This window comes from Cryptomeria japonica, chromosome 5 (assembly GCF_030272615.1).
Source record: "Cryptomeria japonica chromosome 5, Sugi_1.0, whole genome shotgun sequence".
In the NCBI taxonomy this organism is placed as follows: domain Eukaryota; kingdom Viridiplantae; phylum Streptophyta; class Pinopsida; order Cupressales; family Cupressaceae; genus Cryptomeria; species Cryptomeria japonica.
In genome coordinates this window covers 107699128-107771216 of record NC_081409.1, presented here as the reverse complement: position 1 = coordinate 107771216, position 72089 = coordinate 107699128, and the positions used below count along the sequence as shown (strand labels likewise).

At 37.8% G+C, this 72089-nt stretch overlaps 1 protein-coding gene and 1 pseudogene across 1 annotated transcript; one reads left to right on the top strand and one right to left on the bottom strand.

Moving 5' to 3' along the window:
• Positions 1–17815: 17815 nt before the first annotated feature.
• Positions 17816–38642, bottom strand: LOC131068135 (homeobox-leucine zipper protein ATHB-9-like; annotated as a pseudogene).
• A 2695-nt stretch (positions 38643–41337) lies between these two features.
• LOC131067997 (wall-associated receptor kinase 2) lies at positions 41338–44991 on the top strand. Its single transcript, XM_058003184.2, has 4 exons — positions 41338–42237; positions 42763–42951; positions 43078–44295; positions 44696–44991. Exons 1-3 carry the CDS (start codon positions 41346–41348, stop codon positions 44289–44291), a joined length of 2295 nt encoding a protein of 764 aa, XP_057859167.2. The 5' UTR covers positions 41338–41345; the 3' UTR covers positions 44292–44295; positions 44696–44991.
• The last annotated feature ends 27098 nt before the right edge of the window (positions 44992–72089 follow it).

Here is a 72089-nt window from a genome sequence, read left to right as displayed (position 1 = left end):
ATGAGAAAGATATTGCAATTGATTGACATATCATATGGTCAGATAACTATATGGGTCAATTCAATAATGCCCGTATGTTTTATTGGTTGAGTAGAATGCATGTAGAAAGGTGTATACCTCATATTTGGTGTTTTTTTTAGGAAGGGCATAGGAAGGGGGAGAATGATAGAGAAGGTGCATGTTTGAAGAGAGCTCTAGTTAAGGAGAAATTGAGGATTTTAGGTGCAAATTTCTTTGATGTACGTTCTATTGTTGATTGATGTAGTTCAACATTGTCACATGGAGGTACTCTTAATTCAATAGTGACCAGATTCTTTTGGTTGGTTGAGGAGAGCACAGTGAGATACAGATTGGATTGTCAAACAATTAAAGATTCTTCAAAGATGCATTCATTTCTCAGCTTAGATGCAAGTACATGGACCATTTGGACCCGAGTGTTGGCTTGTTTTTGTCAGAGTTGTGTTTGGTGTGATTGGGATCAGTGTGACTCAAGTGAGTGGGTTGATATGTGGGTTCCCCAATATCTAAATCATTTATCTCAAACAATATCCTTGTCAAACGATGACATGGAAAGTTCACTTGAGTATGACCATCTATCAGATCTTGTACAACCAGGACATGTTTTTGTAGTTGGTGCATGGCAAGGGAATGAAGAGAGATTAGAATATTGGTTGGCATGATGTGTATAGGGAAAACAGAAGCTACCACAACCAATGACAGATGATGACGGGTTCACATATCCTATAGGTTCAGTTGTTGTTGTGGGAACTTGGTTGCAAACATACATGATTAGAAAGAATGGCATACCTGCATTTGAAGACTATGAGAGACACAAAACCATTCTAATGTATTCACACCTTATTATAGCTGCAATGTCAAGTTGTTGAAGCATCAAGCAAAACTAAAGACCAAAGAGCTATGGAAAATGACTAATATTGATCATGAAGCAATACTCGATACTCTTAAGAAAAGAGATGACCCTTCAGGCATACTTGAGTAGTAGGTCTTTGATGGTGCCTTCCTTTTTTTGTCATGCATTTCATTTCAAACAATGATCATTAAACCTTAATTTTCAAGTTTGTTATGTGTATATTAAGGATGTGTTCAAAATACAGGTCTATTGATGAACCTTTTTTTTGGCAACACGGTTTTTGCATACACATAGTGGGTACACTCGATATAATTGGAAGGGACGTATTTTTGCAAGATGACTTATTATCATGCATTTGATGAGATTTACAATTTTTATTATTAGACAACATTATTTGAAAAAATTTTATGATATAATTATCGCAAAACCTTTATGCTCTTTCAGGTCTTTTTTGATGATATACAGTTGTATCGCATTATGATTTTTGCGTCAACATAGTGGGGTCTCTTGATACAATTTGAAGGGACGCATTTCTATGGTATATAATCCCATCTTTTGATTTATTATCATGCATTTCAGTTGAAGTGATTTTCATAAAGCCTTTATGTTCATCCATGCATTTTATGTGTAGACTAACAATTCTTAAAAATACAGGTTCATGCTAGATCATTTGCCCTTGACTAGTTTACTCTCAGTGATGGTACATATTCCTTTATGCATTAGTGAGATTAAATTTTATGCATAAACACAAAGTCAAGTGAATGTATTGCTATTTAGAAATGACCATATCTACCATCGTCTTCAACCATTCAGAGAAATACAGTGAAAGGGCTTTAATCAACATGTGTCTTTCTTGAAAGTTATGCTTGTATACTTTGCAGAGAAACTGGTAAGTTTCGTAATTATACAATCTTGTACATCTTAAAAATATTTCAAATGATCTATTTAATATTTGACAAAAAAAAATTTATTGAGTGTTATAATTTGTTTCTTGTAGCACATTCATTCCGCATAAAAAAGGTTGCTTATTTTGGTCATCATTTATATGCAGGCATTGTTGTACGTAAGCTTTTCTCTTAGGACATGAGGATGTATGATGCATATGAAGTCGGATGTTGTATTTGTATATGGATGTGAATTGATGTAACTTTGTTTTGATGATATACAATATCCATGAGCAAATTGGTTTAGTTATATTGATGATATACAATGTATCTATACATGAGTACATTGGTGTAGTTGTATTGATAATGAAAAACAATCATGTTTGTATATCCCTTCATGGATATCACATGCAAGTATAATGGTAATTATGTGTATATAATACATGGAAATATTGATGATCATTATGTGTCTACAGTGCGATGCTTGTTTATCTATATTTTTCATTGAATGAGACTCACGATTTTTTCGCCAACTGAAAAAATGTTGCCCTAATAAAACCATAGGGAAACTTAAAAAATTAAGATAGGCTTTTGTAGGGAACCCTCTCATGGCCCTGTAGGTTCAAATGGATTGTTCGCAGGTGCCACAGATTTCAAGTTAGGACCCGTCAAAGTTTGACATGTTTTAGCACTTAGGGTGCTCAAGGGACGACTCGGGTAGGGTATGACCCCGAGTGTTAGACTGAGTGGGGGGGAAATAGGAGAATACATAGGGTAATAATGCCTAACTGGACATGTCTGAGCTAATTGTTTGTTATCACGACGAGCAGAATGAGAAATTGGCTACGTGACAACATTCGATTGAATGAGACTAATGATTTTTTTGCCAACCAAAAAAATGCTTCCCTAATAAAACCGTAGCGAAACTTGAAAAAATGAGATAGGATTTTGTAGGGACCGCTCTCATAGCCCCGTAGGTTCAAAAGGATCATTCATAGGTGCCACGGATTCTGAGTTAGGGCCCGTCAAATTTTGACAATTTTTTAGCACTTAGGGTGCTCAAGGGACGACTCTGATAGGGTATGACCCCAAGCATTCAATCGAGTAGGGGTAGGGGGGAAATAGGAGCATGAATAGGGTAATAATGCCTAACTAGACATGTCAGAGCTGATGGTTCATTATCATGATGAGCAGAACGAGAAATTGGCCACGCAACAATATTTGATTGAATGAGAATGATGATTTTTTTGCCAACCGAAAAAATGTTGCCCTAATAAAACCGTAGGAAAACTTGAAAATCCGAGATAGGATTTTGTAGGGAGTCCTCTCATGGCCCTATAGTTTTAAGAATATTGTTCGCAAGTGCCAAGAATTCCGAGATAGGCCCCATCAAATTTTGACAATTTTTAGCACTTAGGGTGCTCAAGGGACGACGCCAGTAGGGTATGACCCCGAGAGTTCGACCGAGTGGGGGGGGAATAGGAGCATGCATAGGGTAATAATACCTAACTGGACATGTCAGAGCTAACGGTTCATTATCATGACGAGTAGAATGAGAAATTAGCCACGCAACAACATTCGATTGAATGAGATTGACAATTTTTTTGCCAATCGAAAAAATGTTGCCCTAATAAAACCGTAGGAAAAATTGAAAAACTGAGATAGGATTTTGTAGGGACCCCTCTCATGGACCTGTAGGTTCAAATGGATCATTTGTAGGTGCCACAGATTCCAAGTTAGGCCCCGTCAAAGTTTGATAATTTTTAGCACTTAGGGTGCTCAAGGGATGACGTCGGTAGGGTATGACCCTGAGAGTTAGACCGAGTGGGGGAGAAAAATAGGAGAATGAATAGGGTAATAATTCCTAATTGGACATGTTAGAGCTGATGTTTCATTATCACAATGAGTAAAATGAGAAATTGGCCACACGGCAACATTCGATTGAATGAGACTGACGATTTTTGTGCCAACCGAAAAAATGTTGCCCTAATAAAAATGTAGGGAAAATTAAAAAACCAATATAGGATTTTGTAGAGACCCCTCTCATGGACCTGTAGGTTCAAACAGATTATTTGTAGGTGCCACGGATTTCGAGTTAGGGCCCATCAAAGTTTGACAATTTTTTGCACTTAGGGTGCTCAAGGGATGACGTCGGTAGGGTATGACCTCGAGAGTTTGACTGAGTGGGGGGGGGGGCAATAGGAGAATGTATAGGGTAGTAATGCCTAATTAGACATGTTTGAGATGACAGTTCGTTATCACGATGAGAAGAACGAGAAATTAGCCACGCGACAACATTTGATTGAATGAGACTGACAATTTTTTCACCAACCAAAAAAATGTTGATCTAATAAAACTATAGGGAAACTTGAAAAACCAAGATAGGATTTTGTAGGGACCCCTCTCATGGCCATGTAGGTTCAAATGGATTGTTCACAGGTTCCATGGATTCCGAGTTGGGCCCCATCAAAGTTTTATAATTTTTAGCACTTAGGGTGCTCAAGGGACGACATCAGTAGGGTATGACCCCGAGCGTTCGACCAAGTGAGGGGGGAAATGGGAGCATGCATAGGTTAATAATGAATTGTATTGTATTGTTCATTAAATGAATTGTATTGTTCATTAAATCAACATTATTAGCCATTGTTAATTATTGGACTGAAGATTAAATATTTCCATGATAACACCATGCACAGATGAGCAACAATTTATATGATCAAATATCAACTTCTGTATATATGAAAATGCCAAATGATTACAAGTGTATGTCCATACACAAATATGGCATAAACGCCAACTCAAACAAAATGTATGTCTATATACATGAATGTATGTCCATATAAAAAATATACATGCCAACTAGACATGTAAGCATCCCAAAACTATCTATAACATCCCAAGTTGCTGATGGATCATCAAAATCGATCCTCTTCGCCGCATTGCTCGACTTTGAAGGATCTTGCACAAGAAAAATCAAATCATGATTAAGATTAGTTATATTATATAACTCACATTTGAAAAGTTAACATAAAAATGAACTATAATTGAACTATTTTTGTTTACCTCATCTCCACGTTTTCTCTTCGGCTTTGCAGGACTCTTGATGTATGTCTTCTATAGAGGAGGTATGTTTTCAATATTTTCTTTTGTAGAGGAGGTATGTTTTCAATATTTTCATACACAACCTACATATGTTCACAAACATGACATTGATACAAGTTAGCATATAATTGTCACTGATAATAAAAAATTATATCTAGTAAACACAAAATAAAATAAACACACATGTACTTGAGGCATCTCTTCTTCTTCATCATCTTCAGGTATACTGGGTGTAGTCAACAAGGATGTGAAGCCAATAATTCTCTGTACAAATACACAACAAGTATATGAAACTATCAATCTATGTCTAGACATGTATAATCACTATAAGTTATTTAAACTATTCATTCAATCATATTTGCATTCAATTACCTTTCCCTTGTCTCCAACTGCACTACCAGATCCTAAATTACATAGCCCCGCACTCGTGTTACTTGTACCCTACAAGAGTAAAATAAGATATACATGCAAGTTACTACATAATCTAATTAATACCAATATAAATGATGAGCATGTATGTACAATAAAATACAAACGACTAGGTACAATAATATATGTATCATCAAGCTATCAAGGCAAAATGAAATGACCATCAAGGTGCCCTCCTAGATCTATGTCAACTCCTCCTTGGTCATCAACTATTAAATAGACCATGTAAATAAAAATTAGTACTTAATATTATCTATATTATAAATATTCATTTAAAATATAGAATGAACTGTGAAAATACAAATCTTACCACTACATCATCAATGTATGATGAAGGTGCCTCCTCACCTCTAGCATGCAAGGACTCCCCAAGGTATCCTCTAGTTTGTGTCATAACATCTGGTGCATCATGCATCTCATGCACCTCATAATCTACACTGTGTGTAGGAGGATCAACAGGTTGTCCAACTAGACCCAAGCATAGGTGCCCACACATGACACAACTATGGGATACACAAATGTGCAGAGCCGAGGAGGATGTGCCAGTGCCATCGGATGCACTGCTACCATCAAAAGTAGGTTGAGCTACTGACCCATCCTAAGAAACCAAAAGGCTACTCAAAGAGTGAATAGCCAATATGGTCTGAGATGCCGCCTCACAAATGATATCTAGATGTTACACTGGAGGTGGGGGATCAACAAGAGGAGGGGGGGCATATGGGCCCTGGACTACTCTAATTGCCCCAGGTCTATTTTGGGGCATACCTAAACCCACGCCCTCAAAAGGTTGGATATCAAAGTAGTTCACATATTTTCCTAAAAAAAACTCGACATACAATTTTTTTATGAAGTAGAAGGGGACATCAAGATTGTTTTTGGGTGGTTTGTCGAAAACCATCCACCAATAAGCCCAAAAAAAAATCACAATACCATCATTTGTGCACCATTTAATAGAAAGTTTTGTTTTTTGGGGGTCTACGAGTTGACCAGTGCAGGGATTCAAAAACAATGCGGTGATGACGACTTTGATATCTCAAGATCCTTGATCTCCTTATAGGACAAGCCATCTGGATATCGTTCCCTCATAGAATGTCGCCACAAAAGAGCGGCATTATGCTCCTCAGTGATGGTTTCCATACTCTTTATGATCAACGTGAGGGGATCAAACATTGGGTTTAGGCGAGGGATCAAACGATAGACATCTGTAATCCCCCTCAATTGGTTCAAGTTTTGTGCAATTAAATCCTGAATTGAGGGGGGGTTTGGCAAATGAGGGTTTGGTTGTTGCGGTTGTGGTTGATCAATGTTTTCATTGTTATCCCCCATTTTTAACTTAATTTATTTTAAACAATTGAATTTAGTTAACAAATTTGAACAATTTTGTATTTGATTTTAAAAACCTAGTTTTCATGAAAAAACCCATATTTTCAATGAAAAAACAAATAAACATTTAAAAAAATACAAAAATTGAATGAAAATGATTGAAAACAATAAAAATCCTACCTTTTAATGTATTTTTTAGCAAATTTGGGTCCAATAACCGGATATCGGGTTCAACTGGATATCGGATTCCAAAAATATCGCACAGCCCATGGGTTAAAAATAACTCACAGGCTATTACAGTCTTATTATATTGTCTCAGAAAATCGGATATCCATTTTTTATAGTTAAATTATTTCAAAATAACATTATATGATATAATATAATAATATATTATATAATACATATTATAATATAATATTATATATTATATAATTATATAACATAATATATTGTAGCATCCTAAAATTGTGACACTTGCAATTTCGACCGCATTTGGGTCTTCACGACGGCGATGCAACACGGAACCTGAATGGAGACCCCGAAACTTGTTCATGACATCAAAAACTGCATTTTCTTGCACCCTGGCCTGATCCTCCTTGCACCCTGCTGTCCCGGGAGGTGGGACTAGAGCACCCAGCACCCTGGTCCTTCAGGACCAGGGCGCCCAGTACCCTGGTCCCCCAGGACCATGGCGCCCAGCGCCCTGGTCCCTGGCCCTATTTTGGGCCCGATTTCTTTTGGGGCTTCGGGTCTTTATGTTTGCAATTTGGAAAATAACCTTTCCTAGTCGGCCTAAGGTCGAGAAAATCAGTCTATCAACCCTAACTGACAAGTATATAAACTACATTTCCTCTCTCATTTTAGAGGATGGGAAAAAAAAAAAAGGCAGAAGCAATACTCAAACATTCAAACATTCAAGCATTCAAGCATTCAAGCATTCCTTCAAGCAATTGATCATTCTAAGTCTCCATTCAAGGCTAAGTGTTGCATTCAAGACAAGGATTCAACCATTGAAGAGGAGATCACATACCACATACAACATACAACATACAACAACATCTACACCTTCGCATGTAAGAATACAAACATTCTTACAACAAGGTACTAGTACTTGTTTTACATTACAATCATTTACATTTACAGCATTTCTCATTTCTTGGTTAATTCCAAAACCGGGGTTTGACCTAAGGGCAAACCCCTAATCCCTGACCCCCCAATTGTCTTCACTTTTCTATGTGTAGGTTGCAGGTATGCGGCTGAAATTGAAGATCTAGAATCCTTGTGCAGAGACAAACAGATCCCCCTTTGTTTCGCGGATTTTTCGGAGGACCGTGTGCACGTCGGGCGCCATCGTCCCGTCAACTTTTGCTCAAATTTGTAGGATAGTGTCGTCTCGACATTTTACTGCTAATTCCAAGTCCGCAGCTTCATCCTATATCCCTATCTCAGTTTATAAGTGAATCTTTCTCACTTTTCATGCATTCCTAGCTTAATCCTTCTATCTACATTCTTTACAAAAGAGGGTAGCCTTGCTGTCTTAACTCTTGAAACTCATTTAGAATCCAATCTTGCATTGTGTGGGATTGGATCTTGTGGGTTTCAACCCCTCTTTTGAATGTAAAGTCTCCCCTAAGTGAAAACCGTCAACCCTAGTGACCATCCTTCCCCTCTCCTCGGAGTGGTGGGGGGAACACTTAGGGTTCTCTCGCGATTTTCTGCTTTACATTTTGGTGAACCCGACGTGAACATCCTTTCTGATTATTCATGGCTAGATCTGAAAATTGGATGCCTTGATTACATTTCCATGTTTGATCTTTTGCAAATTTTAGGGGTTGATTGCATAAAAACCCTAAATTTTCTTTTTGAAAATTGAACTTGTGAAATGTTTAATTGTTAATGCTTGTTTCAGATCTGCCCTTCTATTACAAATTACCAATTCATATTTGTGCTTTAATTTTGAAAATTAAGTGGTTAAGTGTCAAAACCCTAATTTTTAAAACCCTCTTGATTCAACCTTTGACTGATAATTTCACTAATCAAAACATCTCCAAATCGACTGTAACTTTGGATTCTGCAACAAAATCATAATATCTTTCATCCCTAAAAATTTGAAAAAAAGTTGCGAGGACCGTGTGCACCCCGAGCGCCATCGTCCCCGACATTTTTTCCAAAATTTCGGGAGTTAGATCTTACTGTATTTTTCTGCTAAAATCCAGAATTTTGGCTGATTTTATCAATTCTAACACTTTCAAAATTAAAGTCAAAGTTGGTCTAGGGATTGCTTGGATTAAGGCTTCTAATCATTCAAAAATTGTTGAAATTGAAATTTTGTGTCAAATTTGTGTTCTTACTGTCCTAAATCTGAAAAGTGTGTTGGCGTTCATTCAAAATTTCAGTGCTTTATTCAAATTTTTTTGCAATTTGTGACTTTTGAAATTAAGTGCTTAATTACACCAACTTTGATTTCCACTTTCAAAATTGAATTTTGCGTGAAATTGAGTCAGCTTTTAAAATTCAAAGCTTGCATTGCTTTTGGTATTCCCTCTAAAATCATAAAATTCAAAATTTCAGTTTCCCTCTCTTTGTCAAAATTCAAATTTTGCATTTTTCGACAATCTGGGTAGGGTTCAATTTTGAGATTGCAACTTTAATTTGGCCTATCTACAGATTGTAAAATCACTCAATTTTTTCAGATTATCTTTAAAATCATCATAACTTTCATCTCTGAAAATTTTGAAAAAAGTTGCGAGGACCGTGTGCACTCCGAGCGCCACGGTCCCTGACATTTTTTCTGAAATTTCGGGAGATTGTCGTGATTGCATTTAACAGCCTAAATCTAGGAGATTGGCCGATTTTATTGAAATTTGCTACCTCAAAATTCAAAATTTTCTCTTCCTCTCTAGTGCATGAGTTTTACAACAATAAGCCCTACTTACACTATTCCCATTAGACGAAGCCTTAGAATTAAGTCTTTCCAAGGTTTAATTACCGAGGAGATGGAACCTAATTTGAATAGCCTTTTTAACGAGGACATGGGTAATTCCTCTAATCCTCTTAATGATGAAGAAGCTCTCCATGACGTTTTTGTAGAATAACTTTCAAAATTGGATAACCAATTTGACGATTTTTGACAATGGATGTCTCAAGAATACCCTGATAGTCAAGCTCTTCCTTTAATTGAGGGTCTAAAACGTATGGTTCAAAGTGATAAGAATGGAATTGATATTTTGCATGGTATTGCACACATTGTGGATTCAAATGTGATGCCTATGAAGAGTTGTGCCGAAACTTTAGGTTATACACAACCTCCTACTCAAGTCAATCATTCTATTCCTTTAACAACTTCTATTGCTAGCATACCTACCTTTACATCAAACATAATGGCTACTTCTATACAAGACATTTCGCCTATGATTACCACTCATGGGGGCAATCCTTCCTCTTCAATCAACCCTTTGCCTTCATTCAATCCGACTTCTTCATTCATTCCTTCAATGAGTGTTCCTATTACATCTCCACAAATGAACATGACGCAAGGGGGCAATTCATTCAACCATTCCATTCCTCCTTGTAGTGTTCCTCTTTTCCAATCCTCTCCTATGACTAACTATCATAGTGTCCCACCACCTTACTCTTTACCTTCTTTCAATAACGTAACACCTCCATCTCAATCTAACACATCTAATATGAATTCTTCAACTGAAGCGACCATTAACAATCTTGCACAAACTATCTCTTCTTTACAGCAACAAATTGCCTCTATGAATCAATCTAAGTTTAGTGTGCCCACATTTGATGTTGCAAGCCCACTTTCTCTTGACATTGGTCAAGCTATCCCTCCTAAGCATGTTGAAATCCCGCATTTGGAGCTTTATAATGGTAAAGGTGATCCTCTAACACATGTTAAGACTTTTCAAACAATATGTACCGATTTTGCTTATGACCAAAGGTTGCTTGCAAAACTGTTTACTAGAACATTAAGAGATAAAGCCCTACAATGGTATTGCTCATTGCCTTCTTATTCTATTACTTCTTTCGAACAACTTGCAAATGCTTTTATTCAACAATTTCAAAACAATATAAGTCCTAAAGTTACTTTGATTGATTTAATGCATTGTAAACAAGGTGTTAAAGAAAAAGTGACTGATTTCATTGGTAGATATAAGCATTTGTATGCTCAAATTTCTTTTCCACTGCCTAACAATGATATTCAAAGAATCTTTATTGCTAATTTACAAAAGATATTCGAGATAAACTTTTGTTTTTTGAGTTTACTTCTTTCCAACAGTTGTGTGCAACTCTTCACAATTATCAACTGATTGTGAGTCAAATGGAACAATCACATCCTATGGCTCCGAGTGATAAGGGTGATAGTAGTCAACAACCATTTGGGAAGTTTAAACCGAACAGAGAGTCCGTTAAATTCAATGAAAACATCATCAACAACAATGTGAATGCAGCATCAGGTGTGCCTCCTATTTCTAAATTTTTCAAGAAAGAAAGAAAGTTTACTCCTTTGAATGAATCATTGCATAGTATTATGAATAAGTTATTGGAACAAAATGTGCTTACTCTCCCTCCTATAAAGCAAATAGATCCTACAAAGATTAATTCACCCTATTTTGATAACAAATCTTTTTGTCAATTTCATCGTCAACCTGGGCATGATATTGAAAAATGTTTTGCTTTAAAGGGTAAAATTCAAGATTTGATTGATAATAATACTATCTCTGTTTCTGGAGTGAATGATAAAGGCAACACATCTGTAGCTCCTCCTAACCAAAATCTTAAGATTTTTACGGATCCATTACCTTCTCATACCTCTAATGTGATTGAGACTAATGATTCCTCTTTCTCATCTGATGGTCTTGTGTCTATGACTCCGAATGTGATTAACTTTGTAGAGCAGCAAGAAAACCCTAAAGAACCTTCCATCACATTTGATTCTAGTGAAACTATCAGGGCACCTGATGGTCCTTTATACATAGTTGCAAAAGTCAAGAATACACCTTGCCGCGGAGTGCTTATTGATCCTTCGTGCATGGTTAATGTTATTACTGAAGAATTTCTTTTTACTTTACAATTGAATCAAGTGGTCTATGACAAAACAGATGTGATTGTGAAATTATTTGATGCATTTTCTTCTCCTGCAATTGGTTCTATTACATTACCTATTGAGGTCCATAACAAATCCCTTGATGTGAACTTTGCTATTATTCCTTCATCTGAACAATTTCGTGTGAAGCTTGGCTATCCTTGGCTATCTTCCATGAAAGCTATTACTTCTCCTATTCACAAGTGTTTAAAATTTCCCCATAATGGTGAAGTTGTTACTGTCAATCATAGCCTCTTTAAACCAGCTGAAAGAACTTCTAGCGTTCCTATTGATTATTTTTGGCCTAAACAATTCCAATCTCTTCCTCCGCAAAGTGATCATCTTTTCAAATCTTATCAAAAGTGGAAAACAGATATGATCCTATCTCTAAGTGAACCTAGAACACCCAAACTTGATATCCCTATCGTTCTTGAGAAGGAATTTCTTCCTTTGAAAGATAAAACTAATGTCTTTCCTCAAGAAGATTCCCAACCCATCCCTATGGATGTGACTATGTCTATGCCTAATAAACTTTCTAAAAGTAGACCTATACCTTCTCGTCATGATGGACTTGGTCTTCTTCCTAAACCAAATATTCCTCCTTTATATGGAGCAGTTCCTCCTCCTTCTTTTTATAGAGAGAAGAGACCTTCCTCTTCTCCTATTATCCAGCCTAAGAAACCACAACCTAAACACCCAAGTGATAAGGATGAGAACATTCCTCCTCCTCAATATTCTCCACTTCCTACTAAGGCTAGATGAAATCGTTCTGCACGTGAACGCCGATGAAAGCATCGTCTTAGAGCTCAGGCTGCTGCTTCTCAAACTTTGCAATCTCCAAAAACACCTTCAACAAGCATTATTCCATTTTCTCCAAGGTCTCCTAAACATAAGATACATGATGGTCTTGATCTTGTGCGAGTTAAAGACCCTATTTCTTGATGATGATATAGATGAAAATGTTATTCATGATGAAAATGTTACTTCTCTTGCTTCTGATAGTGAATATGAACTTGTTGATATTGATAACCATTTATCTAACGAATTTTCTAAAGCACTTATCCTAGCTCCTAGACAAGAACAACGTGGCTTGGAACATGAACATAGCCCTTGTTTGGATCTTGTGATAGCTCCATCTGCTGTGTTGGATGTTCCTCCTCTAGCGTGTTCCCTGCCTTCTCGAAACATTGATCAGCAAGATCGGGGGGTAGATGACGTGTTAGACTAGTTTCATTAGCATAGCAGATTCTCTCCTCCTCTCTTTTGTTACTTCTTCTATGTGTTATTCTCATTCTTCTATTCGTTGTCCTTAGCGTTGTCTACTTGAGGACGATGCAAAGCATTGAGATCTCTTTTGGTCTCTCTCATGTTGACTCAAAAGACACGTGTTCCCTTCTTCTAGGTGACCTTCCTTGATTGGGGAATGAAGAACAATTATGCATACATACATATGATATACATGAATTATCATACAGCATACTGACCCCGAGGAAAGCGAAGTCACCTTGTGCTTTGTGTTTTGTGTCTATTATCCTTGGGTTTATCTCACACTTGGGGGCTAAATCTTTGTGATAACGTGCTCCTTTCCCTTCTCATTTCTTATGTGTATCACTACATTAAAGCAATCACCCCCGTTGAGGCGTGTGCGATCGCTTTAATGTAGGGGGGCATACACCCCGTCTATCCCTTCAGGATACTTGAAAATTTCTTGGCGAACTTAGCTTTGCCTTGAAAATTTTTGGTATTTCTCTTGCATGACTCATAGTGAGGGAACTTTACTACTGACAGTCATGGTTCTCCCTCGTGATCTTCCCTTTTACTTTGTCAATCGAAGTCGTAAGATCCTTAGTCCACTGGGGGCTTGGTGTATCTTGCCTCCTTGACATGGTGAAAGTCTTTCAATGTTGTTTCCTTGTACTTTACTGGAAGTATGAGCATACGCTTATAATCCCGCTAAAGTGGGGGCTAAATGTAGCATCCTAAAATTGCGACACTTGCAATTTCGACCGCATTTGGGTCTTCACGACGACGATGCAACACGGAACCTGAATGGAGACCCCGAAACTTGTTCATGACATCAAAAATTGCATTTTCTTGCACCCTGGCCTGATCCTCCTTGCACCCTGCTGTCCCGGGAGGTGGGACCAGAGTGCCCAGCGCCCTGGTCCCTGGCCCTATTTTGGGCCCGGTTTCTTTTGGGGCTTCGGGTCTTTATGTTTGCAATTTGGAAAATAACCTTTCCTAGTCGGCCTAAGGTCGGGAAAATTAGTCTATCAACCCTAACTGACAAGTATATAAACTACATTTCCTCTCTCATTTTAGAGGATGGGAAAAAAAAAAGGCGGAAGCAATACTCAAACATTCAAACATTCAAGCATTCAAGCATTCAAGCAGTCCTTCAAGCAATTGATCATTCTAAGTCTCCATTCAAGGCTAAGTGTTGCATTCAAGACAAGGATTCAACCATTGAAGAGGAGATCACATACCACATACAACATACAACATACAACAACATCTACACCTTCGCATGTAAGAATACAAACATTCTTACAACAAGGTACTAGTACTTGTTTTACATTACAATCATTTACATTTACAGCATTTCTCATTTCTTGGTTAATTCCAAAACCGGGGTTTGACCTAAGGGAAAACCCCTAATCCCTAACCCCCCAATCGTCTTCGCTTTTCTGTGTGTAGGTTACAGGTACGCAGCTGAAATTGAAGATCTGGAATCCTTGTGCAGAGACGAACAGATCCCCCTTTGTTTCATGGATTTTTCGGAGGACCGTGTGCACACCGGGTGCCATCATCCCGTCAACTTTTGCTCAAATTTGCAGGACAGCGTTGTCTCGACATTTTACTGCTAATTCCAGGTCCGCAGCTTCATCCTATATCCCTATCTCAGTTTATAAGTGAATCTTTCTCACTTTTCATGCATTCCTAGCTTAATCCTTCTATCTACATTCTTTACAAAAGAGGGTAGCCTTGCTGTCTTAACTCTTGAAACTCATTTAGAATCCAATCTTGCATTGTGTGGGATTGGATCTTGTGGGTTTCAACCCCTCTTTTGAATGTAAAGTCTCCCCTAAGTGAAAACCGTCAACCCTAGTGACCATCCTTCCCCTCTCCTCGGAGTGGTGGGGGGAACACTTAGGGTTCGCTCGCGATTTTCCGCTTTACAATTATATTATATAATTACATAATATATTATTATATTATATAATATTATATTATATAATATAATAATATAATATATAATATATAATATATAATATATAATATATTATATAATAATATATTATATAATATAATAATATATTATTTAATATATTATTTTTTATTTATTTTTGGTAGGTAATAGGTCAAAGCCACAATATTTTGAATTATTATTATTATTATTATTATTATTATTATTATTATTATTATTATTATTATTATGTTTGATTAGATTGACCCTAGACCTTCCCCATTTTATGGAAGGCCAAGAGTCACAACTTAGAATTCCTCTTTAGATGTCCCTATTAGGAATTGAACTTGGCTCTCCACAGTGAGAACCCAGTGTTTTAACCAGTTAAGCTCAACCCCTTGGACTATTATATAATATATTATTATATTATATAATATAATATAATATTTGATGATCTAATATTATATATTATATATTATGTATTATATAATATATAATATATAATATAATAATATATTATATAATATATAATATGTAATATATAATATGTAATATATAATATATTATTATATTACATTATATATTATATAATTTATTTTTTAATTTAAAATTACCTATAAAAATCGGATATCTGATATATTCAGATATATTGGATATCGGATTTAATCGGATATCCGATTTTATCCGATATTCAATTTACTTAGGTGTTTACCATGTCAAGGTGTACTGACACCCAGGCCAAGAAAAAAGTCAACATGAATTTTTGTGTTTTTAGGCAAGTGGAGAAGGCTATTTTTTCAAATTGCCACCTTCTGGCCCTCCATGATCCTGCACTAACCCCTTACACACCCTTTATATTTTACAATTTATATCCATGCCCCCCCCTCTCTCTCTCTCTCTATCTTACCTCTCCTTGTCTCCCTCTCTCACCATCACTCCTTATTTTTATATCTCTATACTTCTACTCTCTCTAATGTGTACATGCACACAGACTCTCTATTTCTCCCTATCTAACTCCATTTCTATCTTATATTTCCCCGTATCTCTCCCTCTCTCTAAAGTCTAAAATTTTCTCTCTACTCTTTGTCTTTGTCATATTCTTTCTCTTACTCTAGCACACTCTATCTCTATCTCCATATATCTCTCTCCCCTTCTATATCTATATATCATTCTCTCCCTCTCTCTCTCTCTCTGTCTCTCTCTCTGAGAACCTGGATTATATCACATGCATTCATGGCATACTAAAGAATACCCTTATTTTCAAAAAATATTCCCCCAAAACCCCTTTTTATCACCCCCTCCCAATACATAGCCTAAATTAAACGCCCCCTATTTTTGCTAGATATTGTATTTTTCATAGCCCTAATTAAAAACCCCCCTATTTTCACCAATACGCAATATACTGTACCCTCATTTTGGGGATATTAAACCTCCCAATATGAATGCATGTGATATAATAGTGCCTAGCCAATGGAGCCCTCATGATATCTCTCTCTTTTTGGTCCCTCCCTCTCTATCTCACCCTCCTCTCTATTTCTTCCCATCTCTTAGGCTCCCTCATTCCCTCTCTATCCCCCTACCTATCTCTTTATCTCTACCTCACTTGCCTTTTTCTTCCTGTATATCTCTATATCTCTCTCTATCTCTTCCAATATATGTCTATAGATCACCCTCTCTATTTTTCTATCTCTAATTCTCTCTATTTTCCCATCTCTTTATCTCATTCCCTCTCCCCCTCTCTATATCTCTATCACTCTAACTCTATCTCACAACAATCTATATATCTCTCTATCTCTCCCTCTTTCTTTATAGGTCTCTCTCTCTCTCTCTCTCTCTCTCTCTCTCTCTCTCTCTCTCTCTCTTTATATATATATATATATATATATATATATATATATATATATATATATACAGAGAGAGAGAGAGAGAAACCTATCTCTATCACTCTAACTCTATCTCACAACAATCTCTCTCTCTCTCTCTCTCTCTCTCTCTCTCTCTCTCTCTCTCTCTCTCTCTCTCTCTCTCTCTCTCTTTATCTTTCTATCTCTCCCTCCCTCTCTCTCTTTATATTTACATATCTCTCTCCTTATCTCCATCTTCTTTTCCTCATTCTCCATCTCTATCTTGAGCTTCATATATATCTCTATTTTCTTCTCTATCACTATTTCTATCTCTTTATGTATCTCTCACTCCCTATCTTCCACTCCCCACCATCTCTCACCCTATTGCAAACATAACATGAGCATGTTGGGAATGAAACTTGATTAGCTTTTCATTCCAAAGATTGTGTTGATCCTTGTAAGTGGATACATAGCTGATTTTCCATCACTTCTCCATTGAGAATTTTGTTGGACAAAAATAATCATGGCCTATCAATTGACCTTATGTACTACAATTTTTTTTGCAAAAAATATACCAATTTTCCCCAATCAACCTTTTAAACCTCTTCAACATACCCATTGCATGGCAAGATGCAATTGCCAATATATTTTATTTCCAAATGTTATATGTAACAAATACATTTTATTTTAAAATTTTAACTAGATTAATATCTCTAACTTTAATTGTAAAATTTATATACACATAATAGATAATAATACTAACTATATAATACAAATATTAAATATAATATTCAAATTATATAGTAAATATTGTCATAATATATTATTAATTTATTCTCATACTAATATGTATAATCACAATTACTATAACAGCAAGAGCTACAGAGCAGCGAAGTTCCTACCTAAAGAGTGGCAGAACAATATCATTTTTGTTTGGCCGAGGTTTGGAATTGCCATTTAATCTCTATATTGTTGAATGGAAAGATCGAGTCATCCAACATGAAGTCTTCATGCCTTCATTGTGCTCTCTTTGACTATCTACAATTGACTAGCTACTTGGAAACCAATTGAACATGAATATTAATTATGTGACTCATGTAGAAATGATCAATGCATAAACATAGTTGCAACAAGGTCAATATTGCCATTTCCATCTATAACATCCCAAGCCACTACTCATTCAAAAGCAGAAACCCTACACTTGCTAGATAGTTGAACACCTGCTGGAATGTAAATCATATTCCTGAAGAAAAGTGAAAAAACAATGCTCTTAGCCTCCAAAGCCACAAATAAAGGAATCTGAAAGGCCCAGAACATTAAGATTTATTGGTGTTGATGTATATAAAATATGAAGCTATACTACCATTGTTCATATCATTTCCACCCACCTAATGGAGGACTTGAAACAAGTCTTTGTAAGCAATTTCTCTCACATTTTGAGAAATGGTTTTTCCCATGGAAGCATTGATAAAGAATCTTCAATGGTTTCCAACATGTGTAGACCTGTTGGATTTACAAAAATGTACTTAGGAATGTTCTGGCAATTAGAAACACCATTAGCAACAATTGCGCTAGCTATATAGTTTGATAAGTAAAAAACCAAAACAATATTAATTCAAATAAAATGTATGAGTGTGACAATGTTACTCAGAAAGCCTCTTTGACCTGGAAGAGACTGTTGAGATATCTTTAGGAGAATGGTAGTATGACATACTACTCTAGCACATCTGAAAGTATTCATAAATCTAAACAAATACATATGTCACTTCAAATGTAAAAGTCATATTATACAAATATTGAAATAACATAAACACAATTGGAATTTGAAAGTTGACAATTTAAAGAGCAAATAGCCAATTCAATAAAAGGTTTTAAATTTTACATTTGATTTTTACAATCTCTTTAAATCAAGAATTAAAAGATTCATAATAGGATACTTATGAAATTTTCATGGCGGGCAAATTTTCCTAACCAGAAGTTTCATCGAGGAGCACTTATTATAGCAGCACAATATTAATTTGGCAAGAAGATTGGAATAATTACAAATTCAATTTGAATGTTCTATTACTTCAAAAAGTGTTTCAGTGTAAATTGTAGATTTATGTTTAAGTCCTAATTTGAAATATTTGAGAAACATATATTTAGAGAAATATGATTTAAGCAAAGAAATATTCCTATGCACAATTACCTTTGAAGCACAACATACTATTGCATCCTGATGATTCCAAAAGGATTTGAATATAATATCAGAATTAGCAGAATGCCTTGTTTTAGATTCTAAGCTGAAAACATATGGGCTTATTGCCATCTGTGAAGTTCCACATGTAGGCCTAAGAAAAAGGACTGATTTCTTGACAAATTTAAGAACTCTTTGAGCATAATGATGTACCTTTAATACAACAAGATCTCATCTTTAGATACTTCATATGTTCACTAAAATGTTATAGTTAGAACACATGAATAGAAGAAAACATCAAACTCTTTAGTAGTGTGGAGTCGACGTGATTCAAAACCACCCTCTAAATGTGAGGTGAAATCTAGAGTCTGTGAGAGGTTGCATTGATCCTACAAGTACAATAGATCAGATTGTCTATAGCCTTTTAAGTATATGCCAGTCCAAACAAACTTAACTTGTCAAGGAATATTACCATGTAATTGTTTATAGTTATTATATAAAATCCTGATAGCAGTAGAGGAAGGTCATAAGACAATGAAGAATCTACCAGTACAAATACAAGTTGTGCCCAACCTCTAGGTGTGTTCTCACCTAAACCATTGCATAGCTTCAAAAATCAATAAAATGTATATATCAGATGTTGCATTATCCGATAATCATCATGACCCCACATCATTTGTTTAAGGTTTATGCAAAAAATAAAGACTATTGTTATTTTCTTTGTTACAATCCACTGTAACCCTTAAGTAAACAAAAAAGCTTATATAAAAATACTTGCAAAATAAATGCTTCATTTGATGCAATATCATTCTCTTGTCCAAAACTCTCCAATGTTATCAATTCTAAGAACTACAAATCAAATTATCAAATTGCAAATGAGATAGATATTACTTGTAACCTCAATTCAGTAGTAATTTCTAATCCTGATACTTACCTCATCCTAGTTAGGTCAGGTCAAAAGCATGAAAACCTGCCTTGAATTATTATAAAAAACATATGTATGTGGGCTTTGATGGACATACATTTTATAATTAAATTCGGGTTTATAATTTGCCTACTCAGTTTTGTTTTCCCACATAAAACAGATTAGTATTGTAGGAGAGACTTCCTAAATACCATAATGTTGAGTTCATTAGATTTCAGATCCCGACAATTACATTGCCAGCCTATTACAAACACAACATCAGAGAGGATTTTTAACAACAGGGCCCAAAATATCTTAAAATATATCAACAAATGATAACACTACATAAATATTTTGATATTAGAAATCTAACTTTAAATTTTTGAAGAAAATATTCAAAACCTGTAAAAGAAGGGAGGCTTTAACACACAAAATACCCATGTCAGGATGGATTTTTTAACATTAGTATCTCATTCTGTGTTGGTTTACAATTTCACAAAGTTTCTATACATATAGCAATATCTCCAATTCCATCTTTTGATATTGTAATCCAACCATCATCAAACAATGCATTGATCACCTCACTAAATCCCCTACAAAGCGAGACAAATATGTGGTTGTTGACAAACTTGGAAGAAGTGAAGTAGTATAAACACCTAATATATTTTTAAATCAGGCCAGTCTCATAGTTTTCAAGTGATGTGTCATGACCAAAATCTAAGAGCTCAAGCATGGAAACATGCAATAGAGAGAAAAGCCTTCATATGCAAGCAAAACCCTAAGTTAAGAGTAGTGGAGATTTTGCCTTATTTTTGTGAGTCATAATTGTTTGGGTTTTCTAGTTTTGTCAAAGTCAAGCTGAGATTTGAGTGTTATAACTTTTCCTATGCTGTCACTTCATATGCATTGCAACATTGTATGGATAAAATTAACAACTTTTGAAGTATATCAGCTTAGGAATATTTTTTAAGGTAGGCGACACAACCTTTTGTAGCTCATTTATTGAATTTTTTAGGCATTTCATCTTAGTCAAAGGCCATTGCCAACAACAACAATCCTTTAATTCTTGATTTACTATTTAGAATATTGTGACTGATAGAAGCTCTATGACCAATCATGTCAAGTATCTCTATAAGAGTATGATAGCTAAATATTTTGTAGCGGGAGATTATTTAATATATTAAAATAGGCAAGAACAGTATCAGTTCTATTCACAGACATAACTTTTACACATTATTATGAATACTCCTAGCCAATATGCTCACTAATAATTAGCCAGGTGTGGTGAAATATCATGAGCAATATGCTCTATTAGATCTTTTCTACACAAATATTTTTTGGTTCTGCTGCGTAGCTATAAAACGCTTTAGCTCATGTTGAAAACTTGTATCCCCCAAGCCAAAACAAATCTACCTCCTAAATAGCAGTAGTTGTTTTTCAATATAAAAATAAAAAATGTTTCATGGAACTACTCATAGCTTAAAACATAGAACATTAGCCCCCTCGATAGAACTATTGCCTAAGAAGATGATTTTGAGCATATCAAAAAGAGAAAGAAAATTATAAACTAATTTCTAACGACTTCTTTACCAATGATTATGTTTTCCCAATTTAGAGGAGACAATTTTGGTGTCACTCACTATAATGTTTTCCCAATTTAGAGAAGACAATTTTGTTTCTACGAACAACAATTCCTAAAGAGATTAACAAATTATAAAACCAAGCAATCTAAAGAGAGTAATAAATTCCGAAACCAAGCAATTCCCAAAAGCTAATAGACAAAGACGGACATGTAAATTCACCCTAGCAATCAATTTTATTTTTTTAAGGCCACTTAATCTCAATGAGTACAACTTACTGCAATCTATTTACGGTAACTAATTTTCCAAGAAGTAGCTATATGGGTGGCAAATATACCATTCTTGAAAAATCTTCTACCAAAATATTTCACCATTGGATTCCCTTGACTCCATTTAGGCATAAATACATAATCATTGATATAAGATTTACATAATAAAAATTTTAACAGCTCAAGAACAATAGAAATAAAAAATTACATGATGTAAACATATGGTCTAGCATTAGGGTATTACAAATTTGTCATGACGATGACCTCAAATCAAGTTTGAGTTTGCACTATGTTAATACAATCATAATAGCAGAGGCAACAAGAGGAAGGATGGGTACAAATTGCAAGCATTTTTTATCAGAGTAAATGCATCCTATACCTTTATATACATTGACATATCTTTGTTAATGTCTCCGCCTCTATTTGAAATGGTAAAATTGAAGGTCATAGAATGTATGGAAGAAACAAGTATTGTGGAGTCCAAACATAAAAAAAAAATTCTATTGCACCTACACTATCAGATTATCAAGAAGTTATTCAATGCATAGATCTAAAAATATTCGTCCAAGGTTTTTGAAGAATCATATATTGGAGTTGATTGTGGCCATAATAGGTTTTTGGTATTGTTGTAGTTTGTAATGATGAACTTGTTAAGTGTATGGATCATATTGCACATGTTGAAGTTACAATTATAAGAAAATGATACAAATTCAAGGTAATTTTTTGGCTACAAAGGATAGGACCATGCATGCTGAAGCACAATGCACAATTATTTGAACACATTTTAGAGTCAATTAATGAGTTTTCTCATATTCGGTTCTAGAAATTAAGTTGTAAATAATTAAGTTGCAAACAAATTTACATCAAGTGAGCAAGAGATGAATAGCAACCCTAGATGGTTCTGTGTATGGTGAAAATGGATAACAATAATAACAATATTGAAAGGCTAAAATGAATCCAACCACTAAACCCTAGCCTAACAACAACAAAGATCCACCATAACATATGAAGATTACCTAAGACAATGCAAATAACTCAAAATCACAAAGATTATACCATCACATGTCCAATAGGGTTTTGATCTCCATTCTTCCTATCTCCATTGATCTTGCTTGATATACTTGCTCTCAGATTTTTGTATGCACAAGAGCTCAACAAAGAACGGAATGTGGTTGCAAGTAGAATTGTAGTGTAGCCAAGTACTCCAAAATCAGTCATTAGGGTTTGTCATTAGCCATTAGGGTTTGACAATGAAGAAAGCATCTCCTTAAATAGAAGACACAATAAGAAATGGAGGGATAAGATTGAGAGGTGTAAAAAGAGAGGTCGGCTAGGATTAGAGGGTAGGTAGAGGAAATAATAAAATAATGAAAGGGGTAGGTAGTGTATGAAATAAGAGATGAGTGACATGTGTCATGTGTAGAAAAGGATAATGAATTAATTAAATAAATAAAGATTTATTTAATTAATAGAAGAAGTGGGACAATTAAATAAATAAAATATTTATTTAATTTCGGAAAGGGATAATTTAAATAAATAAATGTATTTATTTAAATGAGAAATAAGGCTAGAAGAGGATAAATGAATTAATTAAATAAATAAAAATTTATTTAATTAATAGAAGAATTAGGCTTAGATAATTAAATAAATAAAATATTTATTTAATTAGACATGACAATTTTGAGTGTCTACATTTTGCCCCTCTTTGAGACAATGCGGCTTGTCGCGTTGTTTCAAAGAAGATAAGATGAACTGATACAAAGTTGCCCCAGAATGGGAATGATATGCCCCCTCGAGAGATTGGATGAAAATGTCTGAAAAGATTGCAGACAATCTCTCGATAAGAAAGACGGGATAGAATGGATTGATCAGATAAAGTGACAAAGTCACGGGATAATGAAGACTGACTCGGGAAATGAGAGCTAGGGCAATCTATAAGATAGACCACGGGGGAAAATACATCCTCATTGTCATCTACACCGTCACAAGAGCATAGTGCAAAGCGAAAATAAAGCAGCAACAGTCAGCAGCGATGGCTTTTGTTCACAGATTAGACCGTGTTCGCCGATTCTAGAGGCCAACGGAGGCAGGAGAGCCAGTGAGTACCACAAAACCTCCTCGTACTTTGATGCATTTATTATTGTCATTAATTCATATTAGGTAATGTAATAAATGCGCATTTATGTCTTCGAGGTCAAATCGGCAGTTCTGTGATGAACATATGCTGTCGATTGGATAAGCTGCTGAGAGGATACACTCAAGAAGGTCCTCTAGGGAAGACTAAGATAGATCAAGGCACTTTGTGATGAACAGTGAGTACCAAGATAGAGTACTTTGTGATGAACAGGGAGTACTAAAATATGAGCAACACTTTGTGATGAACAGGGAGTGCAAATGTGAGTAACACTTTGTGATGAACAGGGAGTGTCACACACGTAGTACTTTGTGATGAACAGGGAGTACTACTAGGATAGATAGCAACACTTTGTGATGAACAGTGAGTGTCACTAGGGTAGATAGCCATATGCATTTAGATAGCGAGTAGCATTTTGTGATAAACAGTGAATGCCACTATAACTGACATGATTGAGTTGCTTGACTGCAGGAGTATTTGCCGATGCTAGAGTCAGGGGAGAGATTCTCATCGACACAGAGATTGTGACCGGAGTTGACACTTGAGGACCGAGCCGTGATTGAGGCTATGGGATTGAGATACATTCTGTATGTGCCTGAGTTTCAGGCGAACATGGGATTGTTGACTACACTGGCTGAGAGAGGGCACTCAGAGACTTGTAGTTTGCATTTGCCGATGGGTGAGATGATAGTCACCTTGGAGGATGTATATAGGATTCTACGGATACCGATCGATGGGGAGTTAGTACCCTATGATCGAGACGGAGATAGGGATACACTGAGACGAGTGTTCTAGGATCCAGGACTAGGGATGAGGGTGGGACATGTGGCATGAGATACCATGACATGGACAGGATTAGCACTACCAATAGTGTTGACAGGAGTTATCAGTGGGTTCCTCTGTCTGGATAGGACGACACGAGGGGTGGCTGCAGGGGACACAGGGGCCAGGAGAGTTGATCTTGGGGTGGGTCCTTCTAGGGCTCAAACTCCGTCGAGGCCAGGCGGCTCCGAGGGAGGGAGTTCATTGTTGGGAAAAATGGTGTCTCAACCTTGCATTTATGTGAGGTTACTATTTATAGTAAGTTTTTATTTGAGCACGAAATGGTGCGAAACTCTCCCTGAATCTTCTGGTTGGCTAGATAAGCATTCTGGTAAAGTTTCGTCGCAAGGTCACAGCTAGTTTTAAAGATATTAAAGTTTTCATCTTGGAGGGGTGCAATAAAATATTTAAACTTAATTTTGGGGACTTTAGAGGCTCCGAAACGCCCTGAAAAGTGGCCGTAACCGGCGAAGCAGGTTACGCGGTGATAGAGCACTTCGCGAGCTTTCCGACGCTTCAAACGGTTCGTCAATCGGACACCCGGTTCTCAAGTTATGGCCTCCGGAAGTTTGTACTCCTGAAATAGGAAAAATAATTTGTATCGAATACATAAATGAGCTGTAAAAGGGAGCGACACGTGTTGATGTGTGCTTTAACATGTCATAGAAGGGAGATAAGGTCGGCTACACCTTATTGGGTGGTTTTAGCCCATGGTTTTGTAATACCGTTTGACGGTTTCTTGTATTGTATCTCCTATTTATGAGGTGTGTGAGATAGAGGTTGTGTGTAAGAGTCCTATGGCTATTGAGTTGCCTCTGAATCTCTGATTAGTGGTACTCCTACGAAGAGATTGCTCTGCAAGTATGTTGTAATCTGTTTTTGATTGCTGAATAAAATATTGAGCTGCTTTTGGAGGGTGGGGTTTTTCTCCCGAAAGGGTTTTCCCCACGTAAATCATTGTGTTGTGGTATGAATGTTATTATATCTATTTCTATTTTCTGTAACTGTTGTAATGATCTGAAAAGTTTTGCATTACCCTCCTCTCAAGGTTAGTGTAGGAAGTTGTTTCCGCTACTTTACTTCCTTACATTCATCATAGCCTTAGAGGGCTCCCTATGTATCAGTATTGTACCATTTTTGTATTGTAGACACCTGCGGGTGATTGTAGCCATATGATTCTTTTGACATCATTGTATCATGACACTTTTGATTATATATGAGAGATGATCCATTTTTGCGGAAGCTATATGCATGTGTACCTTATGTGATGAAATGTTCTTATGTGATACATGTTTTATGATATGGATGCTTATATGATGCAATGCAACATATTTTTGTTCTTTTATTTTGTATATGTGATGCATGATGCAAATGTGAATGTATGTAATGCAAATGAATATGATAATGCAAATGATTATTTACATAATGAAAATGTGAGATGTGCTAACATGTGTTGTATGCAGGATGTGATGCAATTGTGATATCTATATGTATGTATGAAATGCTTATATGTGGTGATGTAGGTGTAACTATATGAAATGCAAATGTTTTTGGTGTGTCATTATACTCAGTCATGTGATAGTAGGCTACGCGGACTCGAGAAGGACAATGGAAGTCAATCAAGAAAGGGGGATGGAAGACAGAAGATATGAATGTGAAAGAGCTTCTTGTGTGTTATCATCATTGAGCTTTATTATGGCAAAATAGGTTATGACAATCGAGGCATTTGTTCGGCCCAGAAAGTCATTGTACCTGTTTGCATGGAGATAAGACAGTCACAAACAAGGAATGCCCCAGTTCATACTAGACGCACAGTGTCCTCATATCCTTGGACAAGTCATAGCATTACTAAAAGACAATCCACAGACAACAAATGCAAATAGGTGACGATACCCCATCCTCGCCTTTCTAGTCAAAGACATCCTGGAAAAGCTAAAAGACATGTCACCAAAAAGATAAAATCAAAAGAAAACCAAGACTCGACACCAACATCCACTGTAGTCCTCAAGTTTAGTGTCTCTTGTCACTTGTTTAAGTCTTATTCGATTGTGGTCACAATGTTCACTTTCACAAAAAGGATAGATAGCACTGAACCATATGTTGTCTGAGTCTGTTGAAAGATTTGATTTTGTTGAAGCTCATTGTTGTTGTTGTGTCTCATTTGAAACTGACTGAATCCATGAAACTGATACTTTATTGCGGAGAAGATGGAACTTTATTGCGGACTGGCGATGCAGATGTTGTTTTATTGCGGATTGTGCGCAGATAGACTTGAAGGAAGCTGGAAGAAACTGTACTCCTCGAAACATGTGATGTTCTCAGTTCCACACCCATCACTAGACGTAGGATTTGCCTTAGCCATAGATAAGATCTGATTTATTATGGATGGAAAGGGAGTGAAAAGGGAGGGTTATGGATGGCTAACCAATCTTAGGTAGATCAATAACAAGCCATGATGGAAATGGGTAAGTTTATTGTCAACGAATAGGTTGTGAGTGTGTGCAAAGTGAAAGGATGAAAGTGAATCCTGAAGGAGGGAGGAGCAATGTCTCTACGCATGGCGCTGGTGATCCAGTTTTCACCATGGTACTTTCCCAGGGCACCACCGAAGTGGTTTTCACCGTTGGACGAAATTATTTCTCTTTACTTTTTTGATTTTTCAATTTTTTTGTTGTCACAAGGCGCCTGTTTGCCAGGTTTTCACCAAGTAACGATTTTTTTGTTTTATAATTTTTTTGTATTTTTGCAATGTTTTTGATTTTTTTTGTATTTTTGAATTAGGATGTTCCGAAGAGCTTATGTGTAGAACCTGCGAAGGTGCATGCTGTTGATAGGATCCTCCAAAGATTCCCCTTCTGTAGTTGAGAGCTGATATGTCCCAGATCCATATGCTGCTGTGATGATGTAAGGACCAAGCCAGTTGGGTTCAAATTTGCCCTTCTTATCTCTGTCTTGTTGATTCTTGGGGTTCTCTCTGAGGACTAAGTCACCTACCTCAAATGCGCGAGGCTTGACTTTGTTATTGTAACTGCGACTCATTCTTTGTTGGTAAGCCTTGAGGTGATTAAACGCAGTGTGTCTTTGTTCCTCCAGCAGTTCTAATTCTTGTAAGCGAGAGATCCTGTAGTCTTCCTCGTTGATTATGTTTCTCAAGGAGACCCGTAAAGAAGGTAACTCGACCTCAATAGGCAAGATGGCTTCAGAGCCGTAGACAGGTGAGTAGGGTGTAGCTCCTGTAGGTGTGTGGACACTGGTACGATAGGCCCAAAGTGCGGGATTAAGTTGGACATGCCAGTTACGGCCAACGTCGTCAACTGTCTTTTTAAGAATTTTGAGAATTGTTTTATTAGACGCCTCAGCTTGGCCATTACCTTGGGGGTAGTATGGTGTGGAGAAACGATGGGAGATGTGGAAACGCTCACAGAGTTCACGAACATCCTGGTTCTTGAAGGGACGCCCGTTATCAGTGATAATGGAAGTAGGAATCCCATATCGGCAAATGATGTAGTTCAGGATGAAAGTAGCAATTTGTTTCCCAGTAACTTGTGTGAGAGGCACGGCTTCGATCCATTTTGTGAAATACTCTGTGGCTGTGATAATGAATTTATGTCCATTGGAAGAAGGAGGATGAATCTTGCCTATGAGATCGAGTCCCCACTGACAAAAGGGCCAAGGAGATGCAAGTGGTTGTAGTTCTTGTGCTGGTGCATGTATAAGGTCTCCATGAATTTGACACTGCTTACACTTCTTGACAAACTGATATGCATCTTTTTCCATAGTAGGCCAGTAGTATCCAGTCCTGATGAGTTTCTTGGCCAAGGTAAGACCACTAGTATGCGGGCCACATATCCCTTCGTGCACTTCTCGTAATGCAATCTGAGCTTCGTCACTCTCTAAACATCTAAGGAGGGTGCCATCTAGACCTCGTCGGTATAGGATATCAGCTAGGATAACGTATCGAGAGGATTGGCGAATGAAAGTGCGACGTTGGTTGTTCGATAGATCGGGAGGTAAGATATTGTCGCGAAGGTATGTGAATATGGAACCATATAACTGGGATTCAGGACCAACAACACATATCATTTCAGTAGGAGTAATCTCGTATGAGGGAATTAGCAGGTTGTCTACCTGGAACTCATAGCAGGTCTCATTTTGCGGTAGATCGATGAGCGAAGCAATTGTAGCCATGGCATCTGCAGCACGATTCTGTTCTCTTGGTATCTGCTCAAACTCTATCTTTGTGAAGTGTTGTTTCAGATCATCCACCAGTTGTTTGTAAGGCATTAGCTTTTCATCTTTTGTTTGATAATCATCAGTTGCTTGTCGGATGACCAGTTGAGAATCCCCAAAAACATGAAGTTCCTGGATCTTCCATTGAACTGCAATTCTTAGCCCAGTTGTTAATGCCTCATATTCCGCTATATTGTTGGTGCAAGGAAATGATAAGCGGTATGACTTTGGTATAGAATCGCCTTGAGGAGTTATAAAGAGTATACCCGCTCCTGCCCCATGTTGTGTGTATGAGCCATCAAAGTATAGTTGCCATGACTTCGCAGGTGATATTGTTAGAATGGACTCATCTCGAAATTCTGACTGTAGAGGAACATCATCTATCATGGGAGCATCTGCCAGTTGATCTGCAATTGCTTGTCCTTTTATGGCTTTTCTGTCCACGTATTCAATGTCGAATTCACTCAAGATCATTACCCACTTGGCTAGCCGCCCAGTAAGTGTAGCTTTGTTAAGAAGATATTTTAGTGGATCAATTCTGGCAATCAACTTAGTCTTGTGAGTGAGCATATAATGTCATAATTTTTGTGAAGCGAAGACCACAGCGAGACAGGCACGCTCAATTGGTGTGTAGTTCAGCTCATATCCCACCAATGTGCGACTGATATAGTAGACTGCTTTTTCCTTGCCGTCAGGTATTTGCTGTGCTAGAAGTGCCCCCAGTGCTGTCGGAGTAGCTGATATGTAAAGTAGCAATGGTTGATCTGGAATTGGTGGCATCAATACTGGCGGGTTCAAAAGATAGTCTTTGAGCGCCTGAAAAGCCTGTTGACAGTTCTCGTCCCATTTGAACTTGATGTTTTTGTGTAGCAGGTGCTGGAAAGGATTGCACTTATCTGCAAGTTGTGCTATGAATCTTCGTATGGACTGGAGTCTCCCTTGTAAAGACCGAAGTTGACTGATATTCTTAGGTGGCGACATGTCCAATATAGCCTTGACCTTTGCTGGATCAGCCTCTATTCCTCTTTTAGACACAATGAATCCTAGGAGCTTCCCGGAGGTTACTCCAAAGACACATTTCTTAGGATTTAGTCTTACCTTGTATTTTTCTAGCCGATCAAAGACAACTGAAAGAATGTCCAAGTGTGTATCTCTGTCTATCGATTTGCCCAAAAGATCGTCAACATAGTCTTCCACGGTTATGTGCATGAGATCATGGAAGATAGTAGTCATGGCTCGTTGATAAGTGGCACCTGCATTTTTCAGCCCAAAGGGCATGACATTCCAGCAAAAGGTTCCCCAAGGACAAGTGAATGATGTTTTATGTTGATCTTCAGGTGCTATTCTGATTTGATTGTATCCAGAAAATCCGTCCATTAAGGATAACATCTCATGGCCTGCTGTGAGATCAAAGATTAAGTCAATGTTCGGTAATGGGAAATCGTCCTTTGGACAAGCCTTGTTGATATCTCTGAAGTCTGTACATATTCGGATGCTGCGATCTAGTTTGCTAACAGGTACCAAGTTGGAAATCCATTCAGGATAATCTATTGGGCGTATGAATCCGACATCCAGTAATTTCTCCAGCTCTGCCTTGACTAATAATGCCACTTGTGGGTGCATTTTCCTCAACTTCTGTTTTACTGGTTTTGCCCCCGGTTTAACTGTTAAATGATGCATTACTAAATCGGGGTCTAGCCCAGGCATATCAGCGTAAGACCATGCGAAGTTGACTTGTCGTTCCTTAAAGAAGCTTATGAATTTTGCTCTCTCGGCCTCTGTCAATGATTGAGCCAAAAATATGTTGTGTGGAACCTCTGTTGTGCCAATGTTTGTTTTTATAGTCTCCTCTACCAACATGGATGATTTTTCCTCGTATGATGCTGGGAGAATGTCGAGCCTTCCATCTTCGGGCGCCTCAGACAGGTTTTCACCCTCAGATACGTCCTTTCTTTTTACTTTTGTAGAGTCAGATAGCGCCACAGTGTGGTTTTTGCCATAAGACCCTTGTTTTGTTTTTATTTTAATATTTTTGCGACTAGAAGGCCCGACACCCTCACCAAAGTATGCCATGTTATTTAGCTCTATGGCGTATCCTGCTTTATGATCTCCAGGGGGAAGATCATCTCGAATGCCAAGATAATTGACAATAGCTTCGTCGTTTTGAAATGTATCAAACTGTGCTGGTCCGTCATGATCCCAATCAATGAGTTGAGGGTGAACGAGGGGAAGGTCTTTAGTGTTTTCAGAGTTCGCAAGGCTAATAGTGAAGATGTGGTTATATTCAGGTATGTCAAGGTAGTCGTCGAGGTCGTCAATGGCACTCTCCTCATCAGTTTCGATCGTGAGTGAGTCCAAATTATCATCACTAGTAGCATCCTCAGGGACAGGTGTCCTCATCCTATGCGATCTTAACCTAGGGCCTTGAAATGAAGCTTGTGCGGGATCCTTATGGGTTGGTGTTTGACCAACTCTGAATTTTCTGTAAAATTCCTCCTCCTCTGTAGGTTCATCTGGCTCTCTAAATATCTCTTTGAGCTCATAGTCGCTGGAGGATTTGTCTGAACCCCATTCCCACTCGTTGGAGTCTGTGGAATAATCATCCTCTTGTTGAACTTCAGCCACTTTGACTCTCCATACTTCTTTTGTTCTTTTGTTGTGAATCTTGGGATTTAGAAAACCAAGCCCTTTTAAGCGTTCCTTTCTTGTAGTTAGCTCAGGTTGTAAAGGCTCCATGACCCCTTCTTTGCGTAGTCCGAGAGGGCTTTTTCCATCATACCCGAATTTTTGTAGCATTTTGAAACCTTTACCATAGTTCTCACAGGGTATGATAATTTGATCTTGTGTATCCTCTTCAGCGTCCTTATAGAGCATTTTATACAAATTTTCTTCTTCTAGTTCACCCCATTTTTGGAAGACGGTAGGATCCCATTTAAGTAGCATGATGGAGATTTGCTTATTAGGATGTGGCCTCCCATATTCCTTGGGAGAGGTCATGACTTGTCGTAAGAACATTGTTTGATTCAGAGTGTATTCTCCCATGCCTTTGTCTTGAAACTTGGCTCTAAGTTCACCTTGTTTGGATGTCGAGGGCTTTAGTGACTCAGGATCAATATATGCTGAAGAAGGAGTAGCCTCACGATTGCTGGGAATGATAGTCTCATTATGCGATCTCAAGTTATTGCAATATATGAATGGATTTGGATCACCATTGACCGTTACCTCGACTCCATTATGAGGAAACTTAATGTACTGATGGTATGTTGATGGGACTGCCCTCATTTCATGAATCCACGGACGTCCTAGCAATATGTTATACGTGAGATCTAGATCCAGGACTTGACAAACCACGTCCTTTGTGACTGGCCCTATTCTTAGTGGTAAGATGACCGTGCCCTTGGACGAACGCTCTTCATCATCATAAGCCTTAATAGTGATTTGGTTTGTAGAATTCACAGCTTTGTCAGAATATCCCAATTGTCTGATGGTGCTCAATGTACAAATATTAAGACCTGCTCCTCCATCTATCGGGACTCGTTTTATTCGGTGTTTATGTATGAAGGCTTCAACATGTAGGGGTGCATTATGAGGCTGACTTATAGAGGCGTCGTCGGCTTCTGTAAATGTGAGGGAGTGTGGAACGGATAGGTATCCCACCATGGCTTGAAACTGGTCCACGTTCAGATCAGTAGGGACAGCAGTATCTCTCAAGGTTTTATCAAGGATAGCTTTATGTGCTGGAGATATACGTAGAAGCTCAAGAATAGATATGAGTGCGGGTGTTTTCCCTAATTGCTCTACAAGGTCGTACTCAGGCTTGGTAAATGAAGAATTGGTATTCTTAGTAGAGGCACCTGGCAATGTAATCTTACCTCGACGTGTTGTAACATGACATTCAGAGGTAGATGCGGACGAAGATCCCGCACCTTTTAGGACAATTTTAGGCCTTTGAGAAGGATTCTCAGGATTTTTGTTTTTGATAGTAATGGTAGAAATATGATTGTCCATTGAGATATGATTAATAGTGGAATCATAATTGTAAGATGCTCTGGTGTAATTGGCTTGGTCATCTGTGACTTTGCCTTTTCCCTTGTCATGTTTTGGGAATGGTTCCTTAAACACCTCATGCTCTTGGTTAGATGAATGTCCCTCAATCTCAATATCTCCTCTGTCAATGAGATCTTGTACAATGTTTTTCAATCGATGACAATTACTTGTCTTGTGACCCTTGCTCTTATGAAATTCGCAAAATTCATCATCATTCCACCAATTCGGTTTTACCTTTGGTTCATATGGAGGAAATTCTGGGACCGTGATGACTTTGTTTGCTACAAGCTTTTTGAATACTGATTCAAGTGGTTCTCCCAATGGAGTGTACTTCCTTCGTGGTTTAGCAGCCGTTTGATTATTCACTTGATTGTTGGTAGAACTTGATCCAGAAAAGACGAACTTTGGTCTTACTGTATTGGCATCAACAACACCATCATTAACCGTATTCTTGTTCTTGTTCCAAAATTTTGGTTTGTCCTTTCCTTTGAAGTCCTCTTTGTTTTCTTTGAATAATTTGATAACTCCTTGTTCAATCAAGACCTTTTCTGTTGCTAAGCCCTTTTCAATGACATCCTTGAATGTAGACAAACAAGCTTTTCTGAGATCATAGCCAATAGCCTTGTTAACATTTTGTGTGAACATCTCCACCATTTGTTTTTGCGGGATCTCACAAGAGCATCTGCTAGCTAAGTTTCTCCATCTCTATAAAAATGTTGCGAAAGATTCTCCTTCCTTTTGTTTCGTGTTGCACAAGGTAGTAACTGAGACATCTGTTTCAATGTTGTAAGAGAAATGTTGAATGAATGCTTCTGCCAAGTCGCCCCATGACTTAATACCAGGAGGTAGTTGAGAAAACCATTCCATAGCTTGATCGCCTAAACTCTGTGGGAACAACCTCATCAAGTATGTTTCTTCTGCCGCTACCTCAATGCAAGCTGTGAAGAATTGTCTTATGTGTGCCTTGGGGTCTCCTCTCCCTCTATATTTGTCGAACTTTGGTGTTACAAAGTGTGGAGGAAATGGAGGCATTGGAATGCTCTTATCGAAGGGATAAGGGCATATATCTCTCATAGTGTATGTAGGTTTGGATGTACTCATGTCCTCCACTTTCTTTTGTAGATCTCTAATTTGTTGCTCCAAATTATTTTTGGGAGGAGATGGATTTCTTGTAGCATATCCCATGTTTGAAACACCCATTTGAGGAGGAGCTTGCTGCATATATGGATGATACTGATCATAGACATGTCCATATGGAGGTCTATATTGTTGCGACATATATGGAGCACTTGGCATAACTTCTTGTTGAGGGACCCCATATCTGTTTTGTGTGTATAAACCATAGTCAATAGGCCTTTCATTTTCCATTGTGTTGCCCCTAATTTTGACATGAGGTCTCCTTGTGTCAAAATTTTGAGGATGTCCTTGTGTATCCATTTGTCTTGGTTGACCCATATCTTGAGCATGTGTTTGAGCATAAGGCCTCCATGACGGTCTTTGAGTGTAAGTATCATACATTTGAGCTTGTGTATGTGGGATTGCTGGTTTCTGAAGCAAAACTGATGGTGACTCCGACATCATATTATTTGGTCCTCCACTATTGGGTCTCCTTTGATCCATGTTAGGTTGAGTTTGTTGTGAAGGTCTACTTTCCATAAGTTGAGATAAGTCAAAATCATGTGGTATTTTAGCTCCACTTTGTGCCATCATGTTTAGGAAGTATTGACGGTCTCTCCTCATTATCTCTTCAACCAATCTATTGAATTGAGGATCCATTATAGATTCTTGTATGTCTGCTGATAGTATTGAAGAATTGTCCACTGTGTCATTGTGTGTAGCATTGTGTATAGTGTTTGCGCTTTCCACATTTGGATTGTGTCTATAAACATTCATGTCTGGTAATGTAGTGTGCTCAGGATTGTAGAAGACATCATTGTCATACTCATAAGAACTCATGTTTACGGATTCTTGAGCTTCTTTAGTTATTCTCCTAGACTTTTGAAGGCGGGTTTCAACCATGAACTAGGTGTTTAGCAATATGTGAGAGACTAGACGAAAAATATGAAAAGAGTATGGAAGACCAAGAGTTGTATGGAGTGTAAATGAATCTTGAGGTGTACTTGCAATGTCCAAAGTGTAAGACCAAGTATGTAAGGAGTAGAGTAGGTGTGACTTCCAAAGAGAGGATAGTTTCTCTTGATGAGGTAAGCTGACCTTGACTCTAAGTAAGACCAAATGAGACCCAAAGGTAAGAAACCTTGATGAGGGACCACTTAGCAAAGTGTAGTAGTATGTAGTGTGTTGACAAAGTATGATGAGGACAAGCAAGTGACCTTTTGACTCAAGTTTTAGACAAGTATGAATGTAAAATGAGATGTGAAGCAATGATGGACTATGTGAGACCTTAGACCAGGCTGAATGCTAGATGAAATATGAAGAGACAACCTAGGAAGCTCAAGTATGCCGAAACAGATTTCTTTGTTTGCTTGACTGTTATAGTTTTTCCAATCCTGACACAGATGCCTCTGTATACTTCACAGACGCGGTTTTAAGACACAGACGCTACTCTGTTTGACGCAGACGCAGTTAAAAACACAGACGCTATTCTATACTTCACAGACGCGTTTATCCGACACAGACGTGGTTTTAAGACACAGACGCTTCTCTGTTTGACGCAGACGCAGTTAAAAACATAGACGCTATTCTGTACTTCACAGACGCGTTTATCTGACACAGACGCGTTTCTGTAACCTTAGTGCAATTTTTCCTATCTGTGAAATTGTTTTGTAGTGACCCAATCTGATTGTTCGACCGTTTTTTGTGACAAGAGGACACAATTTGATGACTCAATGTTTGCAGACTATTTAGACTCCAAAAAGTGTGTTGTTTGATGTAAAAAGTTTTTGCATACACTTGAAGACACAAAAGACACAATGTTTTGCTGTTTTGTCTTGAATGTTTGAGTGTTTTAGCACAAGACAAGCACAAATCTTAGGGCTGGCCAAGACAATAGTTGTTGATCCCACATGGGGTTTTACCCCCGAGGCTACGCTATTCAGAGCGGATACTTAGATGCTTGACCTCACTGGCTCCACCCTCGGCACTCACTTCTCGGGTCAGCCAAGCATCAGTCCCCATGAAAACTCCCCATGGCGAACTTTGTATCTCTACTAAGAACCGTATGTGTGTGGGCCGCTACCAGAGGTCCGACCTCCTGCCTCAACAACTAGAAGGATTTGGGCATCTAAAACAAAGAGGTGCTAGTAAGGGCATCCGCTCGTGTGGCCATACATGCGGCACTTTCAGCTCTGTAAATACAGAAGGCTCCCAGTCGGTAGGGGTTACGCCCTACAAATGATCAAATAAATTTGATCAAACGGGTTTATGGGGAGACATAGTGTCGGTATGAACTAATCAGCACACGTTATTCATAGTTTTCACCATGAATACATTTGATTATAGTGGTTTGGATGAGGTGGGTTTTCCTCGCTACCACTTGGGTCGTTCTCTTCTCACTAGTAGTCCTAATGACCACACGGGAAGACAGGCCCTCTAAAGATTAAACAAAAAGAGCCTATTGCTCAAGACACAAAAGACAATGATTCAATTTTAGTGCACCAATTGAAGTGTTTGCTAGTCTATGAAAACAAGGCACACAATAAAAAAAATACAAAACCCTAGCAAAGGCCCTGCAACAAAATTGTTAGTAGTTTGGGTTGTTTCAAATGATAACCCCTTCCTGCAAGCACACAAGTTAGGTAAATTTTAGAAAACCCAAAAAGACTTTGTGAAAAGGGGCCTTCAACAAAACGTTTTTGTCTTCCAAGCAAGCTGCACAAAACTAGGTTAGCTAGATCTGCAAGGGTTAGCCGAAAATAAACCAGATCTGAAACCCTAAGTACAAGACCCGAAAACCTGAATCGAAGGAACTAAAAAAAATTTGCAAAACAGAATGCACAAACGCTGTTATACCAGACACAGACACGTCTGCCCGACTCAGACGCGGTTCTGTGAGACACAGACGCGGTCACAGAACACAGACATGACTGCAGAACTCAGACGCGATGATATCCGGCACAGACGCGGTTCAGAATCACGGACGCGGTTAGGAATCTCAGACGCGACTTTTAGAAACCTGCAAAAATTAAAAAAAGGCAGAAACATAGACGCGATGATATCCGGCACAGACGCGGTTCAGAATCACAGACGCGGTTCGGAATCTCAGACACGACTTTTGGAAACCTGCAAAAATAAAAAAAGGCAGAAACACAGACGCGATTCCAGAAACCTGCAAAAAGAAATAAAATCTGGCAAAAACACAGACGCGATTTCCGGTATCACAGACGCTTCTGAAACACAAAAACGCGACCCGAACACTCGCAGACGCGGAAGAAACCTAAAATATTACCGAAAACTGTCCGATCTGCAACTTCAAAATGCAAAATCTGCAACAAAATGTTAAATGCAAAGGGACAAGTGTCCCACCGGGCGTGCCAAAATGTGTATGGTGAAAATGGATAACAATAATAACAATATTGAAAGGCTAAAATGAATCCAACCACTAAACCCTAGCCTAACAACAACAAAGATCCACCATAACATATGAAGATTACCTAAGACAATGCAAATAACTCAAAATCACAAAGATTATACCATCACATGTCCAATAGGGTTTTGATCTTCATTCTTCCTATCTCCATTGATCTTGCTTGATATACTTGCTCTCAGATTTTTGTATGCACAAGAGCTCAACAAAGAACGGAATGTGGTTGCAAGTAGAATTGTAGTGTAGCCAAGTACTCCAAAATCAGTCATTAGGGTTTGTCATTAGCCATTAGGGTTTGACAATGAAGAAAGCATCTCCTTAAATAGAAGACACAATAAGAAATGGAGGGATAAGATTGAGAGGTGTAAAAAGAGAGGTCGGCTAGGATTAGAGGGTAGGTAGAGGAAATAATAAAATAATGAAAGGGGTAGGTAGTGTATGAAATAAGAGATGAGTGACATGTGTCATGTGTAGAAAAGGATAATGAATTAATTAAATAAATAAAGATTTATTTAATTAATAGAAGAAGTGAGACAATTAAATAAATAAAATATTTATTTAATTTAGGAAAGGGATAATTTAAATAAATAAATGTATTTATTTAAATGAGAAATAAGGCTAGAAGAGGATAAATGAATTAATTAAATAAATAAAAATTTATTTAATTAATAGAAGAATTAGGCTTAGATAATTAAATAAATAAAATATTTATTTAATTAGACATGACAATTTTGAGTGTCTACAGGTTCTAAACAAATCATAGGACAATCAACGACAAGTAAAAGAGAAAATATAGTATATAACTGCTGAAAGGGGAATAAGTGAAAACTAAAGGCCTCCATCAAGAACAATTCACCTTTAATCCCTTACAAAGACAACAAGCTTCAAGTGACTAAATCCTACAAAAACCTTAAACCAATGTTACCAGGTATATATTCCCTTTTATGAGATATTCATATGCCTCTATTTGAAATGGATAATGATATCATACTTTATGTTCATCCCAGATACATGTTAGATTTATTTAGATATTTGTGGTCTATATTATGACCCTCAAGAGCAAGATCTAGACCCATGCCAGTAGTAAAGCGTGGTAAGCGGCTTATTAGACCAAGTTCAGTAACAAATACCTTAAAGACATATAGGCATGCCTCTAATTGAAATGGATGTTGATACAATGCTTTACTTTTACCCCACATATTATTTAAAGACTTTGGTATATGAATTGATAACTCTAAGGTTGGGGTCCCATGGAAGGGGGCTTCCTAAAAAATAGAGCGGGTACTTCAGAGATTTTTTAGGAATTTTTTTAAGCGGGTGGTTCCATGAAATTTGTAGTGTACTTCTGCTTAAAAATTTATGCTCCTAAATTGAAGGAAGTTGGTGGTCCCATGAATAGTGCAATTCATCTTTTTGTAGTGTGCAATTTTAACAATAATCTTTCATTGAATTATAATTAGCAAGTGGCATAAATTATCCCTAAGCTGTAGGGGCGAATTCCAACCCCACCCCTTTTGCACTTGTTAAAAAATGAAAATCTAAAAAGTAGGAGCTTCTACTTTTAGGAGAAGATTCCAAATAATCTTGTAGCCAAAAAAAAAAATCCATAGGACTGCCTTTTCTATAAAAATAGGGCCCAAGCGCGCCGCCCCCCACCCCGCCCCCCCCCCATGGGACCCCAACCTAAGCCATGTTGAAACTTAATTTATACCTATTCATCTGGCTCATTCAAGTGTTATGATTAGCCCAATCGATTCTAGATATTAGAGCCCTACTATTCTAAAGGGTCAGCTTGCTTAGTCAGCATGGTCTACTACAACATGCCTTTTTTTTTTTTCACCACTTTGGAGGCTTCTTCTTCTAACAAGCTATTTGACAACATCAACTCATGCCATGCAATTAACACCCAGGCAAATAAAGCACAAAGACAACCTAAACCAAGGGGGCTGCTGACAACTAATGTTGACCCAATACAATAGAGTAATACTAGGACTCCCTCAAAACAGATTTAGATTAGTTAATTTCATGTTAAGGTTAAGATATGAGTTTTCGAAAAAGAAAGCAATGGAAATCATATTAGGATAAGCCACATCATGATACGAAACGAAACTATGGACCCACTAAACTTTAAAGTGCAACAAAACAAATAAAATGAAATCTTAAAATCTTACTCTTATGTCTCCAGCTGCAAACTTTTGAAGCATTGATCATAGCTTACCTGAGGAGATGGATAAATAATAAATCCAAGCTTTGAGTTTTTTCCATAGTCAACAAAAAGTCATTCAAGAAGCAATGAACCCAACCTAGATCTAGTTCCTCCTCCAACAGGACTTAAATCCAAAAGGCCCTGTAAACCTGTGCAATTATTTTCCAGTTTTCCTCAGTCGATCCAAGCAATGGTCCACAATTCCCTATCTCACTGTAAAAGTAAAGCAGAGATCAAACTAGATCTACAAGTCAAATGGTTGTGATGTATTAGCAATACCATGATCAAGAAATACCCAGAGAGTAATAATGTAAAAACAAAGGGGACTTCAAATCTAACCTAAGACATCCTCAACATTTTCCATGTCTAGCATAGTCTAAGCATGTGGTTTGTTGAATAAATTGCCATCTTGTGCTGGAAACCACCATTATTCAGTTGTCAACATATTTGTCGAAAATCCTGTATTGGCAGCCCTTTTAAATGCCTCTGAAGATGCGTGTTCTCTCTCGTTGAGAACCGAGCAGACTCTTAGCAACTCCAATCAGCACGCGCCAGAAAATTTGGTTGTAATATGTGGCACTGAGTGAACCGTTAGCAACTCCAATCGGCACGCGCCAAAAAATTTGGTAGTAATAGTTGGCCTAAACAACATGTAGGTTCAAGGGGTGAACATTAGAGAATTCAAAAATATTTGAAAAAGATAGATTTTTGATTGATTGTTTGCAATGGAGTTAATCGGAAGTTAATGTTTGAAACTTCCGCTATAATTCCTAGCTAAGGCAGGAACTAATAATTGAACCTCTCACAATTACTAGCCCTCTCCTATTCTGCTTTTATTATGCTTTTAAATTTTATTATAAAATCTATTTTTACTCTATTTTGTGAAAAAAAATTTAAAAAGCCTGACTTTTCTCGGCAGTGTGCACTTAGATGCAATTTCCATATAAATAAGACTTTAATGGTTTCTTTAGTCAAATCAGGTTAATTTTTTCCGTAAAATTTCTTTTTGAGAAAGAAAAGTGAGGAATCTTCCCAGGGCACGTAGTATGTTTGCACCCATCCCTATAAAGTTGTGCAAATTTGTTGGCAGTCTTCAATCAGAGACATCTTTTCTTAGGTCTTCAAGTCACTTGACTCAGAGAATAAGCAATTAAATATATAAGAAAAAGAGATCAGGAATCCTTATCCTCTTTCCTGGACATGTCGAACTTTTGGACAACTCCTTTTAAATTTTGGAGTATAAGCAATTAAATATATAAGAAAAAGAGAGGAATCCTTATCCTCTTTCCTGGACATGTCGAACTTTTGACGACTCCTTTTAAATTTTGGAGTACATCAATTTTCCAATTTTTGTCAAATGTCAATTCCATTTTGCACAAAAGGAATTCCCTAAAGTTGCTCAAGTTTCGTCTCGAAAACTGTTGTGAAGGCTATCCGAGCTATATGCTGTAAAGTGAGGAATCTTTCCTGGAGACTTCTTTTTGGACTTCTGCCTGTACATTTTGGAGTATACCAATTTTCCAATTTTTGTCAAAAGTTAAACTGATTTTCCAATTTTTGTCAAAAGCTTGCTGAATTGCCATTGACTAAACTGGGAAGAATCCGATGCCATTGACTAAACTGTTTTGGAGCCGGAGGCATATATAGTGGGGTTTTGACATGTGCTCTTGGTCTTGAATCCCTTGGCTCAGAGAGTATGCAAAAGAAAATGGACATTGGAGATGTTTTTCGATTTTCAATTTATGTGTGTTTGGTGGGCTTTATCGCAGCAAAATGTGATCCTGAAACGTGTGGCTTGATGAGTTTGAGTTATCCGTTTTGGGTTCATAATTCTGACTGTGGGTACCCTGGTTTTCAGATCAAATGCAAGAAGGAGAAATCTACTGGGATTCTCGCTCCATTTCTTCCTGTCTTACTAGATACCAATAATAATGGTTTAGAGAGTACTGATTACAAGATTATGGAGATCAATTACACCGGTTACCTCATAATAAATTCTTCATCTCTCAAAGCCTGGTCATGTGAGGAAAAGGAAAGTAGTGTAAGAACATTACAGCTACCTCCAAAGGGGCCGTTCACTATTTCTATGTTGAATAGATTAGTGGTTATTGGCTGCCATACATTCGGTGCTTACACATATGATACATGGGGCGACGTGACATGTGTATCGGTATGTGTATCTCAGAGCGATCCGCCCTACTGCCGCTACGGCGGCTGCTGCGAAGTTAACATTCCAGATAATTGGAAGTGGTTAAATTTCACGGGTGGAGGCGTGTTTGGTTTGCGCAATCATTCTACCAACGCTTTTGATAGAAAGTGTGGTTTCTCCACTGTATTGGAGCCCTCCACCTTCACCCAAGTCGACAATGAAACAAACTTGTTTTGGGGAGAAGGCTTCAAGGCTTCTTACGGTCTCCGCCTTAACTGGGGTATCGGCCTTCAGAATTGCTCAATGGCTAAATCAACTGCCGATTGTTCTTGCTCCTCCAACGCAGAATGCATGAAATCTCCTTCATGGATGGGTCACGTATGCAAGTGTCTACCTGGATATGAAGGAAATGGCTACTCTAATGGCACAGGCTGCACAGGTATATCTGTCCTCTACAATTCTGTTAATTAGGTCCATGATTGCACACGTCTTTCATCTTCCAGTTGCTGGCAGCAGTATTCAATTTGTTTTCAAATTCTTTAATTACCTTTGTTTTCAAACTCTTTAGTTACCAGTCCACCATCGATAGTTCTCTGTCTATGTTCACAGTTGGTTGTAAGTTTCTTTAGCAAATTTGTAGGGAAGTCATTTGTCCTCAATGCTGTATAAATAAACATTATTTGATCAATAAAATATCATGCTTTTTTCTCTTTTATCTGTTACATTTCTCCTGCTCTGTTCTGTTGCTCTGTTTTCTATTTTTGTTGTTATTAACAGTTTTTTTCTTCAATACTTTTTCTTAAAATGCAAACCAGTAAATATTGTCAAGTATAATTTTTCCTTTGTTTTAGCAAACTTTTAATTTAAAAATATTTTTCTGCAAATTAACCTAATTTAATTAGCAATGAACATTTATGTTAAGTCTAAAGATCCGAATCGCCTAATAATGATGATGAATGACCAGACGTGGACGAGTGCATTAGTCTCAAATTGAATGAGTGCGTCGAACCGTTGAAAGGAGGAATATGCCATAATTTGGCAGGCGCTTACAATTGTTCATGTGCCAAGGGTTATATTGGAGATGGATATCAGAACGGTACACGCTGTGCCTCCACAAACTCAAATTATAACTCCATCATCCCAGCAATTATAGGTGATTTCTTCATATTCTATTTACACGCCTGATATTCAAGCTGAACATATATATCATTTACAGTCTCTTTATAAACGTTTGAATAAGCATGATCAATGAAAATTTCTGATTTCTGTTAAAGAGCAGGCTCTGTTTCTTCATTTGCTGGAGTCTCTTTGGGAGCTTGTGGATTATTTTGGTGCCTCAGGAGGCGTCGTTTGCGACAGAAGTTAATGGCAGAATTGCATGAAGAGATCGTTTCCCAGGGAGGAAAATGCTTGGAAATATTTTCCGAAAAAGAGCTGAAGAGAGCTTCCGAGTCTTATTCAAATAAATTGGGAGAAGGCAGCTTCGGAACGGTTTACAAAGGAAAACTTCGTGACGGCAGGCAAGTGGCGATTAAGAAGCCTGTATTGGCTGCCGAGGTGTTGTTCAACGAAGTTATAATTCTCTCTCTTATGAGTCACAGGAATATAGTGAAATTGCTTGGTTGCTGCATGGAATCAAAAAATCAACTTCTGTCGCTTGTATACGAATTTGTGTCGAATGGGACACTCGAGGAACATATACAGTCTCCAGAAAGTCGCTCGTGGCAAAGACGGCTGCAAATCGCCATCGAATCTGCAGAGGCTGTAGAATACATGCATCATTATGCCCCTCAGCCAATTTTCCATCGTGACATAAAATCCTCTAACATTCTCCTAGACGATAATTTCACTCCAAAAGTGGCAGACTTTGGTATTTCTCGTTTGCTACCTCTCAATAAGGCGTACCTCACTTCTGATTACCTCTCTGGCAGTCTCGGATATCTGGATCCCCAATTCAAGGCAACCCACCGGTTTACAAACAAAAGCGATGTTTATAGCTTTGGTGTAGTTTTGGTGCAGCTTCTCACTGGTGAACCTGCGGTGAAGTTTCGAGATAACACAACACATTATTTATCCAGCTATTTCCTATCTGCATATAATGAAAATCGTTTGAATGAGATCCTAGATCCCAAAGTAGAATTGAGTGACAGAACTGTAGAGCAGATGAATAAAATGGCAGAATTAGCAAAAGATTGCTTGCAAATGGAAGGAACTGCAAGGCCATCGATGAGAGAGGTAGTGGAGGAGCTTGGCTGGATAAGAGATGGGATAAGACAACCAGGGATATATAGGGGTGAGACTTTTGTTGAGAACGGGGGCGTTTCAAGGCAGACAACAATCAATCATTACGATGGGCATACCTCAGCTGAGAATTCTTGCCTAGATTTTCACACTTGTCCATCTCCTACTCCGATGACTACATCAGAGGACCCTTCCACAGCGTTGATTCAGATGTCAAATATGCATGGAAGATCATCATGCCAAAACAAGTAGTATGGTAAGCTATAATTATTTTATTTTTGGGTTTTTTCATTCATTTAAATTAGTGTTATTTCATAAAGAAAAAATCACTTTCATCCCAAAGAAAGAAATTAGGGTTGTGCTTTTTATTTATTTTTAAGTATCAAACTTTATATATTTTAATTATCGTAAAAACATATTTTATAAAATAAGATTTTGAGATGTTATTTTAATTTAATATATTAGTTTTTTGTTATAATAAAGTGATTTAAGAGAGAAATAAAAATTATTATAAATATAATTTGTGTCTTTTAGAAAATTAAATATAAAAATCAGTAGCTCTAGGGCAAACAATTATTTTTTATATAATAAATTGTATAAATAAAATAACATATTTTATCTTACATTTTTAATGTTCTTTTTATGTGTTATTACAGTTATAAACATTCATCATATATTCACATTTATATAATCGTGATATGTGAGGAGGACTACACAATGAAATAGGAATGTTCGATCTATTTCATAGCTTTATGCTCATGGACTACATTCATTTCAGCACAGCTACTCCCACTAGAATAACACATGGATTGGAATAGTTTATCAGAGTTTTAATGTTGGTAACTAATTTCAAGTTGTCAATTAGATGATCTATTAGTAAATTATTGTATGAGGTTTTATACCACTAGTTATTGGTGTTAATATCATTGTACTACACTAGTATTGATTATTTGGTAAAAAAAAGTTCAATCATCTCATAGATGATGTTTGTATTAAACACTACCAAATACAATCTTATACAAATTGATTGTCACAATATAGTATGAATGGCAATTTTGCTAATGATATGAATCCATGGTATTTAAATATCTCATATTACATTAAACATCACATCTATTATAATAATATATTACGTAATTTTATGCTCATATGAGATTACCCTCTCTACAAGCAACGCACACATCACTCTTCATACTTCCAAAATTTTCCAACTACTCACTACATTCTATGCATTAAATCTCTGACAATCATTTCACTTTATAGTAAAGAAATGGATCACATACTCTGGGTAGACGCTACCCAAGTCGACTAAGTTAAGTTGTAATTGGGAGAGCTAACCCAGGACACAAAATGATTGATGGACCGGGCTAATGTGTAAAGACGGTGAGAGGACCCTAGAGGAGAATCGTTGGATTTATGGGTGGCTGCAAGAAGTTGAGTCCTGCTTTTGGGCAAAAAGTGGAAGTGTTTTCTTTGTTTTTCAAATTTTTTATCAATTGATTTCAAAATTTGAGGCACTTAGAGATTGAATCTCAAATAACTTCAGTAATTGAAAATGTAGTGCTCGGAGTTTACTTTTCAAATATGTAATTTATTTCAATACCCACATGGTAGAAGTTGTGTTTTAGTATGCATTTTTAAAAACCACTTTTTCAAAAAGCCCATTTCAAGACCATACCACACGTGTATGACCACCATTTTTTGACACAAATAAATGAATTTTTGCAAATCCTTTAGGGAAACGATACCTAAGACACCAAATATTGATGAGAATATTTTTGCATTTTTTTATTGTATATTTTTTTTGTTAATTTTTAATTGACAATAAAGTATATTTTCAAAACATCGAGTGTATGACCACCATAATTTGATGAAAATTTCATATTTTTAAATTTATTTATTTTAATCTTCAAAAGAATTGTATGTATATTGATGTCATATTTTTTTTTTCTAAAAACCTAAAAACAAAAATGTTATTAAAGTTTTACCGAACCTCATTATTTTAGGTTTATGTACCACTCTTGACTAATAAATAATGTCAAAATCATAAAAATAATCTTATCACTATGAATTTTACTTTTTTGAAATCAAGACACTGAGAAATCTAATGGGTTATCGTTTCATCAAAAATTCGATCAGGAAGGCCCTCAAAAAATTAGGCCAAGGCAGAATTCTGATATTCTTTTACCTTAGCCATTTTTTTGGAGGTCCAAGCATAGGCTTGGTCCCACCAAGCCTAACCCGATGCCAAAACCAAGGCAGAGGGTTGTTTCTCGCTCCAACTTTTATGAAACAGGTGCCCGCTATTTAAAATTCAAAAAATGACTGCCTGTTTTGCTTTGTACCGTTGAAAGTGAAACGAGTACCTATTTTTTAGAATAAAGGCACCCATTTTTTAGAAACGGGCACCTATTTCTTAAAAGATCCATTGGGCAAAAAAATGGCCCACAAGGACAAATTTCAATGATTGAATGATTATTCAATCATTATCCAACAAGTTTGATCTGCAGAGAGAATATTTTGTTAAATAATTATGTTTTCTTGTCTTGTTATCGATTTGACAAGGAGATCCATTCAAATTCAAATTTTGGTGCAGCCATGGGATCAAATCAATGCAAAAAGAGGTGAAGGAAGGTTCTGACAGCTAAAGACATTGTAGCAAATAGAGAGAAGGAGGAAAAACGTCAACGAGAAAGAAGAGCAACAATTAGACAATTGAACAATTTTGGAGCTTCAAGTTCAACAATCATTTCAGAAGATGAGAACATCGAGGAAACCATAATGTTAAAGAAGAAAACACAGTAGAAGCAAATTTAAGTGCATCTTCTAGTCCATTATTGGATACAGGTATGTCTTCACAGCCCCATGTTTATTCTTATGAACAAATTGGTGATTTAGTAGAAGCAGGTTACTCATTAAATCAAATCCCGATTGAAAATCAAACCCCAAATGAAAGTAAAACTGAAATTGAAACCAAAATTGAAACCCCAATTGAAATTGAAAATCGTCCGGTATTTGAAATCAATAATGTGGATGTAGACATGGAAACACAAATTAAAAAAGAAACATGCTTGAATGATAATGAAATGAATTAATATTTTCAAATTAAAAGTGATGTGCTAGACAATCTTCTTGGCTTGGTTTCATGGAGACTATACACGGTGAAAATGGATAACAACAATATTGAAAGGCTAAATGAATTCAACCACAAAACCCTTGCCTAACAACAACAAAGATCCACCATAACATATGAAGATTACCTAAGACAATGCAAATCAAATGAAATCACAAAGATTATACCGTCACATGTCCAATAGGGTTTTGATCTCTATTCTTCCTATCTCCATTGATCTTGCTTGATATAGTTGCTCTCAGATTTTATGTGTGCACAAGAGCTCAACAAAGAACGGAAATGTGGTTGCAAGTGGGCTTGATTGCATATGCAAGTTCGAAAGCATAGTCGAGGTTGAATGCATAGTGAGGGTTTGCTAATGAAGGAAGCATCTCCTTATATAGAAGACACTATATGAAATGGATGGATAAGATTCAGAGGTGTAAAAGAGGTCGGCTATGATTAGAGGGTAGGTAAAGAAAATAATAAAATAATGAGAAGGTAGGTAGTGTATGAATTAAGAGATGAATGACATATGTATTTATTTAATTGATAGAAGAATTAGGCTAAAGTAATTAAATAAATAAAGATATTTATTTAATTAGACTGGACAATTTTAGGTGTCTACATTTTGCCCCTCTTTGAGACAATGCAGCTTGTCGTGTTGTTTCAAAGAAGATAATATGAACTGATACAAAGTTGCCCCAAGAGGGGAATGGTATGCCCCCTCGAGAGATTGGATGAAAATGTCTGGAAAGATCACAGACAATCTCTTGATAAGAAAGAAAGGCTAGAATGGACTGACCGGATAGGATAAAGTGACAAAGTCATGGGATAATGAAGACTGACTCGGGAAACGAGGGCTAGGGCTAGGGCTAGGGCAGTCCATAAGATAGACCACGAGGGGAAAACATCCTCATTGTCATCCACACATCTAAAAGATCAGAGTGCAGAGAGAGAATAGAGCAGCCGCAGTCAGCAGCGATGGCATTGGTGCATAGATTCGATCGCGTTTGCCGATATCAAAGGCTAGCAGATGCAGGAGAGCCGATAAGTACCTCAAAAACCTCCTTGTACTTTGTCACATTAATTATTGTCATAAATGCATGCTAGGTAGTGCAATAAATGCACTTTAGGATAATGTCAAAAAATGTCAAAAACGTGTAGGCACGTCTATGTTGGTGCCAAGCGCGTCTATGTTGGCTAGGCACATCTATGTTTGTGCCAGGCGCATCTGTGTCAAAAAAAGCATCTATGCTAAATGCAAGTGTGTTTGCATTGTGCAGGCATGTTTGTGTATTGTGGGCATGTCTGTGAAGGACAGGCACGTCTGTGCAGAGCATAGGCACGTCTATGTATTTCAGGCATGTCTGTGCAAAGCAGGCACGTTTGTGCAGTCTGTAAGCGCATTTATATCATGAAGGCATGTTTATGTCTTCAAGGGAAAATTGACAGTTCTGTGATGAACATACGTTGTCGATTGGATAAGCTGCTGAGAGGATACACTCAAGCAGATCCTCTAGGGAAGACTAGGATAGCAGATAGGGCTAGGATTGACAATTTTTTGATAGACATACGTTGCCAATTATGAAACTACTCAAGAGGATACACTCAAGCAGAGGCCCTAGGATAGGATAGATCGAGGCACTTTGTGATGAATAGTGAGTACCAAGACATAGTACTTTGTGATGAATAGGGAGTACCAATTAGGAGCAGCACTTTGTGATGAACAGGGAGTACCAATAGGAGCAGCACTTTGTGATGAACAGGGAGTGCAAATAACAAACAACACTTTGTGATGAACAGGAGTGCAAGAACACGTAGTACTTTGTGATGAACAGTGAGTACCACTAAGATAAATAGAAACACTTTGTAATGAACAGTGAGTGTCACTAGGATAGATGGCAACACTTTGTGATGAATAGTGAGTGTCACTCGGATAGATAGCAACACTTTGTGATAAACAGTGAGTGTCACTTTGACTGACATGATTGCTTTGCTTGACTGTAGGAGTACTTGCCTATACTGGAGTCACGAGAGAGATTCCCGTCAATGCAGAGGTTACGACCAGAGCTGACCTTCAAGGATAGGGATACCATTGAGGTTATGGGTCTAAGATATATTCTGTATGTACCTGAGTTTTGGGCGAACATGGGTTTGCTGACTGCGCTTGCTGAGAGGTGGCATTCAGAGACATGCACTTTTCATTTGCCTATGGGTGAGATGACAGTCACCTTAGAGGATGTGTACAGGATACTGAGGATATCGATCGATGGGGAGTTGATACCCTACGATCGAGATGGAGATAGGGAGGCATTGAGACGAGTGTTCCAGGATCCGGGACTGGAGATGAGGGCTGGACATGTGGCATGGGACATAATGACAACAATAGGACTGACACTACCAACAGTGCTAGGAGGAGTGATCAGTGGGTTCCTATGTCCAAACAGGGTGACACGAGGGTTGGTTGTGGGCTGGGGGAGCACCTTGGAGACACTGGTTACACAACATACCAGATATGCCTGGGGACCATGCATGCTAGAACACTTGTACTATGAGCTTTATTAGTTTTTTTATCATGGATCTGTAGGATTAGGTTGCGGAGTTACATTGTTGCAGGTTTGGGCATATGAGCATCTGCCAATCACACGGCTAATACATTTCAGAGTCTGGGGTCATGGACGTAGTTTTGTTCATTTATATGATATGATTACCTCACAGCCACAGATTGGCAGGTTGGAGCACTGGCGTCGAGTGATCGATGAGATTGACTGTGATATGGAGGTCGTACCATGAGTGCGAGCAGTGGGAGGATGATGCAGTGGATCTACCCTCTACCTTCAGGAGTAGATATCTGATTGGGCGGATGCCCTATGTACTGGAGAGGCAGTCGGTAGACAGGGTATGCAGGCAGTTTGGCAGGATCCACGGGGCTCTGGTATGTATGCGCGGACAGTGCGAGACCAGGCACACTTTGGGCCACTATTATCATATGATCAAGTCATGATGCAGCTGGTAGAGATGGTGCCCATGCCATGGGATATGTGGCCTGAGATTGAGGATCCAGGGATGGATGCAGAGTATACTACATATTGGGCAGAGCATCCATTTCCATGCCTGACAGACCCAGGTGAGCAGATGGATGGAGATGGCGGAGGGGATGGAGATGATGATGGAGATGGTGGAGGTAGAGGTCGATGAAGGAGGCCAGGTGCAGTTGGAGAGAGGAGAGTGGCTCCACAAAGAGAGGGTGGGGAGGAGAGATAGGCTCAGGTGGTGAGGGGTCATGGTGGATTGCCATTACAGGTGCCAGTAGCACAAGGTCCTAGACAGGTGCAGGTACAGGCATAGGCACAGGCATAGCCACTAGTACAAGGGAAGCCACAGGCACAGGGGGTCGAGGAGGAGGAAGATGAGCTATTTGAGCTGAGGAAGATCTGCCAGGGATAGGCACATGAGATCTAGGATCTGGAGAGGGAGACAGCTAGGCTCAAGAGACAGTTGAGGGATACTAAGCGGGAGCAAGATCAGGCTATCCAGTGCTACACTAAGGCTGAGACAGCATTGAGGGTTGGGAGGCAGGTGACAGATGACACAGGGGCTGGATATTCTTATGTTTTGCGAGTAGGGGAGGAGATCGGTTATTGGCAGGATCTGTATTATGGGGCAGTGCCACCCGATCAACGGGCTAGGAGCTTTCGGAGACCGTCGCGGACTACGACGACCACTGGAGGGATTCAGAGGAGACAGGCATCCAGCGGTGGGGTTATGGGTCCTCCACCACCACCGGATAGAGGGGGCAGGAGAGATGATCTTGGGGCAGGTCCTTCCAGGGCTCAGACTCCATTGAGGCCAGGCGGCTCCGAGGGAGGGAGTTCATCATAGCCTTAGAGGGCTCCCTATGTATCAATTTTGTACCATTTTTTATGATGATGTAGACACCTTCGAGTGATTGTAGCCATATGATTTTGGCATCATTGTATCATGACACTTATGATTATATATATGAGATGATTCATCCTTACGGCAGCTATATGCATGTGTACCTATGTGATGAGGTGTTTCATGATGTATGTTTCTGTGTGATGGTTATGATATGGATGCAAATATGTACATAATGATATGCAATATTTTTTTTTTTTTATGTCTTTAATATGTTTATGCAAATGCAAATGTGAATGTATGAAATGTAAATGGATATCACAAGAAGTAAAATGTGCTAATATGTGTTGCATGCAGGACGTGATGCAATTGTGATATCTATATGTATGTATGAAATGCTAACATGTCGTAATGCAGGTGCAACTACATGAAATGCAAATATTTTTGGCATGTCTTTATACTCAGTCATGTGATAGTAGGCTACACAAACTCAAGAAGGATGATGGAAGTCAATCAAGAAAGGGGGATGGAAGATAGAAGATATGAAAGTGAAAAGAGCTTCTTGTGCGTTATCATCATTGAGCTTTATTATGGCAAAATAGGTTATGACAATCGAGGCATATGTTCAACCCAGAAAGTAATTGTACCTGTTTGCATGGAGATAAGACAAACACAAACAAGGAATACCCCAGTTCATACTAGACTCACAGTGTCCTCATATCCTTGGACAATTCATAGCATTACTAAGAGACAATCCATAGACAGCAAAAGAAAAATAGGTGACGATACCCCATCCTCGCCTTTCTAGTCAAAGACATCCTGGAGATAGAATCTCTAGTCAAAGACATCTTGAAAAAGATAAAAAACATGTCACCAAAAAGATAAAATAAAAAGAAAACCAAGACTCGACACCAACATCCACTATAGTCCTCAAGTTTAGTGTCTCTTGTCACTTGTATAAGTCTATTTGATTGTGGTCACAATGTTTACTTTCACAAAAAGGATAGATAGCACTGAACCATAATGTTGTCTGAGTTTGTTGACAGATCTGATTTGTTGAAGCCCATTGTTGCTGTTGTGTCTCATCTAAAACTAACTGAATCCATCAAACTGATACATTATTGCGAAGAAGACAAAAATTTATTGTGAATTGGTGATGCAAGTGTTGCTTTATTATGGACTGTGCGCGGATAGACTAAAGAAAGTTGGAAGAAACTGTACTCCTCAAAACATGTGATGCTCTCAATTCCACACCCATCACTAGACATAGGATTTGCCTTAGCCATAGATAGGAGCTGATTTATTATGAATGGAAAGGGGTAAAAAGGGAGGGTTTATTATGAATGGCTAACCAATCTTAGGTAGATCAATAACAAGCCATGATGGGAATGTATAAATTTTATTGTGGATGAATAGTTTGTGAGTGTGTGCAAAGTGAAAGGATGAAATGGAATCCTGAAGGAGGGACGAGCAATGTCTCTACGCATGGTGCTGGTGACCCAGTTTTCACCATGGTACTTGCCCAAGGCACCACCAAAGTGGTTTTCACTATTGGACAAAAATGTTTTTCTTTACTTTTTTCGATTTTTTAATTTTTTTGTGTCACAAGGCACCTGTTTGCCAGGTTTTCACCAAGTAATGATTTTTTTGTGTTTTATGATTTTTTTGTATTTTTAAATTTTTATTTTATTTTTTTGTATTTTTAAATTAGGATATTCTGAAGAGCTATGTGCGAAACTTGTGAAGGTGCATGTTGTTGATAGGATCCTCCAAAGGTCCACCCTCTGTGGTTGAGAGCTGATATGCACCAAATCCATAGGCTGTTGTAATGATGTAAGGACCAAGCCAATTTGGTTCGAATTTGCCCTTCTTCTCTCTATCTTGCTGATTTTTAGGACTTTCTCTGAAATTAAGTCACCCACCTTGAATGTGTCAGGCTTAACCTTATGATTGTAGCTGCAATGTTCTTTGACTGAATTATGTGTAGCTCGAGTGACTGTCTTCCTTGATAAAGGAACTGAGATAGAATTACTAGTGTGAACTACATAGTCCCATATGCGTGTCACCTAAAGAAGTTTGGGCATCCTTGACAACAAAGTCCTTCGAGTAAGCTCCATTAAAGGTCCATGATGTATCGCCAGAAGGGAATGGATGTGTGAAACAAGTGGATGAGTTATGAAGGCTTATGATTGCAAAAAGAAGTGAAATTAGGATAGCATGATGCAGACTTAGGATCAACAAGTATGTTTTTTGACTTAAAATTGTAGAACTTTTGCCCCTAGTTATTTTTGATATTAGGGGAGATCAACTCTTTCTCTTTTTGATTCATAGGATTTTTATCCTTGACTTTGATTTTTGCAAAGTCCAGTAGCTTTTGATTTTGATTTGTACTAAAGGACTTCTCTTTATTTTTGAATTTTAGTTTTTTTCTTTTCAAGTCTTAATTTTTCATCCCCAATTAGTAAGGTCTTTTGTAATTCTTGTTGATCCAAGTCTGGAAGTGGAGTGGAAATGGAATGAGTGGATGATATGGTAAAGCTATGTGAGTTATCAAGAGGGTTGGTGATACACTCAATAGATTCTTTGTTGGAACCACTCTTAGGACTATTAATATCAAGAGATGCTTGCACCATTAGAGGAGATTCACATTCAGACTTAGTAGCCACAACACTATGTGGTTCATACCCAGTTCCTTGGTATTGCAAATTGTTTGTAGATTGTTCTTGTCGACTGAATACCTTAGGAGATAGTGGGAGTTGATCAACATGAAGATATAATCACCACATCCCAGGCCTTTAATCTTGATCTTTTCTTTGATCTCTGCTTGTTTTGATGTAGAAGGTTTCAAGGATTCTGGATCCATATATGCTGATGAAGGAATAGCTTCTCGATTGACTAGGATTTTTATTTCTAATCTAGGTCACAGATTGTTGTAATATATGAATGGATTTGGGTTAGCTTTAACAGTCACTTCAACTCCATTGTGTGGAAACTTGACACATTGATGATATGGGATTGCGCTCATCTCATGAATCCATGGACGTCCTAGCAATATGTTGTATGTGAGATCTAGATCAAGGACTTGGCATACCACATCCTTCATAACTAGCCCAACTCTGAGAGGTAAGGTGATTGTTCCCTTGGATGAACGCTCTTCATCATCATATGCTTTGATGGTAATTTTGTTTGTAGAATTTACAGCTTTATCAGAATATCCCAATCATTTAATAGTGCTCAATGTACAAATGTTTAGACCTGCTCCTCCATCTATCCGGACTCATTTTATTCGATGTTTGTGTATGAAGGCTTCAATGTGTAATGGTGCATTATGTGGCTGACTTACGGAGGTGTCATCGGCTTCTGTGAATGTAAGGGAGTGTGGAATGGAAAGGTATCCCACCATGGCGTGAAATTGGTCCACGTTCAGATCAGTAGGGACATAAGTGTCTCTCAATATTTTGTCAAGAATGGCTTTATGTGTGGGGGATTTGCATAAGAGCTCAAGGATTGAGATAAGCGCGGGTGTCTTCCCTAACTGTTCTAGAATGTCATACTCAGGTTTGGTTGATGCGGAAGCTCTATTTTTGGATGGAGCACCTTGCAAAGTGAATTTACCTCGACAAGTTGTGACATTACATTCAAGGGTAGGTTCAGAAGAAGATCCAATGCCTTTTAGGACAATCTTGGGTCTTTAGGTAGAAGTCTCAGGTGTTTTGTCCTTGATGATAATGGTAGAGACATAATTGTCCATCGAAATGTGATTGACAGTTGAATCATAGTTATAAGATGCTCTGGTATAGTTGGTTTGGTCATCTGTGGCTTTATCTTTTCCCTTGTCATGTTTTGGGAATGGTTCCTTAAACATCTCATGTTCTTGATTGGATGAGTGTCCTTCAATCTCAATGTCACCTCTTTCAATAAGATCTTGTACGATTCTCTTCAGTCGATGACAATTTCCTGTTTTATGACCCTTGCTCTTATGAAATTCACAATATTCATCATCATTCCACCAATTTGGTTTAACCTTTGGTTCATATGGAGGAAAATTTAGGATTGTTATTATCTTGTTATTATGTTGTTCAATTAGCACCTTTTCTATTGCCAAGCCTTTTTAAATGACATCTTTGAAAGTGTACAAGCAATCTTTTCTTAAGTCATAACCAATGTCTTTGTTGACATTTTGGGTGAACATTTCTACTATTTGTTTCTATGGAATTTCACAAGAGCATCTACTGGCTAGATTTCTCCATCTTTGTAAAAATGATGAAAAAGACTCTCCATCCCTTTGCTTGGTGTTACACAAACTAGTGACTGATATATCTATCTCTATGTTGTATGAGAAATGTTGAATAAATGCCTCTGCTAAGTCACCCCATGACTTAATACTAGGTGGAAATTGGGAGAACCATTCCATAGCTTGATCACCTAAGCTTTGTGGGAATAATCTCATCAAATATGTCTCTTCTGCTGCTACCTCAATGCAAGTTGTGAAAAATTGTCTTATGTGTGCCTTAGGATCCCCTTTTCCTCTATACTTATCAAAATTGGGCGTCACAAAGTGTGTAGGAAATGGAGGCATTGGAATGCTCTTGTCAAATGGATAAGGACATATGTCTCTCATTGTGTAAGTTGGCTTCGGTGTATTTATGTCCTCCATTTTATTTTGTAAGTCTCTGATTTTCTGTTATAAATTATTCTTAGGTGGAGACTGGCTTCTTGGGCCATACCCCATGCCTGAAGCACTGAGTGTAGGAGCATATCGCATATATGGATGATATTGATCATACACATGTTCATATGGAGGAGGTCTATAATGATGTTGCGTATGCGTATAAGGACCACTTGGTATAGAGTCATGGTGAGGAATGGAATATCTGCTTTATCCATGTATACCATACTCTATAGGCATGTCATGAGTTTGTTCTAATTTGTTGCCCCCAAATTTGATGCGGGGTTTCCTTGTGTCCAAATTTTGAACATGCCTTTGAATATCCAATTGCTTTGGTGGTTGATCCTTAGCATTGGTATGTGATTGAGCATATTTTTTTGCATAAGACTTCCATAATGGTCTGCGAAGGTGAGTATCATATGCTTGACCATGTGTATGTGGGACCTGTGGTTTTTGAAACAAAGATGATGGTGATTCAGGTACAAGATGTGGTCCTCTATTGCCTCCACTATTAGGCCTCCTTTGATCCATGTTCGAGTGAGTTTGTTGCAAAGGTCGAGTTTCCATTATTTGGGACATGTCAAAATCATGAGGGATCTTGGCTCCACTTTGTGTCATCACTTGTAAGAAGTATTGTCTATCTCTCCTCATTATTTCCTCAACCAATCTATTGAAACGGGGATCCATAATGGTGTCTTCCACTTCTGCTAAATGTATGGAAAAGTTGTCCATATTGTCATTGTGTGTATCATTGTTGTTTATAGTGTCCATGTGCTCAACATTTGGAATGTTTCTATAGGCATCCATGTCAGGTAATGTAGTATGATCAGAATTGAAAAAGACATCATTGTCATACTCATAGGCACTCATGTTTGTGGACTCTTGAGCCTCTTTAGCTTCTCTCCTAGATTTTTGGGAATGAGTTTCAACCATGAACTAGGTATTGACCAAGATGTGTGAGACTAGATTAAAATGGAAAGAGTATGGAAGACCAAGAGTTGGATGGAATGTAAATGAATTTGAAGTGTACTTGCAATGTCCAAAGTGTAAGACTAAGTATGTATGTAGTAGAGTAGGTGTGGCTTCCAAAGACATGATAGTTTCTCTTGATGAGGTAAGTTGACCTTGACTCTAAGTAAGACCAAATGAGACCCAAAGGTGATAGACCTTGATGAGGGACCACTTAGCAAAATGTTGTTGTATGTAATGTGTTGACAAAGTATGATAAGGACAAGCAAGTGACCTTTTGATTGAAGTTTAGACAAATGTGAATGTAATGTAAGGTGTAAAGCAATGATGGACTTTGTGAGACCCAAAGACAGGTTAAATTCTAGATGAAAACCTAAAAAGATAACCTAGGAAGCTCAAGAATGCTGAAACTGGTTGCTCTTGTTTGTTGAACTGTAAATTTTTCCAATTTGTGAAGTTGTTTTGTTGTGACCAAAGCTTAATTTTTGACTGTTTTTCATGACAAGAGGACACAATGTTGATGAGGACTCAATGTTTGCAAGTGTTTAGACTCAAAAATGACTCAAAAAAAAGTGTGTTGTTTGATGTAATATTTGTTTTGCATACACTTGAAGACACAAAAGACACAATGTTTTAATGTACGCTCTTGAATTTTTGATTGTTCAAAATAAGTCAAGCATAATTCTTATAGCTGGCCAAGACAATAGTTGTTGATCCCACATGGAGTTTCCCCCGAGGCTACGCTATTCAAAGCGGATACTTAGATGTTTGACCCCACTGGCTCCACCCTCAGCACTCACTTCTCGAGGCAGCCAAGCATCAGTCCCCATGAAAACTCCTCGTGGCGAACTTTGTATCTCTACTAAGAACTATATGTGTGTGTGCCGCTACCAGAGGTCCGACCTCTTGCCCCAACAACTAGAAGGGTTTTGGCTTCTAAAACAAAAAGGTGCTAGTAAGGGCATCCGCTCGTGTGGCCATACATGTGGCACTTTCAACTTTGTAAATACAGAAGACTCCCAGTCGGTAGGGGTTATACCCTACAAATGATCAAATAAATTTGATCAAACGGGTTTATGGGGAGACATAGTGTTGGTATGAACTAATCAGCACATGTTATCCATAGTTTTCACCATGAATACAGTTGTTTATAGTGGTTCGAAAGAGGTGGGTTTTCCTCGCTACCCCTTGGGTCATTCTCTCCTCACTAGTAGTCCTAATGACCACATGGGGAGATAGGCCCTCTAAAGATGAAACAAAAAGAGCCTATTGCCCAAGACATAAAAGACACTGGTTCAATTTTAGTGCACCAATTGAAGTGTTTGATAATCTATGAAAACAAGGCACACAATAAAGATAAAAAGAAAATCCTTTTCAAGGTCCTACAACAAATATTTGTTAGTAGTTTGGATTGTTTGAAATGATCACCCCTTTCTACAAGCACACAAGTTAGGTAAATTTTAGATCCAAAAGACTGTGAAATAAGGGCCTTCAACAATGCGTTTTGTTGATCAATTCAAAGATCTGATTTATCACAAAAAAAGACCACCTGTAAAATTTCAATATATTTCCAAAAATGTAACAAAATCCAAAAAAATTGCTAATTTGCTCCAAAAATTAATTTTTTATGAAAAATCATAAAAAATCCATATAAAATGCAAAATGTATACAAAAAATATGAAATTTTTACTGGACACTCTTGATGATCTTCCAAACTTGCATAAAAAGAATTCCTACAATGAATCCAAGAAGTTTGTGAGATATGAGCAAAATAATGCAAAACCCTAATTTTCAAAGATCCGATTTTTGAGGAATGATTTTGCATCAAATTTAAAATCACAAAGAACAGATCCTATGTATAATTCTGAGAGATTTCCAAAAATGTATAAAATGAAACCTTGAACCAAAAAATCTAAAATTTTTACTGAACACCTCTGATAATTTTCCTGACCTGCAAAAAAAATTTGATGCCAAAATTCAAAGTCGTTTGTGAGATCTGATCAAAATAAGGAAAAACCCTAATTTTTAAAGATCTGATTTTTAGGAAAATATTTTGAATCAAAATTAAAATCACAAAGAACATATCCTATGTATAATTATGAGAGATTTTTAAAAATGTAAGAAAATCCAAAAAAATTGCTCATTTGCTTTCAAAATTAATTTTTTATGAAAATTCATAAAAAAATCATAGAAAATTAAAATTTGCTCCAATAGATTTGAATTTTTCTTTCAGAGCTCTTGATACTATCTTCAACCTACGAAAAAAAATTGGTGGAAAATTTCCAAGCCGTTTGTGAGATATGATAGAATCTCTCCAAGATCTTGATTTTGTGTCCAAAACCCTAGCTGCACAAGGTTATTCTCCAAATTGTTTTACAAAACAACAATATAGGGTTACAAAAACTTGCAAAAAACATAGATCTAACAAAAATCCATGTCCCACGGGGTGTGCCAAAATGTATACGGTGAAAATGGATAACAACAATATTGAAAGGCTAAATGAATTCAACCACAAAACCCTAGCCTAACAACAACAAAGATCCGCCATAACATATGAAGATTACCTAAGACAATGCAAATCAAATGAAATCACAAAGATTATACCATCACATGTCCAATAGGGTTTTAATCTCCATTCTTCCTATCTCCATTGATCTTGCTTGATATAGTTGCTCTCAGATTTTATGTGTGCACAAGAGCTCAACAAAAAATGGAAATGTGGTTGCAAGTGGACTTGATTGCATATGCAAGTTCGGAAGCATAGTCGGGGTTGAATGCATAGTGAGGGTTTGCTAATGAAGGAAGCATCTCCTTATATAGAAGACACTATATGAAATGGATGGATAAGATTGAGAGGTCTAAAAGAGGTCGGCTATGATTAGAGGGTAGGTAAAGAAAATAATAAAATAATAAGAGGGTAGGTAGTGTATGAATTAAGAGATGAATGACATGTGTCATAGGTAGAAAAGGTTAATGAATTAATTAAATAAATAAAGATTTATTTAATTAATAGAAGAAGTGGGATCAATTAAATAAATAAAAGTATTTATTTAATTTAGGAAAAGGGGAATTTAAATAAATAAATGTATTTATTTAAATGAGAAATAAGGCTAGAAGAGGATAAATGAATTAATTAAATAAATAAAGATTTATTTAATTGATAGAAGAATTAGGCTGAAGTAATTAAATAAATAAAGATATTTATTTAATTAGACTAGACAATTTTAGGTGTCTACAGAGACAAATTAGGACACATGCAAATAGATTGTTTAGATAATTTTTTTATAATAAGAAATTTGGGTTTCAATGTCAATTAATCTTACAACTAATTAAAATGACTAAAATGCAGAAAGTGATGAAGAAGTTAGGCTTTTATGTCAAACCCAAGAAGAAGGATGAGTCTTTAAAACAAGTTATATCGACTGTTGCTAGTGCCTTTGATACAATCAGAAAGAAAATTTGTTCTAAAGATAGGAATGCGGCACAACGAGCAATAACAACAACTTTAGTATGAAAAACAACTTCTAATAAAATAATGATTACTAACATAAGTGGATATCTTAATATTCATCGTAAAACTTTGTCAAGAGCTGTAAAGAGAATACTTAACTTTGAAAGTGGTCCAACATACAATTTGTGGACTTTTAGTGGTAGACTACCAAGGTCTAATATGAAACTTACTAGAGAAGTCAAAAATTTGATTGAAAAAATCTGGCATGATAATACGAGAGTATCACCTAATGCTAGAGATGTGCTTAAATTAAGAGTTGGGTAAAAAATTCATGATCCACATCCAAAACACCTTTTGGACATGACTCAAATTGAATTGTACAAAAAAAAAATTGGATGATAAGGTGTTAACTATTAGCATTAGTCAAAGGTCTTTTGAAAAGTGTAAACCTTGGTATGTTCGAATTAACAAGAAAGAGTCGCATGTTGCTGCAAAACTCATGTTCAATTTCGTTACCATTATGATGTATTTCGATATATACGTGTTACCATGCATAGTAATGGAATGTTGCAAGAATGTGGTATAAATATACCATCTGAAACTATAAAGGAGTTTATATCAAGTTTTTCTTGCAACCCACCTAATGAGCAATATTTCATTTCCAATGCATGTGTTTCTGGTGTATGTGATATATGTGGCAATCTTGCATTGTTGGATGAATGTTTGCATGAAAATATTTCAATTGATTTTTGACAACAATTAATTGATGTAAAAAGATTTAAAACTTTTGAGTATCCATTGAAGGATGGAAAGGTTGGAAGACAGTGCGATCTAATTACTAAAAAAGTTATTGTTCCTACATTTATGAATGAATTTAAGAGTAAGGTCATACATAAATATGTTAAACACTCTCAAAATGCTAGATAGCTCGATGGTTAGTTTTGAATATGTAAGAATACATTTCCTGTTGGTAGTATACTTTTGGTTACTGATGTAGACACCTAAAATTGTCATGTCTAATTAAATAAATATTTTATTTATTTAATTACTTTAGCCTAATTCTTCTATTAATTAAATAAATCTTTATTTATTTAATTAATTCATTTATCCTCTGCTAGTCTTATTTCTCATTTAAATAAATACATTTATTTATTTAAATTATCTTTTTTCCTAAATTAAATAAATATCTTATTTATTTAATTGAGCCCACTTCTTTTATTGATTAAATAAATCTTTATTTATTTAATTAAGTCATTAGCCTTTTCTACCCATGACACATGTCATTCATCTCTTCATTCCTACACTACCTACCCTTTCATTATTTTATTATTTTCTTTACCTACCCTCTAATCATAGCCGACCTCCTTTTACACCTCTCAATCTTATCCCTCCATTTCATATAGTGTCTTCTATATAAAGAGATGCTTCCTTCATTATCAATGCTACCTGGCTAATCAATTGACGCACTCGACTACACTATGCTTTTCATATGTGATCCTACTTGCAACTACATTCCGTTCTTTGTTGAGCTCTTGTGCACACATAAAATCTGAGAGCAAATATATCAAGCAAGATCAATGAAGATAGGAAGAATGGAGATTCAAACACTATTGGACATGCGATGGTATAATCTTTGTGATTTCATTTGATTTGCATTGTCTTAGGTAATCTTCATATGTTATGGTGGATCTTTGTTGTTGTTAGGCTAGGGTTTTGTGGTTGAATCTATTTAGTCTTTCAATATTGTTGTTTCCACTTTCACCATATACATTTTGGCACGCTCAGTGGGACTCTTGTCCCTTTTGCATTTAACATCTTTGTTGCAAATTTTGTGTTTTGAAGTTGCAGATCTGACATTTTTCAACAGCATTTTGATATTTTCGCGTCTGCGTACTTTCGGATCGCGTTTTTTGGCTTTCTGTCACATATGTGCACTTTCGGATCATGTTTGTGACTTGCTGCCATGTTTGTGACATCTGGAACCACGTCTGCGTCTGCGACACTGTTTCATCTTTTTTTTGCATATTCTGAAAATCGTGTCTATGATCTCCAGTCGCGTCTGTGGGGTTTGTAGGTGCGTCTGCATCCAAAAGCTGTGTTTGCATTACGGAGTCATGTCTGTGTCTCACAAAAGTGTGTCTGTGTCTCAAAGCTACGTCTGGGTATTGTACCTACGTTTGTGCACACTGATTTCATTTTTAGGGTTTTTTTTCATTGATTCAGTTTTAATCATTCAGTTTTTCAGATCTAGTTTATTTTGAGCTAACATCTTCAGATCTAGCTAACGAAATTGGTGCAGCTTGTCTTGAAAGCAAAATCATTTTGTTGAAGGCCCCTATTTTCACAAAGTCTTTTGGGTTTAAAATTTACCTAACTTGTGTGCTTGCAAGAGGGGGTGATTATTTCAAAAAATCCAAACTACTAATAAATCTTTGTTGCAGGTCCTTGGCAAGGTTTTTTGATTTTTATTGTGTGCCTTGTTTTCATAGACTAGCAAACACTTCAATTGGTGCACTAAAATTGAATCATTGTCTTTTGTGTCTTGAGCAATAGGCTCTTTTTGTTTAAATCTTTAGAGGGTCTGTCTTCCCGTGTGGTCATTAGGACTACAAGTAAGAAGAGAACGACCCAAGTGGTAGTGAGGAAAACCCACCTCTTTCAAACCACTATAAACAACTGTATTCATGGTGAAAACTATGGATAATGTGTGTTGATTAGTTCATACCGACACTATGTCTCCCCATAAACCCGTTTGATCAAATTTATTTGATCAGTTGTAGGCCGTAACCCCTACCGACTGGGAGCCTTCTGTATTTATAGAGCTAAAAGTGTCGCATGTATGGCCACACAAGCGGATGCCCTTACTAGCACCTTTTTGTTTTAGAAGCCAAAATCCTTCTAGTTGTTGGGGCAGGAGGTCGGACTTATGGTAGTGGCCCACACACATATGATTCTTAGTAGAGATACAAAGTTCACCACGGGGAGTTTTCGTGGGGACTGATGCTTGGCTGACCTGAGAAGTGAGTGCCAAGGGTGGAGCCAGTGAGGTCAAGCATCTAAGTATCCGCTCTGAATAGCATAGCCTCGGGGGTAAAACTCCATGTGGGATCAACAACTATTGTCTTGGCCAGCCATAAGAATTGTGCTTGACTTATTTTAAACATTCAAACATTCAAGACCAAACAGCAAAACATTGTGTCTTTTGTGTCTTCAAGTGTATGCAAAACATTTTTACATCAAACAACACACTTTTCTTTTAGTCATTTTTGAGTCTAGACACTTGCAAACATTGAGTCCTCATCAAAACTGTGTCATCTTGTCACGAAAAAATAGTCAAACATCCAGATTTGGTCACAACAAAGCAACTTCACAGATTGAAAAAAATTGCACAAATTTTGCAAAAACGCATCTATGTCTGACATAATAACGTTTGTGTTGTATAACCGCGTCTATGAAGGGCAGAAATGCGTCTGTGTTCTCAGAATCAACATTGCATTTGTGTATGGTGAAAATGGATAACAATAATAACAATATTGAAAGGCTAAATGAATTCAACCACCAAACCCTAGCCTAACAACAACAAAGATCCACCATAACATATGAAGATTACCTAAGACAATAGAAATCAAATGAAATCACAAAGATTATACCATCACATGTCCAATAGGGTTTTGATCCCCATTCTTCCTATCTCCATTGATCTTGCTTGATATATTTGCTCTCAGATTTTACGTGCACAAGAGCTCAACAAAGAACGGAATGTGGTTGCAAGTAGGATCATAGTGTAGTCAATTGCATAAAAGATGATTAGGGTTTGATAATGAAGAAAGCATCTCCTTAAATAGAAGACACTATATGAAATGGAGGGATAAGATTGAGAGGTGTAAAAAGGAGGTCGACTATGATTAGAGGGTAGGTAGAAGAAATAATAAAATAATGAAAGAGGTAGGTAGTGTAGGAATTAAGAGATGAATGACATGTGTCATGTGTAGAAAAGGCTAATGAATTAATTAAATAAATAAAGATTTATTTAATTAATAGAAGAAGTGGGATAATTAAATAAATAAGATATTTATTTAATTTAGGAAAAGGATAATTTAAATAAATAAATGTATTTATTCAAATGAGAAATAAGGCTAGAAGAGGATAAATGAATTAATTAAATAAATAAAGATTTATTTAATTAATAGAAGAATTAGGCTAAAGTAATTAAATAAATAAAGATATTTATTTAATTAGACTAGACAATTTTAGGTGTCTACATTTTGCCCCTCTTTGAGATAATTCGGCTTGTCGCATTGTTTCAAAGAAGATAAGATGAACTAATACAGAGTTGCCCCAAGATGGGAATGATATGCCCCCTCGAGAGATTGGATGAAAATGTCTGAAAAGATTGCAGACAATCTCTCGATAAGAAAGACGGGATAGAATGGATTGATCGGATAAAGTGACAGAGTCACGGGATAATGAAGACTGACTCAGGAAATGAGGGCGAGGGCTAGGGTAGGCTATAAGATAGACCACCGGGAAAAGACATCCTCATTGTCATCCACACATCCACGAGAGCAGAGTGCAGAGCGAGAAAAGAGCAGTAGTTGTCAGCAGCGATGGCTTTCGTTCACAGATTCGAATGCGTTCGCCAATTCCAGAGGCCAGTAGAGGCAGGAGAGCCGGTAAGTACCACCAAACCTCCTCGTACTTTGACGCATTTAATTTTTTCATTAATGCATGGTAGATAGGGCAATAAATGAGCTTAGAAGTAGGGTTCAAAAATGTCAAAAAATGCTTAGGCGCGTCTACGTTGGTGCCAGGCGCGTTTGTGTTCGCAAGGCACGTCTGTGTAGGTGCCAGTCGCGTCTGTGTCTAAAACTGCGTTTATGTCAAATGCGAATGCGTTTGCATCATGTAGGGGTGTCTGTGTTGTACAGGCACGTATGTGTACAGCATAGGCACGTCTGTGTCATACAGGCGCGCCTGTATTGTTCAGACGCGTCTATGTAGTCTTTAAGTGCATTTGTGTCAAAAAAGCACGTTTATGTCTAAAAAATGCAAATTTTCGTCTTCCAGGTCAAATCGGCAGTTCTGTGATGAACATACGTTGTCGATTGGATAAGCTGTTGAGAGGATACACTCAAGCAGGTCCTCTAGGGAAGACTAGGATGGATCAAGGCACTTTGTGATGAACAGTGAGTACCAAGATAGAGTACTTTGTGATAAACAGGGAGTACCCAAAATGTGAGTAGCACTTTGTGATGAACAGGGAGTGCAAATGTGAGTAACACTTTGTGATGAACAGTGAGTGTCACACACGTAGTACTTTGTGATGAACAGGGAGTACCACTAGGATAGATAGCAACACTTTGTGATGAACAGTGAGTGTCACTAGGATAGATAGCCATGTGCATTTAGATAAAAAGTAGCATTTTGTGATGAACAATGAATACCACTATGACTGACACAATTGATTTGATGACTGCAGGAGTATTTGCCGATGCTGGAGTCACGAGAGAGATTCCCATCGACTCAGAGATTGCGACCTGAGTTGACAACCAAGGAGCGAGATGATATTGAGGAGATGGGTTTGAGACATGTACTATATGTGCCTAAGTTTCGGGCAAACATGGGACTGTTGACTACGCTGGCTGAGAGATGTTACTCAGAGACGTGCACATTTCATTTGTCGATGGGTGAGATGACAATTACCCTTGAGGATGTCTATAGGATATTTAGGATACCAATTGATGGAGATTTGATCCCATATGATCGAGATGGAGACAGGGAGGCCTTGAGATGGGTGTTTCAGGACCCTGGACTGGAGATGAGGGCAGGACACGTGGCATGGGACACCATGACAGCCACAGGACTAGCATTGTCGGCAGTGATAGGAGGAGCTATTAGTGGGTTCCTGTGTCCGGATAGGGCGACACAGGGTTTGGCTATGGGCTGGGGTGGAGCACTGGAGACACTGGTGACGCAGCACACCAAATACGCCTGGGAACCATGTGTGCTGGCCCATTTGTATTATGAGCTTCATCAGTTTGTTTATCATGGATCAGTGGGATTGGGCTGTGGAGTGACACTGCTGTAGGTATGGGCCTACGAGCATCTGCCGGTTACCCGATCAATACACTCCAGGGGCAGAGGTCATGATTGCATCTTTGTACATTTGTATGATATGATCACATCATAGCCGCAGATTGGCAGGTTAGAGCATTGGCGATGAGTGTTGGACGATATCGATGTGGTCATATGGAGACCATATCTGGGCTGCGAGGAGTGGGAGGATGACGCAATAGAGCTGCCCTACACCTTCCGGAGTAGATACCTAATTGGGCGGATGCCCTATGTGTTAGAGAGGCAGCTGGTGGACAGGGTTGGCCGACAATTTGGTCGGATTCAGAGGATGCCCTGGGGCTCAGGCATGTATGCCCGCACAATTAGAGATCAAGCACAGTTTGGGTCATTGCTGTCATATGATCAAGCACTTACATAGCTAGCAGAGATGGTGCCCCTACCCTGGGACATGTGGCCAGAGGTTGACGATGTCGGCATGGATGCCGAGTATACAGCATACTAGGAAGAGCATCCCTTCCCATGCTTGACAGATTCTAGAGAGCTATTTGACGGAGATGGGGGTGGGGATGATGATGATGGTGGAGGTGATGGTGATGGTGGAGGTGATGGGGGTAGGGGCCGACGGAGGAGGAGGGGAGAGGGATCGGCTCAGGACGAGGCTCAAAGATACTGAGCGGGAGCGGGATCAGGCTATCTAGCGCTATACAGAGGCTGAGACAGCACTGAGGGCAGGGAGACAGGTAGCTGAGGATGCAGGGGCAGGATACGCTTATGTCCTGCGGGCAGGAGAAGAGATAGCCTACTGGAGGGACCTCTACTATGGTGCAGTGCCAGCAAATCAGTGGGCAAGGAGCTTCCATAGACCGTCGCGTACAGCGACAGCTACAGGAGGGAGTCAGAGGAGATAGGCATCAAGTGGTGGGGTTATGGGCCCTCCACCACCACCAGATAGAGGGGACAGGTAGGATGATCCTGGGGCGGGTCCTTCAGGGGCTCATATTCCACCAAGGCCAGGTGGCTCCGAGGGAGGGAGTTCATCATAGCCATAGAGGGGTCCCTTTGTATCAGTTTTGTACCATTTTTTGTATGATGATGTCGACACCTACGGGTGCTTTTGTAGCCATATGATTTTGACATCATTGTATCATGACACTTTTGATTATATATATGAGATGATTCATTTTTGCGGTAGCTATATGCATGTGTACCTATGTGATGAGATGTTCTTATGATGTATGTTTTGTGTGATGCGTATAATATGGATGCAAATATGTATATAATGAAATGCAATATTTTTTTTCTTTTGTGTTTTATATGTGTATGCATGATGCAAATGTGAATGTATGTAATGCAAATGAATATGATAATGCAAATGTAAATTGTGCTAATAGGTGTTGTGTGCAAGATGTGATGTAGTTGTGATATCTATATGTATGTATGAAATGCTTATATGTGGTAATGCAGGTAACTACATGAAATGCAAATATTTTTGGTGTGTCATTATACTCAGTCATGTGATAGCAGGCTACACGGACTCGAGAAGGACAATGGAAGTCAATCAAGAAAGGGGGATGAAAGACAGAAGCTATGAAAGTGAAAGAGCTTCTTGTGCGTTATCATCATTGAGTTTTATTATGGCAAGTAGGTTATGACAATCGAGGCATATGTTCGACCCAGAAAGTCATTGTACCTGTTTGCATGGAGATAAGATAGTCACAAACAAGGAATGCCCCAGTTCATACTAGACTCATAGTGTCCTCATATCCTTGGACAAGTCATAGCATTACTAAAAGACAATCCATAGACAGCAAATACAAATAGGTGACGATACCCCATCCTTGCCTTTCTAGTCAAAGACATCCTGGAGATGAATCTCTAGTCAGAGACATCCTCGAAAAGCTAAAAGACATGTCACCAAAAGATAAAATCAAAAGAAAACCAAGACTCGACACCAACATCCACTGTAGTCCTCAAATTTAGTGTCTCTTGTCACTTGTATAAGTCTTATTTGATTGTGGTCACAATGTTTACTTTCACAAAAAGGATAGATAGCACTGAACCATATATTGTCTGAGTCTGTTGAAAGATTTGATTTGTTGAAGCCCATTGTTGCTGCTGTCTCATCTGGAACTAACTGAATCCATGAAACTGATACTTTATTGCGGAGAAGATGAAACTTTATTGCGGACCTGTGATGCAAATGTTGCTTTATTGCGGATTGTGTGCGGATAGACTGAAGGAAGCTGGAAGAAACTGTACTCCTCGAAACATGTGATGTTCTCAGTTCCACACCCATCACTAGACGTAGGATTTGCCTTAGCCATAGATAGGATCTAATTTATTATGGATGGAAAGGGAGGTTTATTATGAATGGCTAACCAATCTTGGGTAGATCAATAACAAGCCATGATGGGAATGGGTAAGTTTATTATGGATGAATTGGTCGTGAGTGTGTGTGAAATGAAAGGATGAAAGTGGATCCTGAAGGAGGGAGGAGCAATGTCTCTACGCATGGTGCTGGTGACCCAGTTTTCACCATGGTACTTGCCTAGGGCACCATCAAAGTGGTTTTCACCATTGGACGAAATTATTTCTCTTTACTTTTTTTGATTTTTCAATGTTTTTTGTGTCACAAGGTGACTATTTGCCAGGTTTTCACTGAGTAACGATTTTTTTGTTTTATAATTTTTTTGTATTTTTGAAATTTTTTGATTTTTTTGTATTTTTGAATTAGGATATTCCAAAGAGCTATGTGTAGAACCTACGAAGGTGAATGTTGTTGATAGGATCCTCCAAAGGTTCACCTTCTGTAGTTGAAAGCTGATATGCCCCAGATCCATATACTGTTGTAATGATGTAAGGACCAAGCCAATTTGGTTTGAACTTGCCCTTCTTCTCTCTATCTTGCTGATTCTTGGGGTTTTCTCTGAGAACCAAGTCACCTACCTCAAATGTGTGAGGCTTGACCTTGTGATTGTAGCTGCGACTCATTCGTTGTTGGTAAGCCTTGAGATGATTAAAAGCAGTTTGTCTCTGTTCATCCAGTAATTCAAGTTCTTGTAAATGAGAGACCCTATAATCTTTATCACCGATGATATTTTGCAAAGAGACTCGTAAAGAAGGTAACTTGACCTCAATAGGCAAGATGGCTTTAGTGTCGTAGACAAGTGAATAAGGTGTAGCTCCTGTAGGTGTGCAAACACTTGTGCAATAGGCCCAAAGTGCAGGATTAAGTTGGATATGCCAATTACGGCCAGTGTCGTCGATTGTCTTCTTAAGGATTTTAAGGATTGTTTTATTAGATGCCTCAGCTTGGCCATTACCTTGGGGGTACTATGGTGTGGAGAAACAATGGGAAATATGGAAGCGGTCATAGAGTTCACGAACATCCTAATTTTTGAAGGGACACCCGTTATCAGTGATAATGGAAACAGGGATACCATATCGGCAAATGATATAGTTAAGGATGAATGTAGCAATCTATTTTCCAGTGACTTGTGTGCGAGGCACGGCTTCAATCCATTTTGTGAAATACTCTGTGGCAGTGATAATGAATTTATGACCATTAGAAGGAGGGTGAATCTTACCTATGAGATTGAGTCCCCACAGACAAAAGGGCCAAGGAGATGCAAGTGGTTGTAGTTCTTGTGCTGGCGCATGTATGAGGTCTCCATGAATTTGACATTGTTTACATTTCTTGACAAACTGATATGAGTCTTTTTCCATGTTGGGCCAGTAATATCCAGTCCTAATGAGTTTCTTGGCCAAGGCAGAACCACTAGCATGTGGACCACATATCCCTTCATGCACTTCACGCAATGCAATCTGAGCTTCGTCGCTTTCTAAACATCTAAGAAGAGTGCCATCTAGACCGCGTCAGTATAGGATATCAGCTAAAATGACATATCGAGAGGATTGACGAATGAAGGTGCGGCATTGGTTATTTGATAGATCAGGTGGTAGGGTATTGTCACGAAGGTATGTGAAGATGGAACCATATAACTGAGATTCAGGACCAACAACACATATCATTTTAGTAGGAGTGATCTCATATGCAGGAACCAAAAGGTTATCCACCAAGAATTCATAGCATGTCTCATTTGGAGGTAGATCGATCAATGAAGCAATTGTAGCCATGGCATCTGCGGCACGATTTTGCTCTCTTGGTATCTGCTCAAAATCTATCTTTGTGAAGTGTTGTTTCAAATCATCCACCATTTGTTTGTAAGGCATTAATTTTTCATCTTTTGTTTGGTAATCATCAGTTGCTTGATGGATGACAAGTTGAGAATCCCCAAAAACATGAAGTTCCTGGATCTTCCACTGAACTGCAATGCGTAATCTAGTTGTTAATGCCTCATATTCCGCTATATTGTTAGTGCAAGGAAATGATAAGCGGTATGATTTTGGTATAGAATCCCCTTGAGGAGTTACAAAGAGGATGCCGGCTCCTGCTCCATGTTGTGTGTATGAACCATCAAAGTACAGTTGCCATGGCTTTACATGTGATATTATTAAAATGGATTCATCTGGAAATTTTGAATTTAGAGGAACATCATCAATCATGGGGGCATCTGCTAATTGATCTGTGATTGTTTGTCCTTTTATTATTTTTCTATCTACATACTCGATGTCAAATTCACTCAGGATCATTGCCCACTTGGCTAGTCACCCAGTAAGTGTTGCTTTGTTGAGAAGGTATTTCAACGGATCTATCCTTACAATCAACTTAGTCTTATGAGTGAGCATATAATGTCATAATTTCTGTGAAGCAAAGACCACGGCGAGACATGCACGCTCGATTGGTGTGTATTTTAGCTCATATCCCACCAATGTGCGACTGATATAGTATACTGCCTTTTCCTTACCCTCAGCAATTTGTTATGCTAAGAGTGCCCCCAATGCTGTTAGAGTAGCTGATATGTATAGTAACAGAGGCTGATCTGGAACTGGTGGAATCAAAACTGGCGGATTCAAAAGATAATTTTTAAGCGTCTGAAAAGCCTGTTGACAGTTATCATCCCATTTAAATTTGATATTTTTATGTAGCAGGTGCTGAAAAGGATTACACTTATCGGCAAGTTGCGCTATGAATCTTTATATGGACTGGAGTCTGCCTTGTAAGGATCGAAGTTGACTGATATTTATGGGTGGTGGCATTTCCAAGATGGCCTTGACTTTTGCTGGATCAGCTTTGATTCCTCTTTTGGACACAATGAATCCTAGGAGCTTCCCGGAGGTTACTCCAAAGACACATTTCTTGGGGTTTAATCTTACTTTGTATTTTTCCAACCGATCAAAGACGACTGAAAGTATGTCCAAATGTGTATCTCTATCTACTGATTTACCAAAGAGATCGTCAACGTAATTTTCCACCGTTACATGCATGAGATCATGAAAGATAGTAGTCATGGCTCTTTGATATGTAGCACCTGCATTTTTTAGCCCGAAGGGCATGACATTCTAGCAGAAAGTTCCCCATGGACAAGTGAATGATGTTTTGTGTTGATCCTCGGGTGTGATCCTGATTTGATTATAACCAGAGAATCCATCTATTAATGATAACATTTCGTGACCTGCCGTGAGATCAACAATCAAGTCAATATTTGGTAATGGGAAGTCATCCTTTGGACAAGCTTTGTTGATGTCTCTGAAATCTGTACATATTCTGATGCTGTGATCTAGTTTACTGACAGGTACTAAATTGGAGATCCATTCAGGATAATCAATTGGGCGTATGAAGCCAACATCCAATAATTTTTCCAGCTCTGCTTTGACTAGTAATGCCACTTGTGGATGCATTTTTCTTAATTTCTGTTTCACTGGCTTTGCCCCCGGTTTGACTGTCAAATGATGCATTACCAAATCTAGATCTAGTCCAGGCATATCAGC

Excerpts from the sequence above, each read along its gene's own strand:
- LOC131067997 (XM_058003184.2), top strand. The coding sequence starts at position 41,346 with ATGCAAAAGAAAATGGACATTGGAGATGTTTTTCGATTTTCAATTTAT. Across the intron at positions 42,238-42,762 it reads TAATGGCACAGGCTGCACAG|ACGTGGACGAGTGCATTAGT; the intron begins GTATATCTGTCC and ends ATGAATGACCAG. Across the intron at positions 42,952-43,077 it reads CATCATCCCAGCAATTATAG|GCTCTGTTTCTTCATTTGCT; the intron begins GTGATTTCTTCA and ends GTTAAAGAGCAG.